The sequence below is a fragment of the Arvicanthis niloticus genome, chromosome Y (assembly GCF_011762505.2).
Source record: "Arvicanthis niloticus isolate mArvNil1 chromosome Y, mArvNil1.pat.X, whole genome shotgun sequence".
Taxonomy (NCBI): Eukaryota; Metazoa; Chordata; class Mammalia; order Rodentia; family Muridae; genus Arvicanthis; species Arvicanthis niloticus.
Window position 1 is genome coordinate 13,091,110 of NC_133431.1, and position 72,089 is coordinate 13,163,198.

At 39.1% G+C, this 72,089-nt stretch overlaps 2 protein-coding genes across 3 annotated transcripts; one reads left to right on the forward strand and one right to left on the reverse strand.

Moving 5' to 3' along the window:
- Positions 1 to 20,941: 20,941 nt before the first annotated feature.
- On the reverse strand, positions 20,942 to 25,190 carry LOC143437342 (uncharacterized). The gene is made up of 4 exons (XM_076922141.1): positions 25,131 to 25,190; positions 22,870 to 22,996; positions 22,616 to 22,676; positions 20,942 to 21,461 (listed from the first exon to the last, which is right to left on the reverse strand). The coding sequence occupies exons 1-4, from the start codon at positions 25,188 to 25,190 to the stop codon at positions 20,942 to 20,944; spliced, it is 768 nt and encodes a 255-aa protein (XP_076778256.1).
- A 34,870-nt stretch (positions 25,191 to 60,060) lies between these two features.
- Positions 60,061 to 70,505, forward strand: LOC143437338 (vomeronasal type-2 receptor 116-like). 2 transcript variants are annotated; one of them, XM_076922139.1, is made up of 6 exons: positions 60,061 to 60,266; positions 62,990 to 63,272; positions 63,701 to 64,504; positions 65,576 to 65,800; positions 66,911 to 67,034; positions 69,601 to 70,505. In XM_076922139.1, exons 1-6 carry the CDS (start codon positions 60,061 to 60,063, stop codon positions 70,503 to 70,505), a joined length of 2,547 nt encoding a protein of 848 aa, XP_076778254.1. The 2 variants fall into 2 exon arrangements, with proteins under 2 accessions (XP_076778254.1, XP_076778255.1); XM_076922140.1 differs by having other exon boundaries at positions 69,604 to 70,505.
- The last annotated feature ends 1,584 nt before the right edge of the window (positions 70,506 to 72,089 follow it).

A 72,089-nucleotide genomic window follows, 5' to 3' on the forward strand; every position in this document is an offset into this window, starting at 1 on the left:
TAATAAAACAAAATAAAATAAAATAGAAACCACATCAAAAGACCATTCACCATGATCAATGTGGTAGGCTTTGTTCAAGAGGTGCAGGAATGGTTCAACATAATGTGATTAAAGTGTAAGAAAAAAGTTGTAATCTCTTAGATGATGAAAAATTCTCTGACAATATTTAACCCCACTGTATGATAAAGTTCTTGGAGTGATTAAGGATGCAAGGGACATACCTAAACATAATAATGTCACCTTAATGCAAACCTATAGCTGACATTAAATTATGGAGAGAAATTCTAATTAATTCCACTAATTCACAAAGAAGAGAAGGTGATCCATTCTCTCCATATCTATTCAAAATACTATCTAAAATTTTAATGTTAACTAGTCCAATATTGAAATTACAATTTAATGTTAACTAGACCTTTACTGCAATTTACAATTTAATGTTAACTAGTCCTATATTGCAATTTACAATTTAATACTAACTAGCCCTGCATGGCAATTTACAGTTTAATGTTAACTAGTTCTATATTCTAAGTCCTATATTGCAATTTACAATTTAATGTTAAATAAGTTAATAAATTGTAAATTTAAGGAGGAAGTAAAATTATCTTTATCTGCAGATGATACGATAGTAAGCACAAGTGAACTAAAACTTCCCAAAGGCAATTCCCAGAGCTGGTAAACACTTTCAGCAAAGTTGTTGGATACACAATTAACTAAGAAAGAAAAAGAAAAACCAGTGGCCTTTGTATGTACAAATGAGTTTACCAGTGTAAACAAAATAGAGAGACATTGTAAAGTTTGAACTGATGGTTGACACTTGTCAAATTTTTGTTCTACATAATGAATAACCTTGAGTAACTCAATGTGTGCAGGGTAAGATCCTACATATTATTTGTAGTCACAGATTACTTTTGATATTATTGAAGGTGCTCAAAGAGTACTGCAATATACAGAGTCTTTTATAGATTGATTACTTACTAAAGTGTTTAGTCGTCTATAAAGATATCAGAAAGTGCAAGACTAACACATTGACCACATTTATGGGGTTTCTTGTATTATGACTTTTTCTCATGGTTTCTAGGACGACTGCCACATGCAGAGGCTTTCCTACAATGCTTATTCATAGCGTTTCTCTCCAGGATGTGTTCTTCTATGTTCATAGATGACTGTGTTGTGAAAAGGTTTTATCTCATTGATTACATTTGTAAGATATGTCTTCAATATGTGTTCTGCTATGTATTCAAATATGTCTATAATATACAAATGTTGGGAAGAAGCAAAAGAAACTTGCCCTAAGGACTGACTTTTTGTTACCAACCTCCATTTAATCATAAATTCAAACTAAGTTTTAGGTCATCTGGGACCTGTGTACTTAACAATATCTGACCAGCTTTCATCACTCATGCTTTCTTACCTAAAACATAACAACTGTTCCTAACCGTGATTTCTGTTATCCATGTTTTATTCCTCAAAATATAATGCATGTTCCTAACCACAAAAGAACAAATGGCTGTGATAGTGTAGACCATACAACCTACAGTCTGTATCATTTGACATAGAGTAAAACAACAACAACAAAAAACGTGATTGGTAGAAAAATGTAACTGTAACTTGGCACAGGACTTTGTGGTTTTGACTTTTGGAATCTATATAACTTTCTGGTTCAAGGTGGGGCTGAGGCTGGGGTATTGGAGCTAAGCTTCTGAGTGTAATTTTGTGGCCCTGATTTATCAGTAGTGACTTGATTACAATAAATTCTTGTCATTTTCCTTGTCCTGTGTTTGAGTTGTGTTGAATCTCAGTGGACCCCATGATGTAAATGGTTTAGCACAGTATGTAACCACTGTCCAGTATGAATAGGTTCTTAATGATGAAGACTAAAGAGGTGTGCAAAGGCTTCATTATAATAAACATATTAATAAGGTTTTTCTCTAGCACACAATCTTTCATAATAATGAAGACTAGAGAATTGTGCAAAGGCTTGACCATATTAAATATACTCACAGTGTTTCTGTCTTAGTGTTTCCTTTGCTATGAAAAGAATTCATGAACAAGGCAACTCCTATAAAAGCAACAGTTTAATTGGGACTGGCTTACAGTTTCAGAGATTTAGTCTTTTTTCATCACAGCAGGAAGCATGGCAGGTATGGAAGAAAACATGATGCCGGTGAAGAAGCTGAGAGTTCTGCATCTTGATCCAAAGGCAGCCAGGAAGAGACTGTCTGCCAGGGAGCTAGTAGAAGGGTCCATTCTGCACTGGGTGGAACTTCAAAGACCACACCCACAGTGATGCACTTCCTCCAACAAGGCCACATCTCATAATAACTTCCTCACATGAGCCAAGTATACTTATACTACCACATTCCACTGCCTGGCCCCATATGATTGTGCAAACACATGAGTGTATGGAGATCATATTTTAAAAAAGCATAATACAAAATATGTGAGGTTCAAATTTAAAAGTCCCCATCATCTATAGAAGTCTCAAAAATGTTAAAAGTTCAATGTTCAAAGTCTCTTCTGAGATCATTCCAATCATGTAACTGTAATCCCGTATACTTTAAAAAAAATAGCACATCATATCCATTCAAATTCACAGGATATAGGTCACCATTCCTAATCACCATTGTGAGGAAATACTGGGCCAAAAGAAGACCAAAAGTTAGCAAGGAAATCTACAAACTCTGTGTCTCCATGTCTGATGTCAAAGCGTTCTTCAGATCTCCAACTCCTTCCTACTTTGCTCACTGCAGCACAATCTTTCTCTTTGGCTGATTTTATTTCCTGAAAGGAGTTTTCCTGAGAAGATATCCCACAGCTCTGGAATCTAAAACTCTTGGGGTCTCCAAAGTAACTTCAAAATTACAGCTTCTTGTTCCAGTATCTGGGATCCACAGATCATCTTCTGCGCTCCATTAAAGAAGCTGGGTCTCTCTCCAGCTCTTCTCTCTATAGGACACTAGGTTCTGCTTGACTCCACTCAACTGCTGCTGCTGTTATTTCTGCTCATCCCACAGGACTGACATCTTCAATATGCTGGGTTGTTCTCTGACAAACAGTCTTCACAGCATTCCTCTCATGCTCCCTTCATGGTGCCAACTTAGCTGCACTACATGACACATTGATGCCTTAGAACCAGTGCCACCTGGGTGAGTCTTACCCATGACCTAGTCAAGCTACACGACAAGGGACAACCTTGGCTACCTCTGGAATACAGCTTCGTTCTCCTCTCAGAAAACACTTACCATAAGATGTCACCTCAGTGATGCTGGTTTCTTCTTTGTCACCACTAATTTTTTAACTATAGCCAACCAGCATCAATTGTCTCAGTCATCCCTTCTCTTCTTGCCTCTAAAGTCAGAGCCACAAAAACAAAGCTGCTGAGTTCCTCTGCTTGTTTTTGCCAGAACATGGCCTCTTCTAGTACATCATCACCATCTTTCTATTTTTCAACAATGTTACTGCCTAAGCTCAGCTGTCCTTGAACTTGCTCTGTAGATGAAACTTGAACTCAGATGTGCATGGCTTTGTCTCCTGAATGTTGGGAAATACATGTGTAACACTTTCCCTGTACCTAAGCTTTTCATCACCTAAAACTTGTTCTTTACCAGGATTACTTGAATCAGAGATCTGCTTGACTCTGATCTCCTGGGATTTAAGGCATGTACCACTATGCCTGGACCTAAGTGTTTCCTTTTAGATTTTAAATTGAAAACCCAGTATAGTAATCACAATCTGTCCATTGTCAATTTGACACATAATTGTATCTCCTTATATCCACATAAAAACTATAACCAGTTAATAATAATGCCTAACATTATACAGTTCTCATCCATACAACTTCACATCCATATGTTTAGGTGGATGGAATCTTGCCATAATATCACCATTTCTTTAATAACGTTGTGGATCTGTGATCACAAGATTTAGCATCATTCAACTTCCTTGTGAGGTTTTCTCTTTGAACCTAAGATTTTATATTTTTCTTTCCTAAGATTACTAAGTGTGATCAAAACAATCACCATGAGAATAAACAGAGGCTAAAGGCTGTACTTGGCTTTCCTGAGACTTCCATTGTGAATGCAATTAACAAAATAAATCTCTTTACCTTCAGATGGGAGCAAAAACAACAACATTCTTCAATAAAGCATTATATAAACTATATACAAAGTTCAAACCACCCTTAGTACATATGTGTTCTACTAGCATGGCCCATGAAGTTACAATTAATGCAGGTACAAATCCAAAGTCTAAAAATCCACATTGCTTCCAACAAAAGCATAGTCAGGTGTACCAATAAAAATACTAAAGTCTGGGGCAAAAACATGGTCAGGCCTACCAAAAAGAATACCTCAGCCTGGGGTACCAACTTCTGTCTCAGATAGAATTTCCATTCCTAAGAAGAGACACTGTAACCAAGGCAACTGTTTTAAAGGCAAATAGTTAATTGGGTCTGTCTTATACTTTCAAGTGTTTAGTTCATGACCAACATAGTAGGAAGAATGTAAGCATGCAGGCAGCGATGATGCTGGAGAATAAGCTGAGAGTTCTGCATCTTCATGAGAAGGCATCCAGGAAGAGACTGTCATCCAGCAAAATAGTAGGAGGGTCTGTTTTGTACTGGCCGGAGCTCCAAAGACCACCACCATAGTAGTTCACTTTCTTCAAAACAGTAATATCTACTCCCACAAGGCCAAACAGACTAATATTGACATTTCTTAGGGACAAGCATATTCAAAACACCACAGTTTATTCCTACTATAAAATCTTTCATGCATTTAAATATAATTAGGACATGCAAGTGATTTACCACACTGATTACTTTCAGAAGGTTTCTCTCTAGTATGTGTTGACTTTTGGATTCAGAGAATACTGTGGCATGTAAAGGATTTTCCGACTTGAGGACATTCACAAGATTTTTGTCCAATTTGTGGTCTTTTATGTCTTAGGAGACTACAGTGATAGACACGAGCTTCTCTATGTGTGTTACATTTGTAAGGTTTTCCTAAAGGGTGTGTTACTTGAAGTATTTGGAGAGTACATTGTCATGCAAAGACTTTACCTCATTCATGGCATTCATGCAGTTTCTCTACAGTATTTATTCTTTTATGTACCAGGTGATGCCTGTGACATGCAACGGTTTAGCACCTTGATGACACTGAATCACTCTCTTGTATGTGTTCTATTATGTAGTCGCAGATAAAAGTGAATTGCCAGTTGTTCCACAGTGATTACATGAATGAGGCTTCTCTCCAGTGTTATTTCTTTGTGTATGTGTTAAGAACTCTGACATGCAAAGGCTTTACCACATTGTGAATATTCAAGCAGGTTTCTCTCTTGTATGTGATCTCTCCTGTCACTGCAGATGACTGTGACTTGCAAATGCTTTACAACACTGATTATATTCATGAGGTTTCTCTCCTATACCTGTTCTTTTATAATAATGGAGATGCTAAAGTTGTGAAAAGTCTTTACCATGTTATCACATTCATGAACTTTCTTCCAATATGGGATCTTTTATGTTTTCAAGATTAGTGGCATATGCAAAGGCTTTAGCACAATGATTACATTCATAGTTCTGTCCAATATGGTTTTTTTTATGGTTTTGGGAAAAATCCTTATGAAAAGGCTTTTACCAAAATGATTACATTCATACGTTTCTTTCCAGTATGGGTTCTTTTATGGTTTTGGAGACAAAAACATTGTGAAAAGGCTTTTACTATATTAATTACATTCATAAAGTTTCTCTCCAGTATGTGATCATTTAGGTCTTTGGAACCATTTTACTTATAAATGGGTTTTTCCCCATTGATTACATAACTAAGGTTTCTCTCTGGTATGGGTTCTTTTATGATGTTGGAGATGACTTTGTTGTTTAAAGCCTTTACCACATTGATTACATTCATAAGGTTTCTCTCCAGTATGTGTTCTTTTATGTCTTTGGAGATTACTGTGACATGAAAAGGCTTTACCACATTGATTACATTCATAAGGTTTCTCTCCGGTATGTGTCCTTTTATGGATTTGGAGATGACTTTGTTGTGTAAAGCCTTTACCATATTGATTACATTCATGAGGTTTCTCTCCAGTATGTGTTCTTTTATGTCTTTGGAGACAGCTATGACTTGAAAAGGCTTTACCACATTGATTACATTCATGTGGTCTCTCTCCAGTATGTGTTCTTTTATGTATTTGGAGATTACTATGACTTGAAAAGGCTTTACTACATTGATTACATTCATGAGGTTTCTCTCCAGTGTGTGTTCTTTTATGTCTTTGGAGATGACTGTGACTTGAAAAGGCTTTAATACACTGATTACATTCATAAAGTTTCTCTCCAGTATGTGTTCCTTTATGTCTTTGGAGACTACTGTGACATGAAAAGGCTTTACCACATTGATTACATTCATAAGGTTTCTCTCCAGTATGTGTTCTTTTATGTATTTGGAGATTACTATGACTTGAAAAGGCTTTACTACATTGATTACATTCATGAGGTTTCTCTCCAGTATGTGTTCTTTTATGTCTTTGGAGATGACTTTGTTGTGTAAAGGCTTTACCACATTGATTACATTCATAAAGTTTCTCTCCAGTGTGTGTTCTTTTATGTCTTTGAAGATGACTGTGACTTGAAAAGGCTTTACTACACTGACTACATTCATAAAGTTTCTCTCCACTATGTGTTCTTTTATGTCTTTGGAGACCACTGTGACATGAAAAGGTTTTACCACATTGATTACATTCATAAGGTTTCTCTCCAGTGTGTGTTCTTTTATGTCTTTGGAGATGACTGTGATATGAAAAGGCTTTACCACACTGATTACATTCATAACGTTTCTCTCCAGTATGTGTTCTTTCATGTCTTTGGAGATGACTGTGAGTTGAAAAGGCTTTACTACTTTTGTTATATTCATAAGGTTTCTCTCCAGTATAACTTTTTTCATGCCTGCAACAATAATGAGCACATGTGAAAGTTTTACCACATTCATTAGCCTGATCAATCCTTTTACAAATATGAATATATTTTATGGTTGGTCTAATAACAAAGAACACTCAGATCTTAAGGTTTTATCACTTTGATGTTCATGGTTGTATTTGCTCACTGTGGGTTGCTTTACCTCTTTGAAAATACCTGTGATGGTAAGAGCACTTATTACATGGCTCACATTTATAGCATCTTTTTTTTGGTTTTTCGAGACAGGGTTTCTCTGTATAGCCTTGGCTGTCCTGGAACTCACTCTGTAGACCAGGCTGGCCTCGAACTCAGAAATCAGCCTGCCTCTGCCTCCCAAGTGCTGAGATTAAAGGCATGCGCTACCACCACCCGGCACATCTTTTTTCTATATGAGATTTCTATATGACGTATTTCACATGTGAAAAGAAATATGGGACAACTCAGAGTACTAAAACACTGATTGCATTCTTAGATATTTTTGTAGTGTGCATCAACACCACAGCAGCACTGTGAACGAGGATTGTGGGAATCCTGGTTCAGCTCAGGCTGATGCCCACAGAAGAACCAGCCTAGGACACAGTGTGAGTTCCACATATGCTGTCATCCATAAGTTTCCTTTAGGTTTGAGCCCCAGATTAGAGTTTGAACAACTTAAATGGGGACAGGACCTTGCAAGTTTAGTCACTGAGGGAGATGGAGATTTGCAGAGCAAAACTGTCTCCTGGTCCATAATGTGTGATCTACAAGATAGATTTCAGAGATGCATCAATGCCACAGCTCTCACATATACAAAAGACAGAGAACAGAAATACAGAAAATGTTAAGAAAACATCACCTAACAGCACTGTGGTTACTGTTCTTACATGAACGTCTCTGCTGAGCTCATCTAACCTCAGAATAAGGCTGCTTTTCTTACTGAGTACAGTGGTCCAGAGGAAAGCCACAGGTGCTTTTCTGTAGGACCAGAAAGAAGTGCATAGTACCTCCTCCTGAATGCTGTGTGTCTCAAGGTTGTGACATCCATGTAGAAGATTCCATAGTTTATACTTTATTTTACTTTATGTATGTGAGTGTTTTGTTGGTTACTTGTCTGTGGTCAGTACCTGCAGTGGTCAGAAGAGGGCATTATATCCCTTGGGATTGCAATTACAGCAGGTGAATTATTACCATGTGGTTTCTGGGAATGCAACCTGTGTCATCTGTAACAACAACTAATGCTCATAACTAAGTCATTTCTGTACTTATTATATTTTTCATTTAAAACTAATTTTATGCATTTGAATTAGAATATAATAGATCACTTCCTGTATCCTTACTTTTTTACATTTCTCTAATATGTATTCTTAATAATGACAAATGAGGTGGGAGGCTTGGTAAAAACATCTTAGCTCAGTAAGCTGCCATCATTTTCTTAACTAGATGCAAAATATCTATCCTGGTGTTTTGAAAAATAATCAAAACAAACAAAAAGGGCACATTCAAAAACGGGGTATGAAACTGAGTGGAGGGTTTTCAGAAAAAAATATAAATAGCTAAGGGTTCTGTCTGGCTCTTCAATTCTAAATACACACACACACACACACACACACACACACACACACACACACACTTATATACACCTTGACTGTACAACTAAACTGCTAGCTCCTTAGAAATTTGTTCTTTTTTTTTTTTTTTGGTTTTTCGAAACAGGGTTTCTCTGCATAGCTTTGGCTGTTCTGGAACTCACTCTCTAGACCAGGCTGGCTTCAAACTCAGAAATTAATTCTGCGTCTCCCTCCTAAGTGCTGGGATTAAAGGCGTGCGCCACCACTGCCCAGCTAGAAATCTTTTTCTATATAGATAGTCTACCTTTCTCTTGAGCTCATCGAAACCCTTATTGGCTCCTCTGCTATCTTTCCTCAAACCCTGTTTCATCTGTGTCCTGCAATTTCTTATCCCTCTGCTTCCACAATGCTCCTCTATGCTAGAGATAGAGTCTGAAGAGATTGTCCACCAAGAGGGCGCTCAAATGTCTAATTGCTACAAAAGAAGGCACTAACTAGGTCTCTCAGTAAAGCCTTGGCAGGCTGAAACAGGTCATTATCAGGGTGGAAGGGTCCAAGCAATTTTCATTACAATAGGCAACAACTTTCCATTCTTTTGCATTCTCATCTATGGAGCTTTTGGCTTACAGAGGCACACCCAACTACATTTCAGTACATGCCTACTTGCATCTTAAAACACAGTATCTTCCTAAGCTTGGATACTTTCCGACCAATTAGATGAATCATAATCAAATATCCTTCAAAAATTCGCCCTCTTCCTTCCCCCTCTTAATCCTAAATTCTTCTTCACCAATTTCTTCTTTCTTATGTATGTGTGAATATGAAGGCTCAAATACAGAAACAAATCTTGCTGACTGCATTTCTATTGGTTGTGTATATGTGGTTTGAAGGATGGACCACGTTGCACTGATTAGCCAAACAGGGAACTCATTGCCTGAGGCTAATTCTGCTACTGAGGGACTGTTCCACTCTTAATAAGTGAGACGTCTTTGGGAGCACAAATCATCCACAGATCACGAGGAAAATAAGGAAAGGGGTCTCTCCTCTGCGAAGGACATAAAGTACCTGCATATATCCAAAGGCTGCAAGTGGGCTTTTCTTTTATTTACCTGGTGAGCTTTTTGTTATTCGTGTTGGCAGACCTCCCTTACCTTTGATATACAGGTAAGTGTCACAGAGTTTTCCAGAATGATTATCCCACACTTTTTTTCTCTTACAACTGTTATCTAACCTTATAGAAAATGTGACATGCATTTTATGGCTTGCAGACCTCTTTGCTATTCATCAGAGACCAAATTTCAATGTAGGTCTTTTAGCCATAGAATCCATCCTCATTGGCATGTGTATTTTGCAAAAGAGTTTCTTTATAGGTACTTCTCAGGCTTTACTGTGCCCTGGAATTGGACTGACTGGACTGACAGTTATCTGGAAACCTTTTCCCAACTTGTGCTGTGTTTTAAGTATGCTAGCAATAATTTACCTGGCATTACACTTCCTGAAGTCTGATCCAGGTTAAAAAGACAATCTGTATGAGGTTTTCATTCTTATCTCTTACCATGGTTTCTTTCCCTACCTTCAGGGACCCCTCAACACAATCCTGACCCCCATGTGTCCCAGAACACCTTGAACAAGAAACATCATCAAGAATAGAAAACCTGGGGGGCTGGAGAGATGGCTCAGAGGTTAAGAGCACTGGCTGCTTGCTCTTCCAGAGGTCCTGAGTTCAATTCCCAGCAACCAAGTGGTGGCTCACAACCAATCTGCAATGGGATCAGATGCCCTCGTCTGGTGTGTCTGAAGACAGCTACTGTGTATTCACATAAATAAAATAAATAAATCTTTAAAAAAAATAGAAAACCCGGTTAAGAAAATCCCCCAGAAGGTCAGGGCACCAATTTTCTTCCAGAATACCCAGCTTTCATTCCCACTTTATAAGGCACCCCTGAATAAAAGCAGGAGAGTCTTTTTATAGAAAAACTCAAGGCCTAGTTACAAAGCAAGTGATTACAAAAGCAGATTCTATTTCAGTTAGTAATTTAGTTAACTATCTCACAGTTCTCAGAACATAGCAGGAACAATGAAATGATTTATGATGTGGAAGTCACAAGATTACAGAGGAAGAACAAGTAAAAAAAAAATGACTTTTAACTTGGAATCAAATTGTAACACTATGATTCATCAGCAAAAGGAAGAAAAAGTGGAGTCCGTTAGCTCATCACCAATACAATTTTGATTTGTTTCCTTTGTATGAGACAGGGTCTCATTAAGAACCCCAGCTGACCTTGATTAACTAAGAACATAATAATGTATAATACATATGGAATCTATAATAGATAGCAGAATAGATGTATCCTGTGCATTCGGACCACTATTCCCAGCATGATAATCTTCTCTAGAAGAGGGAGCCTGGAAGTCATGTGATACAGGGCTGGTTAGAAGTAAAGGAGGATGTGCTTCACAGGATTGCTTCTCCACAGCAGCCTAGACTTGTCTGTCCTGGGATCACTCCTACCATCAAAGGGATTGAACTGAGGCTATCTGCTCAGAGTTGCTTCTCTTGTGACAAATGTCTTGAGTATAATACATTTTACTTTACTGAAACTGGGTTAGTGGGGCTGGAGAGATCACTCAGTTGTCAAGAGCATAGGTTTAGAACCAGGGTTCATTCCTAGCAATTACACGGCTAAATACAGTTCCACGAGAACTGAAACTCTAAATAGTTGAGTATAAGCTGGGACCTGGAATTTTCTTGGGTTTTTCTATAAATCAGAGCTTTCCTGAGTGTCCTGACATATAGATTAAAATAATAGTGATATAAAAACATAGTTCTGTAGTAGGAGGAAAATGAGAAAGTTGTTTGAGTTACTATTTCAGACAGTAAGCAAGCAACATTATGTGATATAAAGAATCAAGTCTATATTCTAGACAATAGTTTCAGAGGAAATCAATCTTAAATCTTGAAAAAGAATAAAAAGACAGTCTTGTTAGTCAGGGCCATATCACACCACTTTGATCTTCTATTTGGTAGAAATAAAGTAAGGACAGTAATTTGGTTTCACAGTAAGTTCAGCTTTTTATCCAGATTCTTCATTGCCTGGTCTGTGAACTCGAAAAATGTCCAGACAGGACATTTATCAATCATCTAAAACTGATTACCTCAGTACTCATTGCTAATATTATGTACTGTCAAAGCAGGGAAGATATCAACTTCTCTTTGTCCCATCCCTTTGTGGGCTGTGACTACACACGTTTCAAAGTTGGTCACAGAAGTCAAGTCTTGCACAGGTGCAGCTTAATTTGAGAGTCCCAATAGGAAACAGAAGTTGGAGGACAATTATTTATGGTCTATTTTTCATTTCAGTGAACAGTCAAGGTCCAGCCTGGGAGAGTCGTAGAACTGACTTCCTGCATGTGGCAGCAGAGACAGCATTGGGCATTCAAATTAATTCTAAATTTCATAATATGATCTAGCCTGTGCTAGTGGAGATATGGTTCTAATCAGAAATAAATAATCAACAGCACTTGTGAAAAATGAAACAAAATTGTTAATGACTGGGAAGTATTGGAGAATGAAAACAATTAAGAGACAATATCAGAGATGCATTTAAAGGAACTCACATTTAAAAAGAGATACAGCATTTAAAAAATACCCACGTAGCCATACGGATTTTGAAAACAGCAGGCCATTCCCTGATTGGAGAGAATGGCATTTTGAAGACATTGTGTGACCTTGCCCTGTGGGCAATGCTAGCCATTGAGATGTGTAGCCGAACACATACAGCTAAAACCAATGGCATGTTTCTCAGCCCTCTGAGCTGAAGTAAATTTGCAAGTGGATCGGACACATATGCAAGAGTGCCCTCTAGCCGGAAACTCAACATTCCTTGGATCAAGGTAACCCACTCAAAGTATATGCCAACCGATCTGGTCTACTTCCTTTCACATGACATGAATTAGGTAAGGGTCCATGATTCACCAAAGAATGATGCCCTGGACTCAAATGGTATGTAAACGTAGAGCGTTTTATTCTGCTAAGGTCTAGCATGCTGGGGGTCCAAAGTTAAAGTTTAAATAATGACAAGTTTGCAATTATTATCATCTTAGCTACAGGCCTAGGAATAGGGGAAGCTTGGAACTCTGGGGAACAATTGTAATTCTTGATTCTTTCTGGGGTGTGGTTATCCTTTTAAATTTGTTTTAGCAATGACTATACAGTGTCTTCTTACTACCTGCCTTTGGATTACCAATAAAACACTGGGGCAAAAAAAAGGCCAGAGAGCTCTGAAGAGTAAGTGAACAGAGAATGTGAGGTGTGTATAGAGAGTGTGTATGTGAGTGAAAGTAGAGTGCATGTGGTGTGTGTGAGATATGTGAAGCGTGTGTGTGAGTTAAAGGGGAATGCACAGCCATGTGTAGGAGTGTGAGAGTTTGAGAAAAGCTCACAGGAGAAAAGCAGAGTGTGCAGGAGAATGGAGATTGTGTGCAGCTTCAAGCTGTGAGCAATCAAGAGAAAGTAAAGAGAGAGAAGGGAGAGTAACTTTAAGCCTTGAAAAATTACATGCCAGTTTGTACCCAAAATGTATTCTGTGTTTATTCATTATGTGCCTTCCAGATATCCCTGCTCCCAGCTGAGAACTCCAATCCTGTGATGAGGCTAGACCTTGGATGACTGTGAAATCCTGAAACTGCTGTCTCCACTTTCCAAGCACCATGACTACAGGCCTGTGCCACCATGTCTAGCTGAGGTGGCTTCCACTTCATTTACTGAGTCAGTAGAGACCCAGCATGAGTAAGACAAGCAGTTCCACACATATATTCAGTAGTGACTTAGCACCCTGAGTCTGGGTTTCACCATCTAGAGAATAAGGGCAGCGCTCTGCCCTAGTCCTTTGGAGACTTATAACAGACACTATGATAAAGCAAAACAATACTGCTCCTAATTTGAAAGACAGTGGAGTTGAAGTCAGCAGGGCTGCATTTCATGGTAGACTTCTTTTACTAGAGTTAGGACCACAGTCTGTGTCCTAGCTACCCTAACCAGAGAGACTCAGCCACTCATCCTCAATAAGCCAATGAAAAGAACTGATGTATCTAGCTGTGACACGCCCACCTATAATTCTGGTAATATGGAGGCAAGGTGGACAGAATTCTCTGATATTCTAGAACAGATAAGTGTTCCAGGCCAGCCAGAGACTCATAGTGAGAATAGTCTTGAAAATGAAACAACAAAAATGAGTAAAATGAAAGGAGACAATTACTCATGAAAATTGAAAACAGATTAAGAGATTTGTTCAGCATGACTGACTTGAAACAGAATTTTCTCCCTTTTCTAAGTCCTTAACAGAATTTTAGCTCCTTGCTCTCCTGAAAAGTATTTCATTAACAAATAAATATTTATTATGCACAGAAGTCCTTACCTGGAGGAATGAATCATTTATGAAAATGAGATTCCATGAGAAATTCAAAATTCATGGGGTCCACTATTATACTACCAAAACCAAAGGGAGAGATGGGAATGTCTCCTTTAGAATATCCAATTCCAACCATTCAGGCATTATACAGGGTTAATGCTGTAGGAACTGAGAGGCTTTGTGTTCAAATTGGAGACTGCCACATGGGATATGCAGGCTGCTATCACTGACAAATCTGTGTAGTTGCCTAGATAAAAATGAGGGGAAGAACTGGACAGGACTGAAGCATCACAGCTGAGTGGATACAGAGTGCAATAGAGGCCAGCTGGTGTTCAGGTAAACCCCGAGGACGCACTACAGGGGCCTTTTCTTCCTCTTTCTTCTACATCCAAAGCCCCATCCCACCCCCTATAGTTCATCCATACTGCATGGTTCTGCCTAAATGCCAGACTTTCACAGTTTTAGGGTAACTTCTGTTTGAGGTCCAGGCTCCCGTGAAGACAGACTTGATGTCACCTAGAGTCACCACCACTCAGAGTTACTAACAAAGTTTTGCCAGCATCTATGAACCAGAATAGAAGCCCGTTCAGCAAACCAATCTTCATGCATACAAGTTCCTTTTCTCTCCTTACAGGAAGCAAAACTCACATCAGAGGTACACCTGGCGTGCATTGTTGTTGGCTCCTACTGCTGCCAAATGAGTCCAGAAAACAGATTGTATTTGGAAAATTTCAATAAAATGAGGTATGCTGTTTCTTTTTGTTATTTTTCCTTGAGACTGACACTATAAATTATGACTATCCAAGAATTCACTATGTACACCACCATGGCCTAAAACTCAGAGACTGTCCTACCACCATCCCTAATGTCCTGGGATTACAGGAATGCACCTCTAACAACAGCTGAGCTGTTTTGTCAATGACTTACCTTTGAATCAAAGAATGAATGACAAGGTAAGAATTAAAGAGTAAACCTCATGGTTTTGATGTTCAGTAACACCTACTGAAATTTTATAATAATAATTTAAACTGGCAAATCATTTCATATGTTCTCAAAATTGGGGTTCTTTGTTTAGTTAATTTCCTCCTGTTAAAAATATTTCAATTGTGTTTGTGGATATACCCCTGTGTCCTGGGTGTGGGGAGCAGTGAGAAAACACCTAACAGGTGTCTTTTTCTATTTCCTCTGTGTGAATTCTAGAGATAAAACCCAAGAATGTTTTGACTACAAGTGATATAATTGTTCCTTATTTCGTTTAACATGTTTATATATCGCTGGTGTGTGACAGGCATAAGCCAGAACCTAAGTATAGAAATCAGAAAAACATTTCTAGATAATATGGGTCTATCAGTGATTGATCTCAGGTCAACAGGGTTAGAGGCAACCAGCTGGACCCATTGAGACAGTTGTCTGGCACTCATTTCTGATTCTGGGAAAAGTGTTCTGAAGAAGTGTTTCTACCTAAGAATGAAATAACATAATCTAAAAAAGACTTAGCAATACATCATTTTTTTGCACATAAAATTTATAACCAATGTTACTATTTCTCTCCATTCTTATATGACAATATGTTTACAATCTAAAAAGAAGACAATGTTTTCTGGTGAAATGTTTCTTTCACCAAATCTTATCTGACCATCTATGAAAAGACTCTGTGTGAAATACCTTTGGTGTGCAAGGTTGGCAAAATAACACTGATCATCCTAAAAAGATTGCCAAATGTAGATCACACAGAGTTGTCTTCCCATCTCCACTTATGTTTGGGGGCCTAAAAGCCCATTATCATATCACACACAACACAAAACAAAACAAATAAATAAAATGTGTCGCATTGTTCTTACATAATTAGCATGTCTAGATAATTCTATTAGCAGGCAGTACTTCAAGAGGAAGTGCCAATGGATAACTAATGGGGATATGAAGGAGCATGAATTGTCAAATTACACATACATCTTTACATGGTATCACTTCAAGCTATATTGTGAGATATATAGTTGATGGCTGATTGTTCTACGTGATTACATTTCTAAAAACGCATGAATTTGGGTATATACATTAGATTCTTGAGGGACATGAGAACCTCCCTTGGGGGTAGAGTATGCTGAAGGCACACACCATACAGTTTCAGGGCCCAGGATTCTACCAGGAGCTGATCCTTCTTTGATCACAAAGAATTCTGTTTCAGAATCACTTGGGCCTGTCCTCCCATGAATTATCTCCCTGTCTTAAGCACTCAGCACCATTTCCTCTACTTCCTCTTGGAATCAAGGTGGATAGCTTACACGTCCATTATTCAACTTGCAGAAGGGTGGAACTATCTACTTCACAGACAGAACTGTTCCAAGGAGATTACCAATTAAAGTGAGATTTAGGATATAAAATATGATTTCTGTTTCCATGAGATCGAATTGGTATCAGGGTAATATCGACGAATATATACCTGTTACCTAGATACTCCAGCAAACTCTAGGAGAAAAGAAGGAAACAGAAGAAAATCGCTATGGAGCACTATTGTTAGGTAGCACATCTTCCTCAGAGGGAAGGTGAAAAACGGAAAGCTGTACTAGGTAAAATTGTCTACATGAACAGAACAGATAGCCTACAAACATACTCAAACTAAATATTCTTTGTGCTCTGATCACTGGGTCCAGGAAGAAAGAAATTAAAGACTTTCTAAAAGTCAATGAAAATGAACTCACACCAAACCCAATAAAAACAAACCAAAGAACACAAGAAGACATCATTCACCATGGTCATGCAGGCTTCCTTCCAGAGATGCAGGAATGGTCTAATATATAAAAACCCATCAATGTAATCCACCAAATAAACTGGGAGGAAAAAAAATCACATGATCATATCAGTAGAGGCTGAAAAAGTTTTGAAAAGATCAAAGCCACTTTATATCAAAACTCTTGAGGCGATCCAGGATATCGCATACATACCTAAAAATAATAAAGTCAATATGCAGCAAGCCAATAGACAACATCAAATTAAGCTCAGAGAAACTTAAAGAACTTTCACTAAAATCAGGGATAAGACAGAGATCTTGTTCTATGAAATATAGTACTTGAGGTACTAACTAGAACAAGAAGACAACAAAGGAGAACAAAAAGAAACAAACTGAAAAGAAAGAAGTCAAGTGTCACTCCTCCCAGATGATATAATGGTATAAATATATCATTCCTAAAATTCTTCCTGAGAATTCCTACAGCTGATAAACATCTTCACCAAAGTGACTGGAAAAAAAATGTCAATGAACTCAGTAGTAATAATTCATACAAACTATAAATATCCCAAGAAGAAAGTCAGGGAGATAATGCCCTTCATAATTTTGACAAATAATAAAATATATCTTGGTGTAACATGGGCCATGTAAGTAAATGTATGGCAAGAACTTCCTATCACTGAAGGAAGAAGCTGAAGAGGAAATCAGAAGATAGAAAGATCTCCCATGCTCATGGATAGGTAGGATTAAGACAGTGGAAATGGACATTTTACCAAAAGCTTTCTAAATTTCAATGCAATTCCCATGAAAATTCTAACAAAAATATTCACAAACATTGAAAGAGAAATACTCACCTTCATATAGAAAACCAGGAAATCCAGGATAATCTGAACAACTCTGAAAGAAAACACACTGTTCCCAACCTCAGGCTGTCCTAGAGAGCAAGAGTGAGAAAACGGCATGGTGTTGGGACAGAAACAGACAAGGTGGCCAATGCACAACTATACACTCTTGCTCTTTGAAAAAGAAATCAAAACCATACAGTGAAAAAAAGATAAAATCATCTTCAACAAATATTGCTAATATAACTGGATGTCTACATGTAGAAGAATGCAAATAGATCCACATATCTGACCCTGCACTAAAACCCTACTCATGTAGGATCAAGGACCGCAACATAACAGCAGATATATTATCTCTCAGAGAAGAGAAAAGTGGTCAAGGAGACAATTTCCTGAGGAGAACAGCAATGGGTCAGGCATTAAGATAAGCAATTGATAAATGGGACCTCAGGAAACTGAGAAACTTCTGGAAGGCAAAAGACACTGTCATTGGGACAAAACAGCAGCATACAGATTGGGAGAGAATCTTCACTAACCCTTCATCTGACAGGGCGTTAATATTCAGCATTTCTAAAGAGCCCAGGAGGTTACACAGCGACAACCCCAATACCCCAATTAAAGCCTAGGGTACAGTGCTAATCAGAGAATTCTCAGCAGAGGAACTGTGAATGATCAAGGAATACTTCAATCAATTTTCAGAATCTTTACCCACTGGGGAAATTCAAACCAAAACAACTATGAGGATTAATCTTACAACCGTGGGAACTGCTAACATCAAAAACTCAAAAAATAGCACATGCTGGATAGAATGTGGAGCCAGGGAAACACTCTTCTGTTGAGACCCACTCTGCCCCACGCTTGGGGGCCAAAATGCTGAGGCCCAAGCTGCTGCTCCGATCTTCAGGTCAGGGTCTACCAAAAGAGTTCAAGAATGGAGACAAGACAGAGGTTCTGATCAAGTCTCGACTCCTTTATTGTCTCTCTATTGTCTCTTGTCTCTCCTTCATTGTCTCTTTTCTCTCTTGTCTCTCCTTTTTTCTCTCTTCATGTCTCTCTCTTCGAAGGGAAGCCCAGGGTATTTATACACTTTGTCACGTGCCTTGCAGGTGTAAATATGACATATACGTTACACGTGTGTAGGTGTGTATAGTGTGGATAGCAGTGCACTGTGCACCTTGCAGGTATGGACAGCACATTCGTCATTCAGCTGTGGGCAGTAAACAGCAAAACAAGATATGTGGGATGAACAAGATGTTTATCAGAGTGTGCTCAGCTGTTGTAGGCTGTTGAAAAACAAGTCTCATGTCAGGGTATATGGTTCAGGATGGCTGCAAAGCTGATAGCCGCTTTCTGCTACAAGTCGGCTCCCAACATTCTTCTATTGTTGGTGGGTGTGAAAACGTAAAGAACCACTTTGGAAAACATTTTGTTATTTTCTAAGAAAAGTGAGAATAGTTCTACCTCAAGACCCATCTATATCACTCCTGGGGATATACCCCAAAAATGTTCAACTATACAACCAGGACACTTGGTCAACTATGTTAATAGTAGCTTTATTCATTATAGAGAGAAATAGAAAAAAAAAAAAAACCTTTCGAGTCCCTCAACCGAAGAGTGGTTAAAAAATGTCACTCATTACACAAGGAACACTGAATCATTAACAACAAAGACATCATGCAGTCAAATGGATAGAATAAGAAAATCTCATCTTGAGTGGGATAAACCAAACACAAAAGTCCGTGAATGTTATGTACTGACTTATAAGTGGATATTACAAATAATGTATAGAATAACCATAGTAAAGTCCACAGACTCAAAGACTGCAAATATGTAAGAGGGCCAAGGAAGGATGGTTGGACTTTTCTCATAAGATTTCAGTGGTGGGTAGTGGAAGGAAACTGGGTGGGAGAAGAAATGGGGGAGAAAAATGTGGGTGGAGGGAGAAAGGGAGAGGTGGACGGAAAGCAGAGGGGACAATAGAAATCTGGGGTGTAGGGATTCAGAAGAAATCTCAAGAACCTGCAGGAAACCTGGGACAGGAGAAACCCAAAGAATGAATACTGCAAGGGTCTAGCTAAAACTCCTAGAAGTGGAAGATGTCGATCATGAATTGGCCACTTCCTGTAGCCAAGCAGGACTCCCAGTGCAGAAATAAGGACATCATATCACCAAAATTATATTCCATTTAATATCTGTCCTGTTTATAAGACAAATAGAAACAGGGGTAGTTCAGAGAAGAGAGTGACCAAACAACTGGCCCAAATTGAGACCCATTCCATATGGGGCAAAAACCAGTCCCTCATACTATTAATAATATCATGTTACGTTTGCAAATAGGATTGTAGCACACCTCACTTCTGAGAGGCTATAACGAACAGTTAACGGAAATAGATGCACAGACAAACAGCCAAGCATTAGACAAAACCTGGCGAGTTGTGTGGAAGAGATCAGGGAAGGATTGAGGTACTCAAAGAAGACAGGGAATCCACAGGAAGACCAACAGAATCTACTACCCTGGAATCTTGATGTTGCCCAGATACTGAACAACCAACCATCCAAAGTGAGCATGAACAAGACCTAGGCGCCTCTCATATATGTAACAGATGTGCAGCTTGGTCTTATATGGGTTCCCCGACCACTGGAGTACTGGCTTTCCCTGAATTTGCCACCTGTAGACCCCGTTCCCCTAACTGGGCCGCCATGTCTGGCCTCAGTGAGAGGATGTGTCTACTACTGTGAAGAGGCTCACTCACATTGACGACATTTGTCGGGTTTCTCTCCTGTATGTCTTCTTTTAAGCTTCTGGAGGTTAGAGTTTAGAAAAAAGGCTTCAGCACATTCACGACATTTGTAGGGTCTCTCTCCAGTATGAATTCTTTTATGTATTTAAAGACTACTGTTTTGGTAAAAGGCTTTCTCACACTGATTACATTTGTAGGGTTTCTCCCCCATGTGAGTATTTTTATGTGTCCTGAGACTATCTGTTGGGAGCCGACTTTAGCAGAAAGCGGCTAGATCAACTTTGCAGCCATCTTGAGCCATATACCCTGACGAAAGATTTGGTTTTCAATAGCCTACAACAGCTGAAGCACACTCTGATATCCCACATATTTTGTGTTGCTGTTTACTGGCCCCAGCTGCAAGGTGCACGTGGTGGCCACGCCTGCAAGGCATGCAGTTCACGTGCTGTCCACGTGCTATCTACGCCATACATGCCTGTAAGGCACACGTGCTATCCACGCCTGCAAGGCATTGCGGTGCACGTGCTGTCCACGCTATAGACGCCTGTAAGGCTTACGTCATATCAACACCTGCAAGGCACGTGGTATCCACGCACCTACAAGGCACGTGGCAAAAGCCTATAAATAGCTCAGAATTCCCTTCAATAAAAGAGACTTGATCAGAATCTCTGTCTTGTCTCCATTCTTCGTGTCTCTTCCCCTTTATCCCCACTCTCTCTCTCGCTAGACTCTGACCCTCGGACCGGAACGGGCAGTACGGGCTGCAACAGTTTGGCGTCCAGTAAGCGCAACAGTTTGGTGCCCAAGCGTGGGGGGTTCGCGACAACTATCTTGTTTGGAAAAGGCTTTATCACATTGATTACATTTGTAGGTTTTGTCTCCAGTATGAATCCTTTCATTCATGTGAAGATCCGAGGGATGTAAGAAGGCTTCATCACATTCATTATATTTGAAGGGTTTCTCTCCACTATGAATACTTTCATGACGTTTAAGATGACTGTGTTTTGCAAATCCTTTACCACGTTGATTACATTCATAGGGTTTCCGTCCAATTTCTGTGCTTTTACTTATCTGGCTACTCGTGTAAGGTGCAAAGGCTTTGACACACTGAATAACTTCATAAGGTGTCTTTTCTATATGAAAACTTTCATGTCTTTGAGCATGACTGGGAGCATGTAAAGAGAAGGCTTTACCACATTGTATACATTCAGAGGGTTTCTCTGTACTCTGACTTCTTTCATGCCTGAGAAGAAAATTGGCACACGTGAAAGCTTTACCACAGTGATAAATACTTTTGTCTGTAAGAATTCATGGTACTATTTGTCTAAATATAAAGAGGAATCAGACCTTAAGATTTTATCACTTTGTTTACATTCATGCCGTTCCCTTCATTATGGGTTGGTTTTCATTTTGAAAGATACCTGAGATTCTATGAGCATTCATTATATGGCTCAGCCTTATATATTCTTTTTGAATCAAAGGTTTTTCTCACACTTGATAAAAAGTGGAAGAATTCAGAGCTTTAACACACTAACTATATTTGAACTGTTTCTATACTGTGCATCATATTATATTTGCAAAATGAATCAGGAGAAATAGTAGCATTTCTATATTCCTAATACTCAAGAGAATTTTCTACAGAATGAAGTTGCTGTATTGCCAATGAAATTGGAAAAGCAATTAATTGTAAACTTGTATCATGTTCAAAAAGCCTACACTAACTACCATCCACTATAGATAGATCGTTTACTTTTTGTCAGATATATATATATATATATATATATATATATATACTTTATTTCCTTAAATATCCCTTTTATATACAGTTTGTATCTATTATGATACATTATATACTTAAGAAAGGAAGACTAACAAAAAAGTTTGAACACTGCATTCACAAGTTTTGATTTTTTTGTTCCTCACAGACATGTGGTATAGGGATCATGGTTACTGCACAACATCCTTGATACCTCCAAGAAGCTGCCATCTCTAGAAACTTATTATGTCTCTATTAATAAGTGAGTAACATTAGCTTTACTATAGACTAGTTCCTTCTTAGAAGCTTTTGGACATATATTTACCAACTATTCAATGTGTCTAGCTTTTACACAATGTCTAGCAGAAACAGACTGCCAGTTGCACAGTGTTGCTCTGATAGGGCTATGTTTCACATGGAGATATACACTAAGGCTTTGTTTCCATGCCCTCTTTCTTAAAGGAATGCCTTGCAAAAACAAATCAGATACAGGGCACTGAGGACATGGATTTGTTACAATGTAACCATCATCAATACACTTAAAGCTGTGCTCATTTACACTGTTGCTTTTCCTTAAAATTTCAGCACATTTTAAAATTTATTCAAAGGCATATTTGTAGGAGCTGCCACATGAAAATTACCTTCTGAGTCTTCTAGATCTTTGACAATGTTCATCAAAATTTTGGTCCTCCCAATTAAATCCTAAAACAGAGTAACAGAACATGTATGTATGCACATCGTGTAACCTGTAAGTTACTATCTTCGGTGAACCAGTGAGTCATGCGTGACTTCTAAACCAAATCCTGCAGCCATGTCAACTGCATTACAGAAGTGCATCAAAGGAAAGAAACTGTTTTCTCCAATTTTAATCAGGAAAGGGAATTCACAGTCTTACCTATAGCACTGAGGTTTCTGTAGGTCTCCAGCATGACATCTTTGTAGAGCTTCTTCTGGGAAGGATCCAGCAAAGCCCACTCTTCCTGAGTGAAGTTCACATGCACGTCCTCATAAGTCACTGCACTCTAGAATATCCCATACACATGTACAGAAGGAAGCACAACAGAGACAACACTGGGCATGTATTCTTCATAGACAATGTATTCCTATAATTCTGGGGCCTGCCCCTCTTATTTCCTGACACTGAAGTTCTACTGTAGCTACCAAGTCATATTACAAGGAAACTTAATAATGAGGTTCACCCCTGTCATTTCTCAGCCCTTTGAATAGGATCCAGCCTTTCTCGAGAAATTTCAATTCCAGATACAAAGAACAGATAAGGTCTACAAGATCAATAGTGCTTACTTACCACATTTCAAAGAAATTTTATCAACATTAACAATTACTGACTATAAAAATCAGTAACCAAGCTGGGTCTATTGGCTTAGGCCTTTAACAGTACAGTCAGAATACAGAGGCAGGAAGTATCACACTGAGTCAGACACCAGTGTGATGTATACAATGAGTTCTAGGACAGCCAAAGGTGTATAGTAATACCCTGTATCTCCTGGCAGAATTAACTAACCAAACTGGAAACATAGAAAGAACACATAGGGTTTTCCTTAAGTTCTAACTTTTTGTAAAGATGTTATTTATTAATTTATATATATGATGAGTATACTGTAGCTTTCTTCACACATACCAGAAGAGGGTATCAGATCCCATTACAGACAGTTGTGAGCCACCATGTAGTTGCTGGGAATTGAACTCAGTACCTTTGGAAGAGCAGTCACTGCTATTAACTGCTGAACTATCTCTCCAGCACTTTACTTAAATCCTTAAGAGAGTGATACACACAATCCAGTTGTATATTCATCTTCCAAAACCTTGAGATACACTGACTGGTTCAAACTATAACATCAGTAAGACGTGACCAAAGGGAATATATGTTTAAACAGTTACAATTGGACATAAAAAGTATTGCCACTGTTAACGTGGATGAGATTGTAAACAACACAGGGCAGGAGATAGACCTCAGCAGTAAAGTGCAGGGCATGGCTCTGATGCTGTATTGGGAAACTGCCTGTAAACTCTGAAGGTCCCTGTCTCTAATTGTTTCTTGATTGATCAATACAGCTGCGAGCAGCCAATAGATGACTGGAAGAGGTGGGACTTCCAGATTCCCTAACATGGGACAAACTAAAGAGGGATCTAATCAAACAATATTGTCTACTGAGAACAGGGTGATCTCATCAACATTGTTGACCCTGCCTACAATGTTTTTTGACTGATATCATCATCCCCCTGTGGTAGGAACTGTTGGAGTCTCAGGGTGAGAGACATCCTCTCTCCAAAGAACATAGGCCCAGACCATTACCAGCTCTCCCAAGCACATGCCTGCGTTCAAAGAGATCTGTTTTTTTATTTTTGATAAATACCTCAAGGCCTTGGGGAAAGGGCCCAGGTCCTAGACCTCAGGCCATAACAGGCTCGGCCAAGCATGAGGCTGAGTTTGAGATGGAGCTATGTCATTCTCTGTCCTTGAAGGCCTCAGGGAAAGCCTTGCTTTGGCAGGGCAGTCCTCACCACAACAGTGTTTCTCCTTTTCAAATGGTTTCACTGGCTGTGTTGCCCATGTGGCAGAACTTTGCTTTTCTGAAGAAGGAAAACGAGCCTGTATGACACAGCAGGCCTTGGTGTTGCTTGTGACCCGGCAAGGTTGTCTCTACAGTTATGTTTTGGACCTACGTTTCCTGACGATCCCAGTGAACAAACAAGTGTATCCTAGCATCCTGATCTCCTGGAACCTCCCTTACCATGCTACTACCTGTGGGTGTTTTAGAGGCAGTCCCTCCCTCAGCTGAAATCTACTCACTGTGACTCACTATCTCCCAAACCTTGGAAAATCCTTTACATCGTAGATTGTACCCTTTTCATCACAGCTTACATTTGGAGTGCTACCCAGTGCGTGAGATGACATTTACAACCGCCACAAAACTAAGTCTAAATAGATCTTAAATGTCCAGGGCACAATGTCTATCTAGAAGATACCAGACAAACCGAGGCCTTTAAAATATGTAATAAAATATAAGTATAAAATATAAAATAAATAAAGTGTAAATATAAAATGTAAGTTAAATAAGATGTAAATGTAAAACATAAAATAAAATGTAAACATAAAATGTAATCTAAGTGTAAATAATAAGCGTGAAATCCGACCTTCATGATGTTTCTACACGCGAGCCCTTGCTCCAAGCGGTTTGTGCAGATGCAGCTCATGATGTAATGAAGTTATTCAGATGCCACCGCTGGGTACATCTAGAGGCTAAGACCACATGGAACCTCACAGGTGCCTGCTAGTTCCCAACTCCCCCAGGGGAGGGCGAACCACCCGGACTCCAGCTTCTCAGACCACCTCCCCTCCAGGTTAGGGGCAGTTTTCACATGCTCACCATATTGCGATGTAGTAGCTCAGCCCGTCGGACTCCACTAAGGCATCCAGCAGCAGAGGTGAAACCACATCACAGATGCCACTGAAGGCTGCAGCTCAGCAATGCAGCTCAACCTGAAGCACAGGAAAAAGGAAGAAGTACCCTCCTCTTCCGAGCACATCACCTCCTTGGAGGTCCTGATTGGCCAGTGAATCTTGACTGACATGATTATTTCCTTAGGGTTAGACGGTGCTGGACCTGAAGCACTGACCAAAGCACCTAGAAGCACCCTCCTCTTCTCCTGATTGGAAATTGTTCTTGGAGGCCCTGATTGGCCTGGGAATCTTGAGTGACATGTGCAACTAGCTCCCTCAGGATTAGAGTGTCCTGAAGGCACAAGTAAAGGACTTTGTGGTCCAGGTTCTAATGCAGAACCTGACCCTTTTCAGATCTGCAAGATTTGTGTTTCAGTATCACTTGTCCCTGTCCTCCAATAACCTTTCTGTCTTTCAGCTCTCTGCAGAAATTTCTCACTACTCCCTCTCCTGGTCCTCCTGCTGTTGCTCATTTTCCTCTTCTTCCTCCTCTTACTCCCCCCTCCTCCTCCTCTTTCTCCTTCTCTTCTTCATCCTCCTCCTCCTCCTGCTCTTCCTTGTCCTCCTCCTCCTCCTCTTCTTGCTTCAATCAAGGCAGATTCCTTGCACAGTCCATTATTCACCTTGGAGCAGAGTAAACTATACGTCTCACAAGCATAAGGTCTCCCAGGATATTATCAACAATTAAAGAGAAATTTTAGGACACAGGAGAGGATATCTGTTTTTCTGATTTTTTACACTGATGTCAGGAAAACCAGAATTAATATTCACCTACTAGGTATTGTAATGATCTGAAAATCACTGAAGGAGGATCCTAGATTCAGATAGTGTGCAAAAACGAAAAGCCCTTATTCTGCAGAAACAGCTAGGACATGGGTCTCAACCATTCTTTGAAATGGCGATCTCAGAGAGGAGCACGCAGACCTCATCGGGAACAGGTGGAACTCTCTAGAAGAATTAGGTAATCTAAAACTTCATTGGTGGGTGCCAGGGGATCACAGGTTGTCAGGGGTCTGAATTCCTAAGTCATGAATGTTTAACTATATGATGAAATAGGGCTGCCCAGCCTGGATGGCTGACTCTGAGATATTTCCCCATTTTTCTAGTTGTCCCTAAGCTATTCACTGGGGGGTGGGGGGTATTAATGATCTTTTTCAGGATTTTATGGTCTGTTGCTAGAGCTGGTGTCTTATGACTTGGTTCCTGGGGCTCATGGTTTACTCCTTAAAATAGTGCCTTATGGCCCAACAGGCTTGGAACTCCAAATGGAGACATATGAAATTTATCTTGATCTTTTCATATGATTCTTCAGACAACCCCGGGAGAAAAGCTGCAAATGGATGGACACTCCACATACTATTGCTTGTTGTCTACCTCACAGCTCCCTCCTGCTACCTCAATGGAGAATCCTGGAAGAATCCCACAAGGGACCTCCTACTCTTGCTATTGATAGTTAGCTCTTCCCAGACTCCATCACTATCTAGCATCACCCAGCTGGGCCTCAGGACAGCAGCAGCATCCCTACTGCATGAGAAGAGATCAAGTGACTCAGACAGCACAGGCCTACCCAGCTCTGCACTTCCACAATAGGGGCAGACAGGGTCCTAGTCTGGGAATTTTGTAGTTTATGAAGAAATTTTTTCAGTCTCCCAGAGCTCGTCTGCTTCATCAATCGAGGAACAGGGTACATCATGTGTACATTCTATTCTACACTTTCAGTCCATTTCAGCCACCAGTGTGGCTCATCACAGCTGGGACAACCTGCAGCTAAACATAGCTCACATTCAAACAGTAACCAGTGTTCAAGTAAAAACAGCTCTTCAATGAAAAACATTGAGATGTCTATGGAGGGATTTGGAGGCAGAAGACAGAGGGTGGAAATGTGATAAATATAATGGAAAATATTGTTTTAAAAGTAGAAATGGGCTTGATGATTCTCTGCTCCACATAGGAAGGATCTGTATTATAGCACAACAAGTATTATTTAAGCCTATACTCTCAGGAGAATCATCTTAAAATCTCAAAGAACAGAACAAAACGAAACAAAAAAAAAAGTCCTGTTAAGCAGCAGGTCTAGTAAAACTACAGTAATTTGGTGAGTTCATTTTTTAAAAGATTTCTTTATTTTATGTGGATACACTGTAGCTGTCTTCAGACACACCAGAAGAGGGCATCAGAGCCCATTACAGATGGTTGTGAGCCACCATGTGGTTGCTGAGATTTGAACTCAGGGCCTCTGGAAGAGCAGACAGAGCTCTTTACTGCTGAGTCATATCTCCATTAAAGGTGAATTAAAAGTTCACTTTTTAATCCAGATTACTGATTTTCTGTTGTTGGACCCAAAGATGGGCTTCCCAAGCCACGTATCAATCATCTAACATTGAGTACCTCACTGTTCATTGCTAATATTAAGTACTGTCGAAGCAGGGAATTTATGAACTTCTTTGGCTCTGTCCTTTTCTTCACTGTGACTACACACAGTTCCAAAAAAGCAAAAGTTACAGAAGTTACAGGACACACACTCACTGGTCTATTTTTCCATTCAATGAAGTGTCAAAGTCAAGCCTGCCAAGTTGAAGACTTCCCCGCATGTACCAGCACAGACAGGATTGGACATTTAAGTTAATTCTAAATTACTGAGTATGATCCAGCCTGTGGTACAAGAGCTATTGCTCTAAAAAGAAACAATCAGCAGCACTTTTGAAAAATGAAAAGAAAATTCGAATGACTGGGAAGTATTGGAGAATGAAAATAATTATGAGACAATAGCACAGAGGCATTTAAAGGATATCAAATTTAAAAACTGAAATCAGTTATTGACTATTTCAAATGATAATCATTATTGAATCGTCCCCACATATCTGCACCAATTTTCAAAAACATCAGGCACAGAGTATGCTGTTAAGAAGATATGGTTTTACCTCACCCCTATGAGCAATGTTAGCTGCTGAGATATATAACGTATCACATGCCTCTAGCATCAATGTCCTCTTTTTAACCCTCTGGGCTGAAGTAAATTTGCAAGTGCATTGGAAACGTGTGCAATATTGCCAACTAGTTGGAAATTTAATATTCATTGGATCCAAGCTCATCATCCCAATCTGTATGACTACCAGTCTAAGCTGCTTTCATTCACATGACATGAATTAATGCATGCTGGGAAATAACAGAATCACTCACCATGGCACCACCTGGCACTTCATCATAATGGTGATGGGAACCGTTGTTTGCTTGTCCCATTTCCTTCCATGAATTACACAAGAATCTGGTCCCCTACTCTGGTGGTCTGAAGGTAGAAGCCATGCTCCATGTGCAAATCCTTTCCCTCTTACTGCAATGGAAAGTTGACTACATGGCTACAACAAGTAATTTTAAAACTGAGTGGTGGTACAGGCAGCTACATTAAGAATTTAGCTAGGTTAATCAAGAAGACAATATGTTATAACCCTCAGGAGTAACCAGTGGAATCAAGGACAGCTGAGTGTAAATGGGAGAGCTTTTATCAATAACATCTTTCTAGGCTGGATGTATAGCCGCTCTAGCATTAATATGTGTTTGATAAGGAAATCACTGCACAAAACTAAGTCATTATTTTAAAATATATCTTTCAAAAGAGTATGTATTCAGCTCAAAGAAAACCAACCAAATATGAAGCCCAGGAAGGAAGATCAAAATGTGGATGCTCAGTGCTTTGTAGAAGGGTGAACAAAATACTCACAGGAGGACATATGGAATCAAGTGTGGAGCAGAGACTGAGGAGAGGCCATCCAGAGACTGCCCCACCTGGGGATCAATCCATATACAGCCACCAAACCTGGATGCTACTGTGGATGCTCAGAAGTGCTTGGTCTTGGAAGCCTGATTTGTCTGTCTCCTGAGAGGTTTGGCCAGAGCCAGAACAATACAGAGGTAGATGCTCGCAGACAACCATTGGACTGAGCACGGGGTCCTGGATGGAACAGCTGGAGAAGAGACTGAAGGAGATGAGGAGTTTTGTAACCCCTTGAGGGAGCAACAGTGTCAACTGGCCCAGACTCCCCGGATCTCCCAGGGACTGAACCTCCAACCAAAGCATACACATGGAGGGACCCATGGCTGCAGCTGCATATGTGACAGAGGATGGCCTTGTCGGACATCAGTGGGAGGACAGGCCCTTGGGCCAGAGGGTCTTTGATGCCCCAGTGTAGAGGAAGGACAGGGAGGGAAGACAGGAGTGGGTGGGGGTGTGGGGGAGCACCCTTATACAGATAGGGAGAGGGGGAATTCCAAAGAGGAGACCTGAAAAGGCTGAAACATTTGAACTGTAAATAAAGAGATTTATAGCACAAATTTACATTTTAATCATGAAATCTGATCTCAAATATAGAGTTAAAAGACTTATCAATGCACAATTCTCACATGTGCAACAGACACAGAGCACATGGAGAATATATACACACTGCTCTTACATGAGCAGCTCTGCTGAGCTACTCTAACCTCAAAATAACGCAGCTTTTCCTCCTGAGCAAGCTGGGTCAGAAGAAGGCAATAGATACTTCAATGCAGGAAAGAAAGGATTACATTTCAGTTAGCCCTGACTGCTCCGCTTCTCAGGACAGTGACCTCACTGTGGAGAATTCCAGTTTTCTGAGCTATTCTTCTGAAATGTTATTTTATATGTATTACTATTTTGCCTGCATGTGTCTGTGCACAGTACATGCTGTGACCACAAGGGGGCAGCAGATACTTCACAATTACAGTTAGCAACCAAGTAGTTTTGGGAATGGGACTCCTCGTCTACTATAGAAACGTCCAGTTTATCTCTAACTGCTAGGTCGTATTTATAGCCACATTATATATAAAATATATTTTTGTACATGTTAAGTAAATTATATTGCATTACTTTCACCCTTTTTAAATTTCCTTTATCCATTCCCAGATTCTTTCATATTTCTTCCTTGTTAATTTTGAAAACTATGCACAAATATATGAATAAAACCTACTGTGTGAATTTCTGTTGACTACGTCCATGATTTCAGGGATGAGTTCTTTGCACTGGATATGCCATTAGGGAGCTCAAACCAGCCTGAGGATAACTGATTCACTTGTGGAAGAATCAGACCCTGAAGTGACCTAGGCTATCTTGGCAAAAAAGCATGAAGAATACAAAACATACTGAACTATATACCTCAGCTAACACTAACTGCTTCCATGGCTCTGAATTTCTGAAGCTGCAGAAAAGACTATGGATATTGGCCATAGACAATCACGGTCTGCATTGCTAACTTCTAACAGACATGATAAAGAAAAGGCAATATTGATCTTAGTTTGATAGACGGGGCGGTTTCAGGCAGCATGGCTGCATTCCATGGGAGACTTCTGTTACTAGACTCAGGACCTCAATCTGATCAGTTCCTACATTAACCAGATAGAGTCAGCAACTCACCCTCAATAAGCCAATTAAAAGAACTGATTTGTTTAGCTGTGACACGCTAGTAATAACCATCCTATGATTTATTATTCCATCTAGGAAATCAGCCCCTTATTAACACTGTCCTACTCAAGATCCCAGGTCATGGGCAGAATGAGAAGGATTTGAGGGCAAAATATCACACAAAAAACCTGTAGCTTAATTTTTGATGAAGTCTGTTTTCCCCTGAAATCCAATGACATTGATTTCCTTTGTACGTATTACTCTTAACATGCCAATCTTCAGGATTCTACGAGGACAGCTAATTAACATAAATATAGACCTCAATACTTTATGCCTTCTAAACATCCTATATTTTCAATATAAATGCAAATGACAACATTCCCAGTTTCTGTCCAGAAGCAAATTCATATTTTACTTACCATTTTAATTTTGTAACTTGCATATTAGAACTGTTACGATTAAATCCTAAGACCAAGTGTCAAATAACAAACAACTTGATCTGGCTGGTTCTTACAAACCTCACTGTATTGATCTACCTGCCTGTCTCTAAACCAGTTCCACGAAGTTTTTATCACTATTGCTCTGTACTACAGCTTGAGGTCAGGGATGTTGATTCTCCCAGAAGTTCTTTTATTGTGGTGCATAGTTTTCTGCTATCCTGTGTTTTTTTTTTTATTTATTTTAAGTAAATTTGCATATTGCTCTTTCTAACTCTATGACGAATTGAGTGGGAATTTTGATGGGGACTGCATTGAATCTGGAGATTGCTTTTGGCAAGATGGTCATTTTTACTAAATAAAGTGTGCCAATCCATGATCATGGGAGATTTTTCCATCTTCTGAGATCTTTGATTTCTTTCTTCAGAGACTTGAAGTCCTTGTGATGTTTAGGTATGGACCTTGAATTCCTGATCTTTTCAAGACTTTTACCAAGAATGGAAGTTGAATTTTGTCAAATGCTTTCTCAGCATCTAATGAGATGATTATGTGTTTTTTTAACTTTGTTTATATAATGGATCAATGGAATGGAACTGAAGACCCAAAAATAGAGCCACACATCTATGGTCACTTGATCTTTGACAAAGAAGCCAAAACTACCCAGTGGGAAAAAAGACAGCATTTTCAACAAATAGTGCTGGTTCAACTGGCAGTCATCATGTAGAAGAATGCACATAGATCCATTCATATCTCTTTGTGCAAAGATCAAGAACAAGTGGGTGAAAGACTTCTACTTAAAACCAGGTATGTTGAAACTAAGAGAAGTGAAAGGGGGGAGAGTTTCGAACACATGGGCACAGGGCAAAATTTCCTGAACAGAACACTAATGGCTTATGCTCTAAGACCAACAATAGACAAATGGGACCTCATAAAATTGCAAAACTTCTGTAAGGCAAAGGACACTGTCAATAGGACAAAACCGCAACTAACAGATTGGGAAAAGATCTTTACCAAACCTACATCTGATAAAGGGCCCATACTCAATATATACAAAGAACTCAAGAAGATAAACTCCAGAGAACAAAATAACCCTATTAAAAACGGTGTACAGAGCTTTATGATGGTGATGTTTGGAGGACAAGATATAGCTACAAGTGACTCCTGGTTTAGACAGGAGCACCAGGATTCACCACTGGAGGATTTAGATTTAATACAGATTACAAGATGGGGATTCTAGTTGTTGCCACCAATGACTGAATTACGATTGATTCTGAACTAAGTTTGTGTGGTCGTTTCCTTCACAGGCGGCTCAACTGGGTTCCAGAGAAAAAAGACTCTTCAGTGAGACACTGGTCATGGCCCTGTGTTATGAATACTTCTGGAGAAGAGTAACCTAAACCTCGTTTTGTAATCTATAATAATGGCCACCCTGACAAGAAATGCCCACCAGAGAAATAGTGGCATGAATGTTGTGAAAATAACCAACCACTTTTTAATAGGATCTAAAGCCTGCTCCATAGATGAAACCCATACCTGCCACTGTTGACATGGCTGAGAATCTACGGTTGGGTATGTCATTGGCCTGAGGGGGAACTCAACATTATTATTGTGCCAAATAGCAAATATGAAATAAAATAAAAATACAAAATAAAATAAAGTATAAAATATAAATGTAAAATATAAAACATAATGATACCTGAAGGTCTGTTGTTATGCTCAGAGATCACAATATCACTTGGCCCTTATCAGAGAAGCTTTCTTTTGAAGCAGATGGCAATTAATATTGAGACCCTCAACTGGTGAACAAGGATAGATGAGAAACTACAGTGCTCAGTCCCCAGTGGGATATCCACACCCCTCCGTGAAAGTCTTGTCATCTTTACAGAAGAGGGCTCAGAAAGTGTGAAGAGCCAGAGGGGATGCATAACTGCGAGGGAACCCTTTTCTAGACTCAACAGGACAGACACATATGAACTGCTTATAGAGGCTGTGACAATATACATAAGCCTGTTCAAGCTCAAGTAGGAAAGAATCCCAGCATGGACACTGGAGGTGGGCATGGATGTCACTATGAGCTGAGCAATTACTGGCATTTGATATCTGCTCGGAGAGTCCATTTTCTTTAATGGTGTGACTCCTGGTAGGTCACCCATACTCTATACCCTGCTTCTCTGGCTAGATAGATAACACAGACTGGACTCATGGGAGAGAGAGAGAAAGAGAGAGAGAGAGAGAGAGAGAGAGACAGAGAGAGACAGACAGACAGACAGAGAAGGAGAACGAGGGGCAGAGGGAGAGTCATAGAGTTGAGGTGAAACATTGGATCTGTGAGGAGTTGGGGTACAGGGGAAGCATGATCAAAATAAACTATGATATTATCAAAGAATAAATAAAAGAATCAAATTTTCCATAAAAATGGGGTACAGAGATAAACAAGCAATTCTCACCTGAGGAATATCACATGTCCAAGGATCCCCTATTAAAGAAATGTTCAACATCTTTAGTCCTCAGAGAAATGCAAATCAAAACAACCCTGAGATTCCACCACAGGCCAGTCAAAGTGGCTAAGATCAAAAACTCAGATGACACCAGATGCTGGGAAGGATGTGGAGAAAGAGGAACACTCCTCCATGGTTGGTGAGATTGCAAGCCGGTACAACCACTTTGGAAATCAGTCTGTTGATGCGTCAGAAAGTTGGACATAGCACTACCTGAGGACCAAGCTTGTTGGGCCTAACACAAGGTCTGATCTCCATTCCACCTCCACCCTTCAGTCATGTACACAGGTGGAGGGCACGAACAGCCCCTAGAGAGATTTACATACTAATGAGGTACCTGAAGGCCAGAGGTGGAGCCATTAAACATCCCTCCCCAGCCCCTCCCCCCTTCTCCCCTCCCCTTTTAACTCAGGTCGATCCTGGGTTTGAGGGGTATGCATCCAGATCCGCCCACGATCCACCATGTGAATAAACCGGTTTTGGAAACCCAAGGGCTTCCTCGTGTGTTGGGGCCGCGCCGCTATGAGGAACCGTGAGGAGCCAGGGAGAGGCTTTTAGTTAATGAGCAGCCGGGCCCAACTTCCAGCTGGAGAAACCCAGAGCGTTCCCAGCCGACTACCCACAGCATGGCAGGAGGAACCGCGGGATCCCCAAGCCTTTTTTTCCCCCACACAAGCTATACCACTCCTGGGCATATAGCAAAAGATGCTCCAACAAATAACAAGGACACAAGTTCCACACGTTCATAGCAGCCTTACGTATACTAGTCAGAAGCAACAAAGAACCCAGATGTCCTTCAACAGAGAAATAGACACAGGAAATGTGGTGCATTTACACAATGCAGGACTACTCAGCTACTTAAAAACAACGAGTTCATAAAATTCGTAGCAAATGGGTGGAACTAGACGATATCATCCTGAGTGAGGTAACCTCGTCATGAAAGGACACACGTGGGATGAACTCACTGATAAGTGGATATTAGCCCAAAAGCTCGAATATAATTCACAGTCAACATGAAGCTAAAAAAGAGGGAAGACCTAAATGTGGATGCTTCAGTCCTTCTTAGAAGGGAGAACGAAACACTTGCAGGAGGGAGAGGGTGGGAAGAACGTGAGAGGAAGGGAGGAGGAAGAAGGAGAAAAAGGGGGAAGAGGGCAGAACCAGGTATTAGAGGAGAGAGGGGTGATTTGCAGATGGTCAGGAATGTGAACAGAGGTGGTAGCAATGGGCAACAGGGTACTGGGGTTAGCTACCAGCAAGTCCCAGATGCCAAGAAAGCAAAAGGCTCCCAGGACCCAACAGGGATGAGATTAGCTGAAATGCCTAACGATGAAGGGGAGATCCTATAGACACCATATCCAGAGGTTAGGCCAGGCCCCCAGTTGGGGATAGGCCAACCAATCATTTCCAAATTCTTAATCCAGAATGGCTCCTGTCTAAAGTAAGACAGGGTCCAAGTGTGAAGCGGAGACGGCTCCACCTGGGTATCCATCCCACACACAGACACCAAACACAGACGCTATTGTGGATGGTAAGAAGTGCTTGCTGACAGGAGCCTGTTATAGCTGCTGTCTCCTGAGAGGCTCTGCCAGAGCCTGAAAAATACAGAGGCAGATGCTCACAGCCCACTACTGGAGAGAGCACAAGGACCCCAATATCGGAGTCAGAGAAAAAACTGAAGGAGCTAATGGGGTTTGCAACCCCATAGGAAGAGCAACAATATCAACCAACGAGACCCCCTCCCCCAGAGCCCCAGGGACTAAAGTACCAACCAAAGCGTACACCTAGAGGGAACCATGGCTCCAGCCCCATACTTAGCAGAGGATGGAATTGTCTGGCATCAATAGGAGGGGAAGCCCTTGGTCCTCTGAAGGCTCCATTCCCCAGTATAGGGTAATGCCAGAGTCGTGAGGTGGCAGTGGGTGAGTCAAAAAGAGAGCAGTGTCATAGAGGCAGGGGGAGGGAGGATTAGAGAGGGTTTTTCTGAAGGGGAAACTCAGAAAAGGATATAACTTTTGAAACATATAAAATATCCATGATAAAAGAATGTCATTCCATTATTTGGAATAGAAATTCAAGTTCAAATATGAAGTGAACAACCACAGGCAAACATTGTTAAACATTGTGTTCCAGGTTTGCTCCCTTGCTCGCTCACTGTCTCATGCTCAGCTAGCTGGCTCATCCGGCCCCAGCCCACTCCCTTAGGGCTTCTTCCACACTCAGTGGAAGAGCCTTCCCTACCCAATTGTCAACCCCCACAATCTCTTGTAAAGTGAGCAACCAGCCATCCTGACTGGGGCACCCCCTCAATTATAGTTCTCTCAGATGGTTGTACATTCTGAAGGAATGACAATTTAAGTAAATTAGCAATGAGAGACAATCGTATATTAGAAATAGCTGAGAGGAGTGAACAGACCACAGTTCAGGTTACCTTACATGGATAGCTGGTCTTCAATATGTCAGAAGTCCACGGAATTGACGCTACAAACATTTCTGTATTAATGTTCATTTTGATTAGAGACCTGTCTGCTCCTGACACCTTCCTGTCTTGGATTCTAAGAAGAAATTGAGCATCCTTGGAGTTACTCCAGTTGTGGTGAGACAGCCACTAGGCAAGAATTGCCACTTTCCATCTACAGACAAATTACTGTCCAGAAAAGGACACACTTGCAGAATAGTCGACTGATTATATCTGCCTAGACAGAGTAATCAGCCCTTAATAGTTCTGCATTACTAAGGTCTGTCAGATGATCCTGGGCCAGAATGCTTTTTTAGTATAGGGACTGTCCAGGTGTTCAGCGGTATCTATAAATTGGCTAAGTTTTAGAAGCTATACTTTGTGTTTCCCATAATTTAAGTTAACTCAGTCATTCTGGATCTCTGACGGGGTTGAAAACTTATAGCTATTTACTTTGAGAGAAAAGATCTGAGTGTATGGTCATCAGCTGACATTCATCCTAAAGCCAAGGAAAAATCCAGGTTCAGCACTAAGAGTTTTAGTTAGGAGAGACAACAGAGGTTCTGGTTAGTCAACAAAAGGATGGACTGGGTATTAGGACTATCCTGTACCTCACTGGTACAAATTGGCATAATTATGCTCTAATTGTATTTTGAGAGAAAACTGTTATTTTAACAGGAAGGGTGATGTGTTGGAGGAGCTGAGGTGGGAGGAGTACTGAGAGGAAGAAAAGGAGTAAGGAGAGGAGGAGAAGTAGGAGAGGAGAAGCTAGGTGATGAGAGAGAGAAAGAGAGAGAAGGGGGAACATAGAGGCAGATGTTCACGCGTCTCCACCAGTCAAAGACAGTTGATATATCTAGGTTGGGTATTGGGTTACACTTCTGATTCAGCATTATCAAACTTATAAAGCCTTTGATTAATATTTTAAAAAATTGTATAAAAGCAAAAATGAAAGAGGGGATGGGATAGGGGTTTTCTCTAGAAGGGAAATGGGGAAAGGGGATGGCATCTGAAATGTAAATAAAATATCCAATAAAAATTTAAAAAATAAATAAAAATTAAAAAAGAAAAACATTTAAGAACACTATAGCAATCGGTCAATTAAGTATTAAAAATGGAAACATTGACAAGCGCAAGGACTGGAAAACACAGATTTTCCAAGAAATGAGGAGAGGCAACCTTTTCAGGTAAAGAAGAGAAAACTGAAACCGTTTCTCCACAGAAAGTTCCCAAACCAACAAAAACTCAAGGGACTCATAGCAAATTATCAGAAGACTAAAAGAGGTGAAGGTTTATCATTTCCTAGAGAAACAACAATATAATTACATTATAATTAATGAATCATACAACATAATCTCAGCACTGGAAAAAGGAAACACAAAAACAGACCTGTGAATCTAGCATGGCCATTTAAATAAGAACTGCAAGATGTAATCAGAATAAACATTACAAAATCACTGGTCAGCACTCATCCTGTTCATTCTGGTTCTCGACTCTGACAATGTGAGATGGACTGGGAGTGGAGGGTCTTCCAAAAAACTGAAGAGATTAAACATCCTGATAGTTCAAATTCAGAAGAAAAAAGGTTGAATACTAAAAACACCTCATTCTTTTATGTTAAAAAAAAAGGATAAAAAAAAGGCGTGGTGGCGCATGCCTTTAATCCCAGCACTTGGGAGGCAGAGGCAGGTGGATTTCTGAGTTCAAGGCCAGCCTGGTCTACAGCTCGAGTTCCAGGACAGCCAGGGCTACACAGAGAAATCCTGTCTCAAAAAACCAAAAAAAAAAAAAAAAAGATATTCATTAGGATCACTTAGAATCCACGTTGTTTCCTATGATTGATGATTAGATAATAAGCGTGCACCACATTTATGAAATGGAAACTCAAAAAAATATAAAATACCAGATTAAAAAAACACTGTATGCTTTCTATTATACGCATAAACTTGCTTGATTTGCTTTAATTCCACTATGAGATGGATTTTGAAGACATGTCTCTCCCTATGTTCATGTATGATGCTATATGATTCTATATGAATATTTTCCATGTGAGTGCGTGTGACACACCACAGAGCAGGGTGTCAGATCCTCTGGATCTGGAGTAGTAGGTAGTTAACCTGGGTGTTGGTATCTAAACTCAGATCCCCCTGCCCAAACCGAAATGCTTCCTTTGTGACCTGCACAGCTCACAGAGTCTTTTCAACCAATAAAAAATAGACTCTCACAGACTAACAAGAAAAATTTAAATTCATAAAGAAGGGGATAAATTAATCCTGGGAACCTGAACCTCGGTATTTAGATGTTAGTTATAGGACCAGGTCACAGGCCTGTGGACCAGCCCTGGTAACTGTTATCTGAGACACAATAATCATGGTTACCTCTCCTGCTGCAGCTTCCACTGCTGTTGTCCAGGCCTGTTTTTTGTAGAGAAAAAGCCAAGAATAAAATGCCCAAATATATTCAAGTCTTCATCAAAAGCTGTGAGGCATCTCAGCCGGAAAAATTAGAATTTCAAAAATGTTAACCGTGATTGTAATTGGTTAGAAGAAAAAGAGACTCAAAACTCCCAGAAAAAAAAATAACTCAAGGTGACCCCTAAGCTGTTATATCTCTACCCCTCCACCTACGTTTGATCTTTCTTTCAGACACAGTGACCCCATTCTCTAAAGCTCTCTTTGAAAATGGAAGTGATCAGAAAGGTGGGCTACGTATTTATAACCAACCACTCATGGGCCCTAAAGGTCTCAGTTAAACCCAGCCACTCTGATGCCCACACAAAAAACAAACTCAAAGAATGTGTGCTTCTTGTCACATGACTTACGGAACGAAATGTGGAACTTGCCCTATCCACAGAACAACACCATGAACACATCAAATACTTCTACATCACAAAAACTCTTTGTACCACGAAATTGAATTTGCCTGAATGATGCCTTTGGGACTGGTAGTGGTAGAAGTTAAAAGAACGTTACTCAGGTAAGGCCGACAGACCATAAGCACCTCCATCCTACCAGTTCCTAAACTATTTGTCAAATTTATCCAATGAAACTGAACTGTGAGAGAGAACATTTAGAACTTCTACAAATCAGACCTCAAGTTTCCCTGTATGTCCTCCCAGTGCACAACAAAAGCCTCTGTGTACACCCTGGGTAGTCAGAGTATACGCACCACAGCATCCAATGGCCAGAACTGCACAGCCTCCCCTCCCCGAGGAATCCACTCTTAGGGAGGAAACAAAGTCAATCACCTCTACCTAGATCAAAATATGTGTAAAGAGAAGAGTGTGGTTCAGAGTTGACCCTAGTTCCAGAAGCCGGAGACTCTGAGAGCTCCGCTGATGTGCTCCTCCTGGTCTGGAATCAGTTGTCCTCATCTTCTCCACGGTAGGTCTGTGGTCTCCCTCAGAGCTATAAACGGGTGTGGCCGAGGAGAATCCTAGAAGAACCTGCATGCTATCTTTCACAGATGCTTCTGGCTGCGAGGCCTGCCCATGTCCCTCATTAGCTTGGACAACCCAGCTCGGCCTCAGGAACTTAGCACCTCCCCTACTGGAGGGTTAGTGATCAAGCGACTCAGACAGGACAGGTCTTCCCAGATCCACCCTTCCACATGATGTTATCAGTGAAGTCAATTCATATACTGGGGTTCCTCTTTATTTGTAATCACCCCCCCACCCCCAAATCAAGAGCAAAGCAAGGCCATTGCCCTGGGAAGCAACAGACTGGGAACAGAGCTCTGTGAGGCAACATAGCTCATGTCAGACACATGTTCCTAAAAGACTGAAAATCCAGATGTTCTATCTATGCCTTCCCAGGGAGGGAATCACTCAACACACAATTCAGATTAATTAAGAAAAAAAATCTCCCCGTCACCCTCTTCTTTCTGCTCACACAGACTCCTAGCTAGTCTCCCCCCCTGAAGATACCACATCTTGAGGCATCCCAGGAGATCTGCTGCACTCAGGGCATCTGACTCCACAGCCGGAGACGCCCCAGATCTACTGCATTCTGGGTAACTGGCAGTACAGCATGAGGCATCCGAGGAGATCTGCCGCTCACAGGGTAACTGAGCGACTGATTGCACCTTGTCTGCTTCCCTGAGGACAACACAGCTTGAAGGTATCCTAGGAGTTCCCATGAAAACAGTTCAACTGGGCAACTGCTACCACAGTCTGAAGACCTCCTGGGGGCTCTGCGGCATTCAGGGTAAATGACCCAACAGACTGAAAGTCCACCTGAAGTTCTGCTGCACACAGGGAAACAGAACCTGCAGTCCGTAGGCACCGCTGGAGAACAGCTTCACACAGGACAACAGCTTGACTGCTCCTCTGAAGACCCAACAGTCTGAAGGCCTCCCAGGAGATCTGCTGCAGCCAGGGCAACACATCAGCAGCTTCTCTGCCCCTCTGAAGACCCCCAATTGGAGGTCTGCTGCAGCCAGGCCTACAGGACTACCAAGAGACCTGAAGCAAACCAGGGACAAAAAAAAAAACAGTCTCCAGACAGAGTCACCCAAACCAGAAAATACCGTGGATAACCAGATGGCAAGAGGCAAGCACCAGACCATGAACCACAGAAGTCAATATAGGTGGGCATCACCAGAACCCAGTTCTCCCACCACAACAAGCCCTGAATACACCAACACATCTGAAAATCAGGAAGCTGACGTAAAATCCTATCTCATGAAGGGAATATCATGAAGATAATAGAGTCCTTTAAGGAGGATATAAATAACTTGCTGAAAAAAAAAAGGGGAAACCCTGGAAAACAGGTAGAAGCCCTTCAAGACGAAACAAATAAATCCCTTAAAGAAATACAGGAAAACACAATCAAACAGGTGAAGAAATTGCATAAAGCAACCCAAGACCTAAAAGTGAAAGTAGAAACAGTAAAGAAAACACAAATAGAGGCAAACCTGGAAATGGAAAACCTAGAAAAGAGGTCATGAGTTACAGATGCAAGCATCACCAACAGAATATAGGAGACAGAAGAAAGAATCTCAGGTGTAGAAGCCACCACAGAAGACACTGACACAAAGGTCAAAGAAAACCCAAAACATAAAAAACTCCTAAACCGAAACATCCAGTAAATCCTGGACTCACAAAAAAAGACGAAATCTAAGAATAACTGGAATAGAGAAGAACAAAGATTGACAGCTCAAAGGGTCTGAAAACTTCAACAAAATCACAGAAGAAAACTCCCCTAACCTAAAGAAAAAAGATGGCTGTAAAGGCACAAGAAGCCTATAGAACACAAAATAAATAGGACCAGAAAAGAAAATCCTCTAGTCACATAATGATCAAAATACTAAACACATAGAACAAAAAAAAAAAAGAATATTAAAACCTGCAAGAGAAAAGGGCCAATTAACATACAGAGGTAGACCTATCAGAATTACACCAGACGTTTCAACAGAGACTATGAAAGCCAGAAGAGCCTGGTCCGAGGTCATGTAGACTCTAAGAGAACACAAACCCCAGCCGAGGCTACCACACCCAGCAAAACTCTCAATCGACATAGAGGGAGAAACCAAAATATTCTAGGACAAAACCAAATTCAAACAGCATCTACCTACCAATCCAGCCCTACAGGGAATCCTAGAAGAAAAATTCCAACACAACGAAGGTACCTACACCAAACAAAACACGAGATACTAAGTATCTCACAACAAAGCCAAAAGGAGAGAAATACAAGCACATGAAGCCACCCACAAAAAACAAATATAACAGTAACCAAGAGTCATCTGTCTTTAATATAACTCAATATAAATGGACTCAACTCAAGCTACCAGACTGGATTCTCAAACCAGATCCAGCATTTTGCTGCGTACAAGAGGCACACGTCTATAACAAAGACAGGCGCTACCTCAGAGTAGAAGGGTGGAAAAGGGTCTTCCAAGCAAATGGTCCCAAGAAACAAGCTGGAGTTACCACCCTATTATTCTATAAAATACTTTCAACTAAAAGTTATCAGGCACCATGAGGAAGGACACTTCATACTCATCAAAGGGAAAATTACCAAGAGAAAGTCTTAGTTCTGAACATCTATGCACCAAATGCAAGGCCACCCACAGTCATTAAAGAAACTTTACTAAAGCTCAAAAGACATGTTGTAACCCACACAATAATAGTGGGAGACGTCAACACCCCACTCTCACCAACGGACAAGTCATCGAAACAGAAACTACACAGAGACACAGTGAAACTAATAGAGGTTATAATCCAAGTGGATTTCACAGATATCTACAGAACATTTCACCCTAAAACAGAAGAATATTCCTTCTTCTCAGAACATCATGGTACCTCCTTCACAGTCAATCACATAACTGGTCACAAAACAGGCCTCAACAGACATAAGAAGATTGAAATAACCCCATGCATCCTATCAGTTCACCGTGGCCTAATGCTGGTCTTCAAGAACAGCAAAACAACAGAAAGCCCACATACACACGGAAACGCAACCACCCTCTACTCAATGATAACTTGGTCATGGAAGAGATCATGAAATTAAAAATTAAAAAATTCCTGAGATTTAATGTAAATGATGACATATCACACCCAAAATTATGGGACACAATGAAAAGCAGTGCTAAAAGGACAATTCATACTGCTGAGTGCCCTGGTAAAGAAACTGGAAATATCTTACACTAGCAATTTAACAGCACACCTGAGAGCTCCATGACAAAGAGAAGCAAACTCACACAAGTATACATGGCAGGAAATAGTGAAACTCAGGGATGAAATCAACCAAATAGAAACAAAAGGAACAATACAAAGAATCAATAAAACCAAAAGCTGGTTCTTTGAGAGACTTAAGATAAATAAACCCCTAGCCAAACTAACTAAAGGGCCCAAAGGCAGTATCCAAATTAACAAAAATCAGAAAGGAAAAGGGAGACATAACAACAGAAACGGAGAAAATCAAAAAAAAATCATAAGATCCTACTACAAAACCTATACTTAACAAAACTGGAAAATCGAGATGGAATGGATGGCTGTTCTAGACAGATACCACATACCAAAGTTAAATCAAAGAAGGGGTAAACTATCTAAACAGGCTCATATCCCACAGGGAAAGTCATTAAAAACCCCCCAACCAAAAAAGCGCAGTGCCAGATTGACTTAGTGTAGAATTCTACCAGACCACCAAAGGAGACCTGATACCAATATTCCTCAAACTCTTCCATAAAATAGAAACAGAAGGAACACTATATAATCTGATACCTAAACCACACAAGGACCCAACCAAAAATACAGAACTTCAGACCAATCTCGCTTATCAATATCAATGCAAAAATATTCAATAAAATCTTGCAAACCGAATCCAAGAACACATCCAACCCATCATTCACCATGATAAAGTAGGCTTCATCCCAGGGATGCAAGGTTGGTTCAATATATGGAAAACCATTAACGTAACCTATTATACAAACAAAGTCAAAGAAAAAAAAAACACATGATCGTCTCCTTAGATGCAAAAAAAAAAATAGAGCATTTGACAAAATACAGCACCCCTTCATGTTAAAAGTAATGGAGAGATCAGGAATTCAAGGCACATACTTAACCATAATGAAAGCAATTTACTGCAAACCAACAGCCAACATCAAATTAAATGGAGATACTTGAAGGAATCCCACTGAAATAGTGGATGAGACAAGGATGTCAATTCTCCACATATCTATTCAATACAGTACTCAAAGTGCTAGCTAGAACAATAAGCCATCAAAGAGAGATCAGAGGTATACAAATTGGCAAAGAAGAAATAAAGATATCACTATTTGCAGATAATATGATAGCACACATAAGTGACCCCAAAATTCCACCAGAACTTCTCCAGCTAATAACAACTTCAGCAAAGTGGCGAGATATAAAATTAACTCAAATGAATCAGTAGCCTTCATTTATATAAGTAACAAACAGTCTGAGAAAGAAATTAGAGAGAAAAATTCCCTTCGCAATATCCACAAATAATATAAAATATCTTGAGGTCACTCTCACCAAAAAAAGTGAAAGATCTGTATGTCAATAACTTCAAGTCTCTCAAGAAAGAAATCAAAGATCTCAGGAAGTAGAGAGACGTCCCGTGCTCATGGGTTGGCAGAATTAACATGGTAAATACGACCATCCTACCAAAGGTGATGTACGGATTCACGCAATCTCCATCAAAATTCCAACACAGGTCTCCAAAGAGATGGGAAAAGCATTTCTCAGATTCATCTGGAAAGGGAAAAAACCCAGAATAATGAAAACAATTCTTAACAATAAAACAACGGCAGGGGGGAATCACCATCCCTGACCTCAAGCTGTACTAAAGACCAATAGTGATAAAAAAAACAGCATGGTATTGGTACAGAGACAGGTTGATCAATGGAATAGAACTGAAGACCCAGAAATAAAACCACACACTTGCCCACCCTTGATCTTTGACAAAGAAGCCAAAAATATAAAATGGAAAAAAAGAAAGCACCTTCAAGAAATGGTGTTGGTCTAACTGGCTGTCTGTATGTAGAAAAATGAAAATACATCCATGTTTGTCGCCTTGCGCAAAGCTCAATTCCAAGTGGAACAATGACCTCAACATAAATCCAGATAAACTGAATCTAATAGAAGAGAAAGTGGGAAAGAGATTTGATGTCGTGGGCACAGGAGGAAATCTCCTAAACAGAATTCCAATGGTTCACGCTCTAAGATCAAGAATTGATAAATTGGACCTCATGAAACTGGAAATCTTCTGTAAGACAAAGGACATAGTCAATAAGACAAATCCGCAACCTACATATTGGAAAAAAACCTTCACTAATCCCACATCTGATAGAAGGCTAATATCCTAAATATATAAAGAACTCAAGAAGCTAACCACTAAAAAACCTTAAAACAATTCAATCAAAAAATGGAGTATAGAACTAAAAAGAGAATTCACAACAGAGACATATCAAATAGCTAAAGAAATGTTCAAAGTCCTTATTGATCAGAAAAATGCAAATCAAAATGACCCCTACATTACACCAATCAGAATGGCTAAGATCAAAACCCCAGGTGGATGACAACACATGTTGGCAAAAATGTAGAGAAAGAGGAACATTTCTTCATTGCTGATGGGATTGCAAACCGTTACAACCACTCTGGAAATCAATCTGGAGGTTCCTTAGAAAACTGAAACTAGATCTACCTGAAGACCCAGCGACAACACTCTTGGGAATATACCCAAAAGATGCCCCACCATGCCATAGGGGCATGTGTTCCACTATGTTCATAGTGGCCTTATTTGTGATAGCCAGAAGCTGGAAACAACCCAGATAGATGTCCCATGATAGAATGGATACAGAAAATGTGGTTCATTTACACACTGGAATACTACTCAGCTATTAAGAACAAGGACATTTTGAGTTTTGCAGGCAAATGGATGGAACTAGAAAATATCATCCTGAGTGAGGTACTCAGACTACAAAGGACACACATGATATGTATTCAGTAATTAATAAATTGATATTAGCCAAAAACAAAAAAACAATCTAAACAAACAAACAAAAATCCCAAGATACAGTCCACAGAACTCAAAAACTCACGACTGCCCTCAGAAAGACCCAAAAAGCAGCTGAAAGAGTCAGATGTAGATATTTGCACCCAACCAATGGACAAAAGCTGCTGACCCCTGTGGCTGAATTAGAGAAAAGCTGGAAGAAGCTGAAGAGGGGGGCAACCCTGTAGGAGGAGCAGCAGTCTCAATTAACTTGGATCCCCAAGACCTCTGACACTGGACCACCAACCAGGCAGCACACACCAGCTGACATGAGGCCCCCAACAGGTCTACAACAGAGGACTGCTGGGTCTGGGTTCAGTCAGAGAAGATGCACCTAATCCTCAGGAGACTGGAGGCCCCGGGGACTTTAGATGTCTGGTGTGTTGGGTGGTAGGAACATCCTAGTGGAGACAGCAGGGTGGGGAGGAAGTATGGGATGTGGAACAGTTGCAGGGAAGACCAGGAGGGGAATAAAATCAGGAGTGTAAAAAAATAATAAAAAAAGAAAAAAAAATCTCTGTGAAAATATTATGAATGTAGCTTAGGTTAAAAAGGAGGCAACCTAGAAGAGATTTTGCATTCCACACATGTCGTTATCCTTAACGCTTTTTTAGGTTCTCACCCCAAGTTATAATGTGAACAATTTAAGGATGGACGGAACACTCAAGCTGATCAAGCCAGCCACTTAGGCAGAAGGGAGATTTACATGGCAAAGATATTCTACAATTATTTCTTAAGTATACCAGTGTCCTGAAACAGCAGGTCATTCTGCACTGGCACAGTGCTAAGTGGAAGGTCTCAGAGGATAGAAAAGTTAAAAAAAGTAGAAGATACAAAGTATAAAGTTGGGGTGGTTAGCCAGGAGACAAGGCTTATGCTAAGGAAGCTTGTGGAGAATAGCAGCTTGTACACTACCTACAGGGAAAATGGAAAGAGGTGGGAGACTTCAATGAAGTCAGCAGAATCCACCACAGCATGGGACAAATTAAAGAAGGATCTAATCAAACAATAATGCCCACTGAGAACAGGGTGATCTCATCAACATTACTGACCCTGCCTACAGTGGTTTCTGACTGATATCATCAGCCCCCTGTGGTAGGAACTGTTGGAATCTCAGGATGAGAGATACTCTCTCTCCAAAGGACCTGGGCCCAGACCATTACCAGCTCTCCCAAGCACATTCCTGCTTTCAAAGGAGCTCTGTTGTTTTTGTTTTTTGATAAATACCTCAAGGCCTTAGGGAAAAGCCCCAGGTCCCAGGCCATTACAGGCTCTGCCAAGCATGTGGCTGTGTTTGAGATGGAGCTATGTAATTCTCTATCTATGAAGGCCTCAGGGAAAGCATTGCTTGGGCAGGCCAGTCCTCACCACAACAGTGTTTTTGCTTTTCAAAAGGATTAACCAGATGTCTTGCCCATGTGGCCGAACTATGCTTCTCTCAAGAAGAAAAACGATCCTTTATGGCACACCAGGCATGAGTGTTGGTTGTGACCCTGCAATGCTCCTTAAAGCAGATTTTAAGAGTGACTTTGATCTGGGGTTGGGTCTAGAAGTTGTTTGTTAATCAACCTTGACTCCTTTTTATGTTTTGGACCTACATTTCCTGACAATCCCAGTGAACAAACATGTGTATTCTAGCATCCTGATCTCCTAGACGCTCCCTTACCATGCCTGTGGGTGTTTTAGAGGCAGTCCCTCCCTCAGCTGAAGTCTACTCTCTGTGACTCACTATCTTCCAAACCTTTGAAAATCCTTTACATCATAGATTGTATTGTTTTCATCATAGCTTACATTTGGAGTGCTACCCAGTGTGTGAGATGGCATTCACAACCACCAAAAAATTGCATCCAAATGGATCTATTTAAGGCCAGGGCACAATGTCTATCTAGAAGATACCAGACAAACGAGGCCTTCCGAATTTGGCATCCTGCTAAGGATGTTTCTACATGCAAGCCCTTGCTCCAAGCGGTTTGTGCAGATGCAGCTCATGCAATGAAGTTATTCAGATGCCACCTCTGAGTACATCTAGAGGCTAAGACCACATGGAACCTCACAGGTGCCTGCTAGTTTCCAACTCCCCCAGGGGAGGGCGAACCACCCGGACTCCAGCTTCTCAGACCACCTCTCCTCCAGGTTAGGGGCAGTTTTCACATGCTCACCATGCTCTCCCTAGCACATTCCTGCTTTCAAAGGAGCTCTGTTGTTTTTGCGATGTAGTAGCTCGGCCTGTCGGCACTCCACTAAGGCATCCAGAAGCAGAGGTCAAACCACGTCACACCTACCACTCAAGGCAGCTTGCTCAGCAATGGAAGTACACGGCAAAGCAACCAGAAGTACCCGCCTTTTCTGAGTGAAACGTCTCCTCAGAGGCTCTGATTGGCCAGTGAATCTTGACTGACATGATTATCTCCCTGTAGGGATATAGTATGCTGAATGAGTAGTGTGGAGCAAAGCACCAGGAAGAACCCTCCTCTCCTTATGCGTGGAAGGTCTTCTTGGAGGCTCTGATTGGCTGGGAATCTTGAGTGACATGAGCACCTCCCTTAGGGTTGGAGCGCCCTGAACGCACGCAGTAAAGGCTTTCCTGTCCCGGGATTCTAGTGCAGAAGCAGACAGTTTTCGGATCTGCAAGATTTTTCTTTCAGTATCACTTGCGCCTGTCCTCCAATACCTTTTTTTTGTCTTCCAGAACTATTATACAGAATATTCGTCGTCTTTGTCTTCATCGTCGTTGTCGCTGTCGCCGTCGTCCTCATCCTCCTCCTCCTCTTCTTCTTCCTCCTCCTCTTCCCCCCCCCCCCGTGGTCCTCATCTGCATCCTCCTCCTCCTTTAGTCAGGATGGAATCCTTGCACAGTCCATTATTCACCTTGGAGCAGATTGATCTATATGACAACAGGCAGAAGGCCTCCAAGAATATTAACAATTATAGAAGGATTTTAGGACACAAAACAGTATATTTGTTTTTGTGATTTCACACTGATGTCAGGAAAAACGGAATTAATATTCACCTGCTACATATTGTAATGATCTGAAAATCCCTGAAGGAGGATCCTAGAGTCAGGTACTATGGAAAAACAAAAAGCGCTCATTCTGCAGAAACAACTAGCACATGGGTCTCAACCATTCTTTGAAATGGTAATCCAGAGAAAGGCACGCAGACCTTCATATAGGGAACAGGTGGAACTCTCTAGAAGAATTCGGTAATCTAATATTTCATTAGTGGGTGCTAGGGGGTCACCGGTTGTCAGTGATTTGAATTCCTACCTCATGAACAGTTAAACATATGATGATATAGGGCTGGCCAACCTGGTTGGCTGGCTCTAGGATATTTTCCCATTTTTGTAGTTATTATCCCTAGGCTATTCTCTAGGAGGAGGGTAAGGATCTTGTTCTGGATTTTATGGTCTGTTGCTAGAGCTGGTGTCTTATGAATTAGATCCTGGGACTTATGATTGACTCCTGGAGATGGTGCCTTATGGCCTATCAGGCCTGGTCCTCCAAATGGAGACCAATAGGATCCTTAAATAGAGACAAATGGGGTTTATCTGGACCTGTCAATACAATTCTCCAGACAACCCTGGGACAAAAGCGGGAAATGGATGCCGATCACTGTGGAGAACTATCGTTAGCCAGCACATCTTCCTCACTGCGAAGGTGAGAAACTCTGTCGGTATTAGTGATGGTTTTCCAGATGAACAGAACTCATAGCAGGGATCTCGTTATGTATGCATAACACGGATGTATAGGAATGAATCTCAGAATGTCGTCCCACAAATAAAACAGAGACTTTGTACCAATGGAAGGTTGAAGAATACAGCAGTGCCTGTATGTCTCAGATGGTCTTCAGCACACACCAAAATTCCAAAGACAGAACCTCTGATGCTAGATAATAAAGTGATCTTTCTTGCCAGAGTATAGCAAGCAGAAAATCAGAAGGACCTTCCATCTTTGATATCCTTTATATACGTAGGCTGCCACCAGAAGCTGTTGTCTAGATTAAAGATTTTTCCTATCATCTCAAAAGCTCCATATTAAAGAAGGAATATTCCATGTTCAATATTGCAAATCATAAAAAGCCCTCATGGTGCCCACTTGTTTCAGTTTTAAATAATTAACTTTAGTAATTTGAACTGAAGTACATTTTACCTCATCTGAATGCTGTCTGTCTCAAGGCTGTGACATCTGCGTAAAAGACTCCATTTATTTATACATTATTTTTATTTTATGTCTCTGAGGGTTGTCCTGGCACTTATTTGAGTGCTGTACCTGCAGTGGCCAGACGAGAGCATTAGACCCCTTGTGATTGCAGTTACAGCAACTGGTTTAATGCCCTGTGGTTTCTGAGACTGTAACATGTGTCATCATCTGTAACATCCAATGCTCATAATTAAGCCATCTCTTTATTTAACATAATTTCATTTAAAATTAATTTTTATATATTTGAAATATGATATATCATTGTCTGTACCCTTCATGTTTTTACATTTTTCCAATAATGGCAAACAATGTGGTAGATTTGGTAAAAACACGATAAATAAGTAAGTTAAAGTCGCCGGGCAGTGGTGGCACACACCTTTAATCCCAGCACTTGGGAGGCAGAGGCAGGCGGATTTCTGAGTTTAAGGCCAGCCTGGTCTACAGAGTGAGTTCCAGGACAGCCAGGACTACACAGAGAAACCCTGTCTCAAAAAAACAAACAAACAAAAAAGAGTAAGTTAAAGTCATTCTCTTAACCATAAGCAGAATGTTTACTTATAAGCTTGATTCTACAACTGAACTGCTAGCTGCTCAGACTCTTCTTCATCTATGCCCTTTCATCTAGCTAGTCAACTTTTCTCTTGAGATCATCAAACACATGTGCACTGCACTGCTCTCTTTCCTCCATTCAGTTTCATGTGTGCATGTGTGTCCTGCTTTTTCTTTCCACTCTGCTTTCAGGATGCCATTCTAAGCAAAGAAGCAGAAATAGAGTCCTCCAAAGACAGTACCCAGCAAGAGAATTCTCAGACGTCTAATGGCTATAAAAGAAGGATGTATCTCCCTCACTACACACTTGGGAAGGTGAAACAGGTCATTTCAAGGTGGTCGTCCTGATCTGGCTCCAAGCCATGTCTGTAGTAGGCCAAAAGTTTGTAACTTAACAGAAGAGCACCTCAATGCATCCAGCTGACTTTGCTTCAAGTCATTCATCAAAGACCACAAGACTCCTCTCAAGCAGTTTGCCTTAAAATAGTCAGGAACTTTCCATGCTTTAGCATTTTTGTCTATTGAGACTTTCAGAGGCACACCCAAACTCCATCATTTCAGGACACACCTAGCTGCATCTGAAAAGGCAATGTCTTCCTATGCTTAGGTATTTTACTAATCACTTACGTTTTCTATGAACCATAATGAAATATACTTCAACAATTTATCCCCTTACTTCTCCCCTCTCCATCCTAAATTCTTCCCTGCCAATTTCTTACTTGTTACGTATGTGTGACGGTGAAGACTCAAATACATAAATAAAACTTGTTGACTGTGTTTTTATTGGTTGTTTGAATATGGTTCAAGGACTGCACATGTTGTATTGATTAGCCAAATAAGGAACTCATTGCCTGGGGCTAATGCTCCTACTTGAGAGCTCCACTCTTTAATAAGCAATAGGACTTCGGGAGCACAAATCATCCAAAGATCAAGAGGAAACTACGATGGCCCCTCCTCTGTGAAGTAGATACAGTCCCACATTGAATCCAAAAGCTGCAAGGGGATTATTTTATTTACCTAGTGAGCTTTTTGATATTAATCGTGGCAAACCTCACTTACCTTTCATATAGACATAGATGTCACCCAAATTCCCCAGAATGATTATCCTAGACTTTTCCCCTACTTCTCTCAAAGACTTCCAGGTACTGGAAAAAAATATTCAACATGTGAGCAATGGGTGACATTCCCATTTAAACCCCACATCTCGCTTCAACTCCAGCCTCTTCTGTACCACACTCTTCCATGACCCTCAAAAAGACTGTTATGTTTCCAACTGTCAACGCTAAAAAGAAACAATATTATTCCACAAAGAGTCAAAGCATATGGAAGATGGAACAGACCAAAGCAAGACCTAATCCACCAGGAAAACATGACCTCATGAAATTCACTGCTCAGCTTCTTGAGATTATGATGAACTTGCCTAGACTACAGAGTACTTAGGTCTCCCTAGTTTTCCAGCTTTGTCATTTATGGGTATTTCCATAAATGAGAGCTTTTCTGTATGTCTGGTCATATAGAATCAGAAATTAATGCTATAGAAATATACTTCTCAGCCCGGCTGTGGTGGTGCATGCCTTTAATCCCAGCGCTTGGGAGGCAGAGGCAAGTGGACTTCTGAGTTGGAGGCCAGACTAGTCTCCAGAGTAAATTCCAGGACAGCTAGGGCTATACAGAGAAACCCTGTCTCAAAACCACCCTCATATATATATATATATATATATATATATATATATATATATATATATGTTTGTATATGTATATATTATATATCATTAATATATTATAATTATCAATATATTATATATATTATAATATATATTGTACCATCAATGTATATACATACACATATATATACACTATATGTGTATGTATGGTATAAGTGTGTATGTGTGTGTGTGTGTGTGTGTGTGTGTGTATTCCGTCACTGTATACACACATATATACACTTCTATACTATTAGGAAACAAAACAAAGTTGTTTGAGTTACTCTTTCAATCAGTAAGCAATATCTTGTGATGTGATAAATCAAATGTATATTTTAGTCTATGATTTCAGGGAGAATAAATCAACTATAACCAAAAAACCCCCACAAGGTTTTAACTTACATGAATTGTTAGTTGTCAAAAAAATCCTGACCTACAGCAGAGTTTATTCTCCCTTCTAATACAGATTGCCCTGTCAGAGTCAGATGTATCGTTCAACCTGAACCACATTTTCTTTTCACTCCTTTTGTTTTCTCAGTTAAATCATATTTAGTGGGATGTTTTCCTCTGCTCAGGTCACTGCATATATGAACAGAACCATAGTCTGTCTCACAATCCATCCCAGTCCCAGCAGATCAGATTCTGACAACTCAGCCTACTGCTCTTCCTGGTCGTGGAAGTGACTTTACTTGACAGTGGCTGCCACACTCAGCATAGTATTGCTTGTTGTCTACCTCTCAGCTCACGCCTGCTGCATCAATGGAGAATTCTAGAAACATCTCACAAGGTGCCTCCGACTGTTGCTACTAATTGTTAGCTCTCCCCAGAATCTGTCACTATCTAGTGTCACCCAGCTGGGCCTCAGGACAGCAGCAGCTTCCCTACTGGATGAGGAGAGACAAAATGAGTCAGACAGCACAGGCCTACCCAGCTCTATACTTCCACAATAGGGGCAGATAGGGACTGAGTTTGGAAACTTTGTAGGTAGGAAGAAATTCTTGCAGTCTCCCAGAGCATGTCTTCTTCTTCAATCAAGGAACAGGGGACATCATGTGTACATCCTATCCCACACCTACACTCCAGTTCAGCCATTACTTTGCTTCATAGCTGGGAAGTCCTGCAGCCAAATATAGGTCACACTCAAACAGTAATTGTTCTTCAAGCAAAATTAGCTCTTAGGTGAAAAACAATGAGTTGTCTATAGAAGGATTTGGAGACAGAACAGAGATGGTGGAAATGTCATAATTATACTGGCAAAATATTGTTTTAAAAGGTGAAGTGGGCTTGATGATCATGTGCTCCAGAGAGCACGCCAAGTATTACTTAAGCCTATTCTCTCAGGGGTATCATCTTAAACCTTGGAAGAAAACTGTCTTATAGGCAGGAACACAAGCATTACCTAGACATTCTTTTTGGTAGGACTAGTGTAACTACAGTAATTTCATTTCTCAGTAAGTTCGATTTTTTTAACCAATTCTTGAAAGACTGGTATTGGACACAAAAATGGGTGAGTATCCCAGCACTTGGGAAGCAGAGGCAGGCGGATTTCTGAGTTCAAGTCCAGCCTGGTTGGTCTACCGAGGGAGTTCCTGGACAGCCAAGGCTATACAGAGAAACCCTGTCTCGAAAAACAAACAAACAAACAAAAAAAAAATGGGTGAGTATGACACTTATCAATCATCTAAAATTGATTACCTCACTGTTCATTGCTAACATTAAGTTCCATCAAAGCAGGGAATTTACCAACTTCTCTTGTCCGGTCCCTTTCTGTCGCCACTTTCCAAGCACCATGACTACAGGCCTGTGCCACCATGTCTAGCTGAAGTGGCTTCCACTTCATTTACTGAGTCATTAGAGACACAGCATGAGTAAGACAAGCAGTTCCACATATATATTCAGTAGTGACTTAGCACCCTGAGTCTGGGTTTCACCATCTAGAGAATAAGGACAGAGCTTTGCCCTAGTCCTTTGGTGACTTATAACAGACATTATGATGAAGCAAAACAATACTGCTCCTAATTTGAAAGACAGTGGAATTTAAGTCAGCAGGGCTACATTTCATGGTAGACTTCTCTTACTAGAGTTAGGACCACAGTCTGTGTCCTAGCTACCCTAACCAGAGAGACTCAGCCTCTCATCCTCAATAAGCCAATGAAAAGAACTGATGTATCTAGCTGTGACACACCCACCTATAATGCTGGTAATATGGAGGCAAAGTGGACAGAATTCTCTGATATTCTAGAACAGATAAGTGTTGTATATTTTACATTTTATATTTTATTGTATATTTTAATTTTTATTTTATATTTTATTTAATATTTATTTTATATTTTATAGTTTATATTTATATTCATATTATATCATATATATATATATAATTTATTATATTTTGTATTTTATATTTAATGTTATATTTTATATTATTTTATATTTTACTGTACTTTTATTTTTTATTTCTAATTTCTATTCTGGGAGAGAGGCTCTGTTTTTGTGTCAACACAAAAAGTATCTGGACTCCTTCCAAACTAATATGGACCAGATATGATAGTGGAAGCCCCATGAAGATCTTGGCTACAGATGGAAAAGAAAAATTCAAGACCAAACAGGACAGGCAACATAAATTGCTGATCCTTCCACAGGGAAACAACCTCGAAACATGCGTAGACATAAAAGTATCTCTAGTCAAAACTTCAGCTAAAATCAGACAATTAATCTTGTTGGTTATGGAATCTTTAAGATCATCACGACATCTTTCACATGGCATGAATAAGGATTTATTACATTTGGTTCTTGATCAGATTAACTCGTGAAAGGACAGTCGTCTTTCACCTGCTCAAACAAGGAACAAAAATTCATCTTTAATTGATCTGTGCACCTTGCACAATCTATGCAAATATCTTAATGATACTAAAATGTTGGTTGTAAGATTCATATATTACACAATGGGCAGCTCTGACAAGATTCATCTGCAGCGACACTGAAATGACCTGCTGTTCCAACTATCTGTCTCCCAAACACTATCAGGAGTAGCTGCTGATTCCAGACAGACTTGGTTCATCCAGACAGAGCCAGTCAGAACTTCAGTCAAGCCCTGAGCCCTCTAAGCGAACAGAAACTGGATAACAGATGCAAAAGCTACTTTCTTAAGTCAAATCGATTTTTCTAATTTTCCTATCCCTCCTTACCTCTTTAAAAAAATTTTGTCACCGGGTAGTGGTGGCGCACACCTTTAATCCTAGCACTCGGGAGGCAGAGGCAGGGGGATGATGGTGATGGAATAACGATCAAAAATCAATGCCAATCAATAATCAATAGATGGTAATCAATAATCACCAATAGTAATTGATAACCAATAATGATCAATAATTGATGGCACACACCTTTAATCCCAGCACTTGGGAGACAGAGGCAGGTGGATTTCTGAGTTCGAGGCCAGCCTGGTCTACAGAGTGAGTTCCACGACAGCCAGGGCTACACAGAGAAACTCTTTCTCGAAAAACCAAAAAAAAATTTTTTTGTCACCCCTATTCCAAATGATCATAATTTTGAACAGGGAGGAAATAGATAGGATAGATTACTAAATTTATTCTTGAACAAAGCATTGCATAGTCATAATCTTATAATGACAGAAATCTTTATAATGGATGCCAAACTGAACTTATAATTTCTTACACTGGCACAGAATTTATACATTGATACAGATTTCAGGTTTCCATTACTACAACTCTTTGTATATTGCTACAAAATTTGAAATTAATATTTTTACTTGTAGATAGGCATTGTACCTTTGCAACCCATTTGATAATACAAAGCTTTGACCCAATTCTCTATAGCTGCTATTACAAACTGTTTAGGATGTCTAAGTAACGCTAGTTAAAGGCCAGACCATAAACTCATAATTATATTACATTCTGATTTAATTATAGTATATAATATAAATATATATATTTATATATAATATATTTATATATAAATATATATAAATAAATATATAATATATGATTTAATTATAATAGATTATTTTTAAAGTATTTTCAATATTATTCAAATACAAATAGCTAAGAGTAGTCAAGATTTAACAGTCCAGATATACTTTATATAGATACATAGTCTTCAAAAACATCAGAAATTCACAGAATATCGCATTCATTATCATTTCATTATTATTAGTGTATAACATGCCTTATAGTTTACATAACTGCTGAAACTATGTTCAATGTATGTCTGAAATCAAAGGCATTTTAATGGACAGAAGTGTGAAATGTTACCAGTGTTGTGAGAGCCTGAGAGCCGACCCCACCCCTCCCTCGCTGTCGCACTCAGCATGGGGGACCCTGCACATCACCTGGGAAGCACAATGTAGCCGCCCTAGTGGGGAAGGCGTGGGTGAGCCGTCCCTGAGGGCAGGAGAGCAGGGTCGCTGGCCTCGCCCCTTGCTGCGTGTGGCGCTGAGTGATACGGCCAGTGAGGTGTTGTAGACGTCACCCTGGTGGTGTGGGTGCAGGAGAACTAAAAAGCTGACCAACTAAGTGCCGGGACCCAGATCCAGAAATGTGTGTTCGTTCAACCCAACATCAACACCAACCATGAACGACAGGAACATGTCAATGGAATAGAATGGAAAACCCAGAATTAACCCCACAAACATGATTACCTCATCTTTGACATAGAATTCAAAACCATCCAGTGGGTAAAAATGCATACTACACAAATCATACTGGGTCAAGTGGCAATCAGCATGGAGACGAATACAAATTGGTCCATTCTTTTCTCTTTGTACAAAATTCAAGTCTAAGAGGTTAAGGCCCTGCACAAAAAACCAAATACACTAAATCTAATAGAAGAAAAAGTGGAAAAGAGCCTCAAGCATTGGCACAGGGAAAAATTACTGAACAGAACACCAATGGCCAAGGCTCTAAGATCAGCAATTCACAAATAGGGTCTCAGAATATTGAAAAGCTTCTGTAAGAGAAAGGACACTATCATCAGGGCAAAATGGCAACCTACAGATTTGAAAAAGATCTTCACCAATCCTACAACCAATAGAAGGGGAATAACAAATATATACAACAATTCAAGAAGTTAGTCTTCAGAGAACCAAATCATCCTATTAAACAAGTCATCCTATTAAAACTGGGGTAGAGAGATAAACAAAAAATTCTCAACCAAGGAATCTCAAATGGCTGAGAAGCACCTAGAGAAAGGTTCATCACCCTTCGTCATCAGGGAAATGAAAATCAAAAAGACCCTGAGATTTCTTCTCACCATAGATGGCTAAGATCAAAAACTCAAGTGCGAGTAGATACTGATGAAGATGTGGAGAAAGAGGAACATTTTTCCATTGCTGGTGAAATTGTAAGCTGGTAAAGCACTCTGTAAATCAATCTGGTGGTTCCTCAGAAAATTGGACATAGTACTACCTGAGGACCCAGCTATACCACTCCTGGGCATATCCTCAAAAGATGCTTCAACATACATCATGGCACATGCTTCACTGTGTTCATAGTAGCCATATTTATAATAGCCAGAAGCTGGAAAGAACAGATTTTGTTCAATAGAGAAATGGGTACAGAACATGCGGTACATTTACACAATGGAGTACTATTCAGCTATTAAAAACAATGGATTCATGAAATTCTTAAGCAAATGGATGGAACTAGAAAATATCATGCTGAGTGAGGTAACCTAGTCACAAAACAGCACACACAGTATGTACTCACTGATAAGTAGATATTAGAGAAAAAGCTCAGAATACCCATGAAACAACTCAGAGAACACATGAAGCTCAAGAAGAAGAAAGGCCAAAGTGTAGGTTCTTCAGTACTACTTAGAAGGGGAAACAAAATACTCACTGGAGTTAGGGGGTAGGAGGGAATTTGGAGGAAGAGAGGGAGGGGAGGGAGGAAGAGGGCAGGATCAGGTGTGGGAGGAGACAAGGGAGATGAACAGAGGGCAGGAAGTTGAAGAGAGGTGTGTAGCAATGGGTGATGGAAAACTGGGGGTAGCTACCAGAAAGTCCTAGATGCCAGGAAAGAAAGAGGATTCCAGGACCCAATGGGGATGACATTAGCTGAAATAACCAAAAAAGGGAGAAAAACCTATAGAGACCGAGGATAGGCTCTGCACCTGGTTAAGCCATGGGGTCCCACACTCATCTCAATAATATTAACTCATAATTGCTCCTGTCTAAGGTAAATCCAGAGACTTCCTCACCTGGGGGATCCATTCCATATGCAGCCAGCAAACCCAGACACTATACCTGATGACAAGAAGTGCTTGCTGACAGGGGCCTTATCTATCTGTCTCTTGAGAGGCTCTGCCAGACCCTTCCTAATACATATGCAAATGCTTGCAGCCAAGTGTTGAACTGAGCACAATGGAGTGAAGAGTCAGCCTCCACCCACATTTCCAGTTCTTTGGACACACCATTATCACTCAGTATACAAAAAGTATAGAATATCACAACAAGACATTCAATTTACACAATATATAGGTCTGTAAAAGTACTAAAATATTTAAACTGACAAATTCATAATTCAACCAAAGTATGAAACAAATTCTCATTCATAGTAACTAAGATAGCACAATAAACTCCATAGCAAGATTTTACTATAAGCCAGTGACACACTAACCATTACAAAAATGGAGTTAAAGACTCCACTTAACTCAGTGAGGATATTATGAGCAAAAATATAAAGAAGTTCAAAAAAACACATCAATTCAATATTCCATCTGTGTCACTAATAGCAATCTAACTAAGTCACATAAATGACCATAAGAGACATACATCTGTGTTGTTGCAATGTAATCCAAGACAGGACTGTAGCAAAACAAATACCAACTAGACAAGAATGAAAACTATATGGTATATACTAACATTAGCAATAAAATTCTGTCTCATAAATGACATCTAATTTCTTTCATTCCTTTGAGTAAAATGTATGAAATTGTTCTCAAATTTTTTAATGAAGTGTTAACAAACATCAACCAAAGAAATGTTTCATCAAATGACACTGACTGTCAGAAACTGATTATCAAGCAAGATATCAGCATTATAACTCAGTGAATGTCTTTGCAGGTACTGATACTGGACAGGATGGGTGATGAATAATTATAATTATTCATTACTTATTCAATTATTCAATATAATTATTCAATAATTCAAGTCATTATTGGTTTCAGCATGATGACATATTCTAGAGATGACAGGAATTACATGATTTTGAGGAGATTTTGTGAACATGACTAGCATACAATAGTATATGAACAACAGAGAGAATGGTCAACTCCTGCCTCAATGTTGCATGTGATAGTGCCCTTCCCTACACTAGACAATGGAAGATACAATGTCCCATGATTAAACTCAATGTCTAAATGTTAAGGAACACTTATGACCTTCTCAACTTTTGCCTTACTATGGAAGTTCTGATGAGATCCATTGTGTTCACACATATGGCTGTTGACACATGGTCTGGTCCCAGCTGTCCAGGAGAAGATACTTTCTGAAAATATTTATGCCATGGATATGAATGAAATCATGGCACCTGAGGATGGAGAACATGATCTTCACAACCTGTTTTCAACAATGTTTTGTTCAAAAGTTTTCAGATCTCAGATGTAGAGCTTGAGGCAATAATTTACCCAATGTATCCAGGGAGCATTACGTAAGATGAATAGAAAGTTTTTTTTGAATATAATTAAGTAGATATCCAAACAGCAGTAGCCTTAAAAACAGACACATAGTTGTAAGTGTGTGTGTGTGTGTGTGTGTGTGTGTGTGTGTGTGTGTGATGTTTGTCTCCATAAGAAACAGATTAAGCAAATGCTCTGGCTTAGATCCTAGCAAACATGAAGAAGCTGCGTGGTTTCACTATTTCCTTTTTGCTCCTGAAGTTTTCTCTCATCTTGTGCTGTTTGACTGAACTCAGTTGCTTTTGGAGGATAAAGAATATTGAAGATAATGATGGACATTTGAGAAGTGACTGTGGTTTTTTCCTTATGTTACAAGAGGAAGCTATTGAAGATGATTTCTATAATCAACTTATTCCTTTTAGGTAAGTCATTAACTATGTTTCCTTCTTCAATGCCATGAATTAGAAATATTTAACAATATAAACAAACTGTAGGGTTCTGTCCTGTTCTGCCCCCTGTTACTTTAGGAACTACTGAAAATTATTACATCATTGACTATTTTAATACTTTGAAATGTGTCACAGTTTAGTTTATCTTTACAACGCTGGGCTCCAGTTCACAATGCTGGACAATGAGAGAGACTGGATTCTGTTGAGTGTTTGTGGATATCTTGTCTTGAAAGATGTCTCTTCATCTACCTTGAATTCACAGTTCTCACCTTTGGGAAGAGCTCAATATGAAGAGACTCCAACACTGCCTATATTCTATTGTCTGCCATTGATTCTTGTATGAGCAGGCATCTAAATGATAAAAAGGTTATCAAATTTTGGTCTTCAAAAGTTAGGAATACATTCAGACATTGAAATATATGTGTATGTGCTGTTCTACTATACCTGATTACATGAATATATATATATATATATATGTGTGTGTGTGTGAATATATATATATACATGAATATATATATGTATGTAATCAGGTATAGTATACATATATACATACATATATATGTATATATATATGTATATATATGTGTATATATGTATATATGTGTATATATATGTATATATATATGTATATATATAATATATATGTCATATAACCTGTGATATAATTTAATATGACATTACATATATACCTTGCTTTTTAAAATAGTCTTTAAATGCATCCCTTCTGCCAGTCTGGAGTTGACACTTAATGTGGATAAAGACTGCCAGGCTTCAAATTCTGTTACCAGAATAATCTTTTGGTCCAATTATGCAAATACTCAGTCACATATTAGGCTTATTATCACTATCAGGTATATAGTCAATATATCTATTAATTATCAAACAAATATAACATTAGAGAAGATCTAGGAGAATAAATGCATTTCTTGTAGATAAGAACCTGTTCTTAATGTGGCTACATAGTTCTGAGATCCCAAGAGTGAGATGTTATCATTTGTGCCTGCCGATCATGTAGGAAAGAGTGTTGAAATCACTCACATTTTACATAATCTGTATGACTGGGACTACTTTTTTGTGACTGAGTTTTTCAGTAGTTTTCTGTCTTTGACTCTACAACCAATCTCTTATTCAATTTTCATGTCTTTGAGATTTAAAGAATATGTTTTCCAATTGTTATCCACAGTACACTGTGTGCACTTTGACAGTGATGGTAGCTTCACATTATTATACTTCTCTGTTAGGTCAGTAGGAATTTCATTTCTGATGTACTCTGTTTTATCGTACACCTCAGTAGAAAAATAGTGAAAATCCTTATTGGTGACATTTTTATAAGCCATAATTAGGTTTAAATTTATAAATATATGAACTGGGCCAATGCACTTTTCAGGTTTCAAAAGAAAAACTTAGCTTCAAACAGTCCTATTGAAATTGCAAATTTCATCAAAAGAGGATGTTTTTCATTTTTACTTCTGACAAGAGGTAATTTCTAATAGTAGTAGATAATCTGCCATCTATCCTGGGCCAGGTGAGCACATTTCATAGAGAGAGAAGATTTCTGTGTTCAGATATCACTTAAAGGTTCTCAAAGAATTAAGAAGACTGAGGTGTTAAGAGAAATCTGATATCTTTTTTTATGAAATTTACTAGTAACAACACACTGAAAGGTAACATTAAATTGATGTGTAAAAGAGCAAAAAGGTTAATATTCTACTTATGTGGATAATTGTATCATATTGTATATTTTGAAATAGATAAGTTGATTTATATAAAATATATCTTAAAATAATTATTGTTTGTTGAATATTAACATTTGAATATATTAACATCATGTTCTACAAAAATCATGAGAATATTATTGATAATTTTTTCACTGTGCATAAAGCTAGCATTTTTAATGTTTACTACAAAGAGAGTTTGCTATTTTGAAATCTGTAAAATATTCTTACTGATGAAATAATTTCTTTCCTACAAACACTGATAATTATTTTAAGTATACTGATTGTTAGACAATGTACACAGATGTATAATGTGCTTTGAATACTCCCACACGATATCATATACGGGTTTTTGAATATAATTTTTAATGATTCCTTTTTAATATTTTATTCTCCTTTACTAAATTCCCCCAAAATATTTTGTATGTTTTGAAACAATTTAGTACTCAATGTTAGATATAGGATTCATGGTTATGGATATTATTAAATATTCATTAATAATATTTTAGGTTATTAAAAATATGAATATAAAAGTTGAACAAATTTGCGATATATTACCTGATTCTCAAAATACTCAATAAAAATATGATGTATAAATTGGATTTAAATATTAAAAATTTTAAGGAGAATGTGTTATAGCTTTTATGTGTGGTTTAAGCCATGTTTATTTATTTATTTATCTGTGGAATTACAACTCCAAATATACTTTAGAGTAGTCTTGCTCAAGAGGACAAGAATCTAGTTCAAAGATGACAGAGATATAAATAATCTTTATCAGTTTTCACGAATACAAAATTTAGCATATTATAGTACCATACATCTATGAATTCTTAAATTGTAGGGAGGTCTAAAGACTTCTAATTTATGAAACTTATTCAAGAAATTTAGACAGAAATATAGCATGTCTCATATTACAAACTTTTGCAATTTATATTTCATGTTTCATACATCTCCCTTAATCATTTTTATGCCTTGTTCTAGAATACAAAAAAGAAAATATGAGTTTCTTCTGGTAATGATTTTTGCTGCTGAAGAGATCAACAAGAATCCTTATCTTTTACCCAACATGTCTTTGATATTTGACATCATTGTTGGCCTATGTGGAGATACATTGGGACTTCTGGATTTAGTATATTCACAACAAAACCATAGTTTGGATTTTATTAATTATATCTGTGGATTAGATCCAACGTGTGGTGCAGACATTATAGGACCATCATGGAAATCATCCTTAAGACTAGCACTTTATTCTAGGACACCAACGGTAAAAAGGCATAACACTGGAATAGTTAACATCTTTTAAATTTCATTTGCATGTGCCTACAAGAAAGCTTGAAGAGCATGCATTTATGTGTGTGCTGCTACACACATACACATACATATTGTGTGTGTATATATATGTGTATATACATAGTATATATATTATATATTGTATATATACATATATGTGATAAAGAGTTAAAAATCATATCTAAGCAAACAGAGAAAACTGTTTTATAGGACATTCAGACTTATCAGAAATAGTCTACAATCTAATAGAAATATATATATATATATATATATATATAGTAAAATCTTAATATTCTTAACAGGAGTTCTGAAGGTGAGTAACATTACCTGTATGTAAGTCCAAGTGTCCTAACAATCATATTCCTCATGTGGATGTTTCATCTTCTCTTCTGCATCCTTTAGGTTTTCTTTGGACCATTTAATCCTAACCTAAGTGACCATGACCAGTTGCCCTTTGTCCATCAGGTAGCCACGAAGGACACCCATTTGTGTTATGGCATGGTCTCCTTGATGCTTCATTTTAGATGGACTTGGATTGGACTGGTCATCTCAGACAATGACCAGGGTATTCAGTTTCTCTCAGACATGAGAGAAGAAATGCAAAGGCATGGGATCTGTTTAGCTTTTGTGAATGTGATCCCAGAAAACACGCACTTATACATGACAAGGGCTAAGGTATATAATGAACAAATTACAACATCAAGAGCAAGGGTTGTTATCATTTATGGTGACATGAACTCTACTGTAGAAATCAGCTTTAGAAGATGGGGATATTTAGGTGCTCAGAGAATCTGGATCACAACCTCACAATGGGATGTTATCACAAATAAAAAAGATTTCACCCTTGATTTCTTCCATGGGACTGTCACTTTTGCACACCACAAAGGTGAGACTGCTAAACTTAGGAATTTTATGCAAACAATAAACACTGACAAATACCCAGTGAGCATTTCTGACTCTGTCCTGGGGTGGAATTATTTTAACTGTTCAATCTCTAAGAACAGCAATAAAATGGATCCATTTACTTTCATCAACACATTGGAATGGACAACACTGCACAAATATGACATGGTCCTGAGTGATGAAGGTTATAATTTGTATAACGCAATTTATGCTGTGGCCTACACCTACCATGAACTCATTCTTCAACAAGTAGAGTCTCAGAAAATGGCAGAACCCAAGGGAGTATTAACCGACTGTCTGCAGGTAAAGTTTCTTACATTTCATTATGTTTAGATACATCAATGTGATCTTTTAAATGGACCCTGAGAAACAACTGTACATTTGTTAGAGATTATTCTCTCTGTGGAAAGATTTCTACGCTGCAAAACTCCCCATTGAATCTTTAAATGGATAAATATCATACACAAGGATAAGATTTAAATGGAAACAATATATTTTTGAATATCGGGGAGCTTTGTGAAAACGTGTCTCAACATTTCCCCAAATGAATTCAAAATTTAAAATAGGAGCCAACAGTTTTATGTAAAAGCCTTAAGTGATGAGTAGGTTAGAATATTTTTCTAAAGAATAATTTCTCAAGAATACGTACATGAGCTGAGCAGTGGTGGCTCACACTTTTAATCCCAGCACTCGATTGGCAGAGGCAGGCGGATTTCTGAGTTAGAGTGCCAGCCTGGTCTACAGAGTGAATTCCAGGACAACCATGTCTACACAGAGAAATCCTGTCTCAAAAAAAAAGAAAGAAAGAAAGAAAGAAAGAAAGAAAGAAAGAAAGAAAGAAAGAAAGGAAGAAAGGAAGGAAGGAAGAACAGGTAAATGAGCTGGGATTAATAGTTATTCATTTAACTTACCAATTATTTATATAACCATAAATGACTAAGACTGCACATTTTATTAAGTTTGTGGGGTTTTTTGTACATGCATAATGTATATATATATGAAAGACCCAGAATTGTTCTTAATTTTCACAACTTGCAGACATTCAGACTTCCCCTTCATATGCACATACATGGCTTCCATGTTTTACAAAGTATTTTTGACAAACATGTGCACACTACACACGCACATAAAAACACACACACAAAATCACCATGTTACTTCATATTTGGTAATAATTTTTCTAGCACATTTTATCATTGAACATTAGTATTGAGTATATTAATTTTAATTATCAATAAGGTATATTTTACTACACAAGATTACTTTAATACAGCTGTCTTTTCTGAAAGTCTATAAAAAATTAGAGGAAATTCTCAATTTGGCATTCCCTTTATTGATATGATATGTAACTATTTAATAATGCATCTCATTTAGATTGCTTCCTCGTTGAAAACCAGGGTATTTACTAACCCTGTTGGAGAACTGGTGAACATGAACCATAGAGAAAATCAGTGTGAAGAGTATGACATTTTCATCATTTGGAATTTTCCACAAGGCCTTGGATTAAAAGTGAAAATAGGAAGCTATTTTCCTTGTTTCCCACACAGTCAACAACTTCACATATCGGAAGACTTGGAGTGGGCCACAGGAGGAACATCAGTGGGTATACCACAGGTTTTTTCAGAATATCTAAATTTTAAAATATAAGGCACTGAAGTAATAGCTCTGTCATTAAGACCAATTGCTACTTTTACAAAGGACCATCCTCAGTTCCAATCACCACAATTTGATAACTCTCAACTTCATGTAAATCTGGTCATAGGGATCAAAGGCCTCTGGATTCCATGTTCAGTTGCACCCACATGTCTATTCAACGACATGACACAGGCATATATTTATTAAACATATAGTATTATATCTGTACATATATATATATATATATATATATATATATATAATTAAAATTTTGTAACTATATGTAAATTACAGAATTTTTTGACTCTGTGTGAACATACTTATAGTTTAATTAAGTACAGCACATATTTATTAACAGAAATCTTTCTCCAGATTCAAGGTTTTTTAAAATTTATATCTTTTTATTAGTTATTTTATTTATTTGCATTTTAAGTATCATTAGCATTCCTGGTTTCCCCTATTCTGTGGTGGATTCCTCTATCGGGCATCAGTAGAAGGAGAGGCCCTTGTTCCTTTGGAGGCTTGGTGCCCCAGCATAGGGAAAGGACAAGGTGATGAGGCAGAAGTGGGTGGGTGGGTAGGGGAGCTCCCTCATAGAAGTAGGGGGTCGGTGGGATAGAGGGTTCAACATTTTCTTTTAAACTTAGGAAAACTTCATTAATTTTATGAGTGTCTTATATAACATATTTTGTTCATACTCATCAAACAACTTGTTCTTGATTTACCATACAACTCAGTGTTCTTATTTTTTATTTATAAATAATTATAGAGAAACTGATGCCAAGTAAACATTCCTTTTTGATTAATCAGTTTAGGAAGGAAAAATTTTAAATTGCTACAAACTGAATGTTGCACATATAATATTACACGTTATATAAATGTACTGTGACTTTCAGTGCTTTTTGGGGTAATATAAAATAAAAATGTCCCTAAAATATTTAAGTATTGCTGGTTATCAGGGGAGTATTTATAGCCATATCTTTTAATATCCCACATAGCAATCTATAGGTCATTATATGTATGATGTATACATAAACTACACACACACACCCCACTACATATATGTTGCTTCAGGTTCCCTCCTCCAGGTGTAGTGTACCATGTACTGCTGGATTCAGGAAAATTCATCAGAAAGAAACAGCAGACTGCTGCTTTGACTGTGTCCAGTACCCAGAAAATGAGGTTTCCAATGAAACAGGTACATGCTTGCATGCAGAAGAGAAATTGTTGAATTCGAATACCTTCTCACTCCAGACTAGAAATATGATATGGCCTAGATGGAAACTGAAGACCCAAACTCTCATGTTTAGAACTTAATCAGTTAAATAATATCAACTTCTTTTGGACTTAGCAAATAATCTGCAATATATTCTACAAACAGCACATTTCTTTCGCAATATGATGGTTACTGATTTTATGTTAAGACCAGATGCTTGGGTTTTGAATGAATATCAGCTGAAAACCATCCACTCAGATCTGTTCTCTCAAAGTAAATAGCCAGGATTGGCTATGAGAGTATAGGTCTTCAACCCTGTCAGAAATTCAGAATGACAGTTAACTGAAATTATAGGAAGCACAAAGTATAGCTTCTAAAACTTAGCCAATTTATAGAGACTGCTGAACACCTGAAAAGCCCCTATACTACAAAACGCTGGAGCATCAAATGTTCAGCCTTTGTGCCCAGAGTCATCTGACAGACCTTAGTGATGCAGGATTATTAAGGGCTGATTACTCTGTCTAGGCAGATATAATCAGTCGAGTCATTCTGCATGTGTGTCCTTTTCTGGACAGTAATTTTTCTGTAGATGGAAAGAGGCAATTCTTGCCTAGTGGCTGTCACTACACAACTGGAGTAACTCCAAGGATGCTCAATTTCTTCTTAGAATCCACGACAGGAAGCTGTCAGGAGCAAACAGGTCTCTAATCAAAATAAACATTAATATATAAATATTTGTAACATCAATTCTATGGACTTCTGACGTTTTGAAAACCAACTATCCATGTAAGGTAACCTGGACTGTTGTCTGTTAACTCCTCTCAGCTATTTCTAAAGAAAATATAGAAAACACCCTAACAATAAACTCAAAGCCATGAATTTGCTATAGTCCCTGAAATCACAGGCTAACCATCTCAAATCAGTTAAAAAAGTTAAAGAAGGACTGGGTCTAAGCCTTGTATTCCTAAATGTGTTATACAGGCACAATGCCTATAGAAAGTAACAATATTCATCTCACTTTTATATCAATAATAAGCTCATACCAATGAAAACCTTAAATTTGAAATCAAAGTAAATTTTGTACCATTGAAGAAATTATAGATTCATCTTGATATTAATTATACAGATTTCTACCAATAGGTTATGGATATGCAATGAGTCCTAGCTAATCCCCCCTGTTCCAACAAAACCACTACTTTTCCCTAGAAAAACAGACCAATGTTAACCACCTTAGTCCACAGAGTGGACATTTCAGCTGACATTCATTCAAAAGCCAAGAAAAAAAGGCAGGTTCAAAACTAAGTGCTTTAGTTAGGACAAATGATAGAGGTTCTGGTTAGTCAACAAGATGATGGACTGGGTATTAGGACTATCTTGTACCTCACCAGTACAATTAGGAATAACTATGCTTTAATTGCATTTTGCGAGAAATGTTTTATTTTAACAGGAAGGGTGAAGCTAGATGATGAGAGAGAAAGAAAGAAAGAGAAAGAGAGGGGTGCATGGAGGCAGATGTTCACGTGTCTCCACCAGTCAAAGATAATTTATATATCTAGGTTGGGTAGTGGGTTACACTTCTGATTGAGCATTACCAAACTTATAAAGCCTTTGATTAACATTTTAAAAAAATGTATAAAAGCAAAAAGGAGGAGGGGGAATGGGATAGGGCTTTCTAGGGAGGGGAAATCGGGAAAGGGGATGGCATCTGAAATGTAAATAAAATATAAAATAAATAAATAAATAAATAAATAGTAAAATAAAAATGAAAAAACAAAAAACAAACAAAGCAAAACAAAACAAAAAAAGACCCGATGCTCAGGGTAACAGTAATTGTTTAATGAAAGATATTTTAAGAGCTTAGATGGCTTAAAGGATTAAGCATGTCTTGTCAAAGAATTAAAACAAGAGTGAAGATTTCAAGAATGCAGCAAGAGAGGGGATAGCGCTTATCATCAATCCCAGCCTAGCTAAGGAAAGAGGGATGACTGTAAATATCCATAATCTTCATGCCATATTAAATGTGTATTTGGGAAGAAAGAGATCTTACCACAATGACAGGGACATGCATTTGCCAGTGAGGCATACAGTTTCAAGAATGAAAATATTTCTTCATGCAAACAGTATTTGCATGAAGAATTGTGTGCTCTGGTGCCTATGGGTAGATACAGACAAAGGGAACAACTCTCAAAGCAAACAAAGTACATAATGTATTTCCTCAACTGGCATCAATAACTATGTCTGTGAGTAGTGAATTTATGGTTTGAGGAATTTCATAATCTGAGATGATGTATATTATTCATCATCATAATTTTCCTTGTTTTGTTTTATAAATAATGTTTTTTCTGTTTCATTCCCTATGATGGTGTTTTGTTCCATCACCAAGCCTATGTTAATAGAGAACAATCATAAGTCAGTGGTCCCTATGGCAATAAGGAATGAAATAGATGCTCAAAACCAAATTATGTGTTGATATATCCTATTAATAATACAAATACACAATTATTGCCTACATAATTATGATATCTTATAATGGTTTATTGTTCAATAGCAGATATGGAACAGTGTGTGAGGTGTCCAGATGATAAGTATGCCAACTTACAGCAAACACACTGCCTCCAAAGATCTGTGTCCTTTCTGGCTTATGAAGATCCAGTGGGGATGGCTCTAGCCTGCATGGCCCTGTCCTTCTCGGCCATCACAATTCTAGTACTAGTCATTTTTGTGAAGCACAAGGATACTCCTGTTGTGAAGGCCAATAACCGCATTCTCAGCTACATCCTGCTCATCTCCCTCATCTTCTGTTTTCTTTGTTCATTGCTCTTCATTGGACATCCCAACCAGGCCACCTGCATCCTGCAGCAAACCACATTTGGAATATTTTTCACAGTGGCTATTTCTACCGTGTTGGCCAAAACAATAACTGTGGTCCTGGCTTTCAAGCTCACTACCCCTGGGAGAAAGATGAGAGGGATTATAACAACAGCACCTAAGTTGGTCATCCCCATTTGTACCATAATCCAACTTGTTCTCTGTGGAACCTGGTTGGTAACATCTCCTCCCTTTATTGACAGAGATATACAATCTGAATATGGGAAGACTGTCATTATTTGCAACAAAGGCTCTGTCATTGCTTTCCACTTTGTCTTGGGATACTTGGGTTTCTTGGCTCTGGGGAGCTTCACTGTGTCTTTCTTGGCTAGGAACCTTCCTGACAGATTCAATGAAGCCAAGTTCCTAACTTTCAGCATGCTGGTGTTCTGCAGTGTGTGGATCACCGTCCTCCCTGTCTACCACAGCACCAGGGGAAAGGTCATGTTAGTTGTGGAGGTCTTTTCCATCTTGGCTTCTAGTGCTGGGTTGCTAGGGTGTATTTTCATCCCAAAGTGTTATGTTATTTTATTGAGACAAGATTTAAATTCTCTTCAGAAGTACAAAGATAAGTTTCATCATTGAAACTTCATTAGTTTTAAAATGTTAGATGGAACTCAACATATCTTCCTGCTTTGTCTTAACAAAAGTACTACTAATTCATACAAAAATTTTAAATAATATGCTATCACAGCAGGATAGCACTGCCTAATGAAATACCCATGACTAAGGCTTGGTAGAAAATGGTTTCATTCATGAGTACACAAACCTCAATTTTGAGAATAGGTAATCTCAGTTGAGGCATAGCTGCCATCATTTTGATGTGTACATGTATAAGCAATGCTCTTAATTAATTAATGATTAATATAATGTGACCCAATTGTTTGTGAACAGTGCCACCTCCAGGCATGTTGTTCTGGGAATTATAAGAAAGAGGATTTGAGATAACACGGACATGACAGCAGTACTGAGCATAATTGCATGGACTCTAACTGGGTTCCTGCATTCATGTTCTCATCTTGGTGTCATTCAATTAACTGTGACAAAGGTACACAGGGAAATCAATACTGTTTTCATATGTTCCTTTTGACCATGGTGTTTTATTACAGCAACAGAAACTAAGACATTAGCAAAATGGTAAATTGTCTCATTAATGATTTGGAATATAATAGATTATAGATTACTGATGCAATAAAAAGAACCAATTTGAAAAGAGAAACAAGATTGAGTGTTAGTAGTGTGTAGAGCATAATGGCAGCATTGCATATTGTTGATGGCCATCACAGAGGAGCAGGCTTTCGGAGTAGCTTTACAATATATCATGCATATGTTAAAAATATCAGGTAACATATTAAGAAGAGTACAGTACATGAAAAGGAATATGGGGTTCAGATTGTGTCTGCAGTATAAGGCTCTTTTAGTTTCATGAAAACATACCATTTAAACATGAAATGAATGTGTTTCATTCAGTAAGAAATATCAGTAGTGAAAATAATATCATACACAATACCTTTATCACAATAAGATCAGTGAGTTCTGTGAATATATAATTCACACTAGATGAAGGGTCTCATTATAAATTTTTCAGAATAAGAGTTACTAAATCTTTATTTCCATGTTTTATTGGATATTATATTTATTTACATTTCAAATTTTATCACATTTTTCGGTTTCTCCTCCAAAAATTTCCTATCTAATCCTTTATTCTTCTGCTTCTATGAGAGTGCTTCCTCACCTGCCCACCCACTCCCTCTGCCTCCCTGCCCTCGAATTCCCCTACACTGAAGCATCAAGCCTTCAGAGGACCAAGGGCCTCTCTTCCCATTGATGTCTAACAAGGCCATCCTCTGCTACATATACAGCTGGAGTCATGGGATACTACATGTGTACTCTTTTGGTTGCTGGTTTAATTCCTGGGAGCTCTGGGTGGTCTGGTTGATTGATATTATTGTTCTTCCTATGGGATGCAAACCCTTTCAACTCCTTCAGTCTTTTCTCTAACTCTTCCATTGGAGACCCCATGCCCAGTCCAATGGTTGGGTGTGAGCATCTGCCTCTGTATTTGCCAGGCTCTGAAAGAGCCTCTCAAGAGAGAGACATATTAGGCTTCTGTCACAAGCACCTTTTGGCATCCCCAATAGTGTCTGGGGTTTGTGTCTCTATATGGGA

What these genes read in the sequence shown, in the direction of transcription:
- LOC143437342 (XM_076922141.1), bottom strand. Translation starts at nt 25,190, where the DNA reads ATGAGCTGCATCTGCACAAACCGCTTGGAGCAAGGGCTCGCGTGTAGA. An exon ending in CGTGTAGAAACATCATGAAG is followed by an intron (nt 22,997 to 25,130) that starts GTCGGATTTCAC and finishes GGGATATTCTAG; the next exon opens with AGTGCAGTGACTTATGAGGA. An exon ending in CAGAAACCTCAGTGCTATAG is followed by an intron (nt 22,677 to 22,869) that starts GTAAGACTGTGA and finishes ACTCTGTTTTAG; the next exon opens with GATTTAATTGGGAGGACCAA.
- LOC143437338 (XM_076922139.1), top strand. Translation starts at nt 60,061, where the DNA reads ATGAAGAAGCTGCGTGGTTTCACTATTTCCTTTTTGCTCCTGAAGTTT. An exon ending in TTTATTCTAGGACACCAACG is followed by an intron (nt 63,273 to 63,700) that starts GTAAAAAGGCAT and finishes TGCATCCTTTAG; the next exon opens with GTTTTCTTTGGACCATTTAA. An exon ending in GGGCCACAGGAGGAACATCA is followed by an intron (nt 65,801 to 66,910) that starts GTGGGTATACCA and finishes ATGTTGCTTCAG; the next exon opens with GTTCCCTCCTCCAGGTGTAG.